The sequence below is a fragment of the Elaeis guineensis genome, chromosome 6 (assembly GCF_000442705.2).
Source record: "Elaeis guineensis isolate ETL-2024a chromosome 6, EG11, whole genome shotgun sequence".
Taxonomy (NCBI): Eukaryota; Viridiplantae; Streptophyta; class Magnoliopsida; order Arecales; family Arecaceae; genus Elaeis; species Elaeis guineensis.
Window position 1 is genome coordinate 132,184,416 of NC_025998.2, and position 72,089 is coordinate 132,256,504.

Here is a 72,089-nt window from a genome sequence, read left to right on the forward strand (position 1 = left end):
TAGAGGGTGAAAAAGGGATTTTCACGCAAAATGGGAGGGGGAGAAGAAGAAGAGTTTCGCACGAAGAGACGTGATATGACGTGAACTATTAGTGACGAAAACTTTTGTCGCTAATAAATGTATTAGCGACAGAAATTCAATTTTCATCGCTAATAATTCATAAAAAAATTTTTTGATAAATAAATTTTTCATCAAAAAATATTATTTACGATAAAAAAAATTTCATCATTAATAACAATATTAACGATGAAAAAAATTTTCATCGCTAACAATTCCCACCAAAAAAAATTTCTCTATTTTTTTGCTAAAAAAGTTTTTCTACCAAAAAAAATATTTACGATAAAAAATTTCATCGTTAATTATTTTATTAGCGACAAAAATTTTTGTCGCAAATAATTCCACCCAATTTTTTCAAAAATTTGTGATGAAAATAAAATATTTCATCATTAATTATCTTATTAACAACGAAAAATAATTTTCGTCGCTAATTTATTTTTCATGAAAAAAAATTGGATGGATATTATTTTACTATTTATATATATTTTTAAAAAATAATTCATTATATGACCTAGAATCCACACACAATGCTATAAGTTATTTTTTCTTTTGAAAAAAAAAACTGGATGAGAAGATCATAGCCATCCAAAGTACCCTTACATCTCATGTGCGATGTCATCTCAAAAAATTTTAGTTTATAATGTTGAGCTAAAGGAACATAGAGACAAATATTTTATGTCATGGATACATCTAAAAAATTTGAATTTAATACCAAAAAGAGTTAAAATATGAGTCAAACAAATAAGTTATTTCTATTTAATATACGGGCTATACAGTCATATGCTATTAGTTTCATTTTTTTGTTACTAAAACTTATTTCATTTAATACTATGAAAAGTATGCTTTAGTAGCTAGCATCAACTGTAGTTTGAGTTAAGAGTATTTGATTACTTGAGTACAACTCATTTCAGTTCTTATCAATCCAAGTCATTCTAAGTATTTTTGAAACTGGATCCTCAGGTTGGAAATAGACTTTGATTCTTTGAGATAACTAAAATGCTCAAAATTACTTTTCATACCTTCTAATTAAACTTAAAATAATTTATGGATAACTAAATATTTTAAAAAATACTAATTTATTATAAAAAATTATGATAAATATTATTATTTTGTATGATATTAATTATGCTCTATTTTTTCTTTCTTTATTAGAGTAACTTAGATACAGACACCATAATTAACATGATTTATCATAAAAGATATCTTGCTATTTGGACATGATTAATCAATATTATAAATTTTAAACTTAATAAACATTACACCTATTATGTATGACTTAATTATATCATCATACAAATGACTTATACAATTACTAAAAAGTTTAGAAGAGTTTTTATTTAAAAAAATTTAGGAGGACTAGTTGGTATACATTCGAGAATCTTTGGATAATCTTTTTATGGATCATGCTTTAACATATAAAGATCCAGTAACATCTCCTTTCTATGTTTTGGACAAATACAAGGCCTTTATATTTTATGACCTCTGGTCAGTCTATAGAACTAACAACCTATGCAAAATTGAGCAATGAGACGGATTCAAAGAAACTTAGAGATGAAAAGTATTATCATAAATAATTTTTATATTTTTTAAATTTTTTATTTTTAAAAAATATTGACGATGAAAATATTTTCGTCTCAAATAATTGACTATTTACGATGAAAAAAAAAATTTCGTCACTAATAATCTGAAATTTTTAAAATTTTAAAATTTTATATTTTTTTAATATATTAGCGACGAAAATTTTTGTCATAAATAAATGAGTATTTATGATAAAAAGTCAATTTTCATCACAAATAAGCAATAATTTATGACATAATATTTTCATCAGAAAAAATTTGTAATTTTTAAATTTTTAAAATTTTTTATTTTTATTCAAATTTAACGATAAAAATTTTTCATCGTAAATAATCATATATTGATGATGAAAAATAGATTTTCATCACAACTACTATGCTATTTATGATAAAAAAATTTTATTACTGTTAATTTACAGTTTTTGAATTTTAAATTTTTTTTATTTTTTTCATGTATTAGCAATAAATAATTTTTATCATAAATAATAATATATTTATGATGAAAAATAACTTTCCATCATAAATACTCAATTATTTATGATGTAACATTTTTATCGCAAGTAATCTATAATTTTTAAATTTTTAAAATTTTTAATTTTTTTTAAATATTACTGATGAAAAATTTTCATCATAAATAATAGCTATTTGCAATAGAAAATTTCTTTCCATCACAAATACTCAAGTATTTACAGTGTAATATTTTCATCACAAATAATTTTTAATTTTTAATTTTTTATTTTTTAAATTATTAGCGATAAAAATTTTTCATCATAAATACTATGGTATTTGAGATGTAAATTCAGTATTCATCAAAAATACTTAATTATTTATGATGAAAAAATTTTATTGTAAATAATTTATAATTTTTAAATTTTTAAAATTTTTTTATTTTTTTCAAATATTAGCGATGAAAATTTTTCATCATAAATAACTTATATTTATGATGAAAAATGATTTTTCATTTCAAAACTTGTATTATTTACAACAAAACTATTTTCATCGTTAATATTTAAAAATTTAAAATTAAAATAAATATTTTATTATTTATGATAAAAATAATCATCGTAAATAATTTATATTTATGCTAAAAATTTTTTTCATCACAAATATGGAGCTATTTGCGACGATACTAAATTTTTATCATAAATATTTTATTATTAGCGATGAATTTACTTTTTCATTGTAAATAGACTTATTGACGATAAAAATATTTTTCATCATAAATATTTTTATCGTAAAAATTTTTTTTTCTTGTAGTGGTCGATGTGTGTAGTCAACTCATCAGCGTGCTGCTTAGTCTGCCTCTACACCTCCATCGATCGACTATCACAGGCAGCAAAGATGTCAGCCTTGGACGAACGTGAGGATAAGGGAGCAGTGATTCCATACTCTAGACCCCTAATATAACAGGATCTCATACCAAGTATCTGATCACAGATCTCATCATCTGTGGGTGCGATCGAGCCCTCAGAGATAGGCTTGGATCTGATGTCCATTATACGGACTTGAAAATTAAAGTTATAACTATTTTAATTTCATACTGAAAATTAAACTGTGAATGAAAAAAATAATTGAAAAAACTTACAAAAAGCTTCTGGCTCTTTGTCGTCCACTTTCCTAACCATCGCTGATGGGTCCGCTAGTAGATATCAATCCTACTAGGAAGCTTGCCACTCTCTGCATCTCTGTAATTTGAGAATAATTAATTAAAAAAATTTTAAATAGTTAGAGAGTTAAAATATACTAATTAGAAATTACTTACCATCTGCTTTATGTGACTAGCGAATGATCTCGAATTCCCACAATGCGATACGGTTTGCTCGCCCGATTCACGACATTCTGGGCACATCTTCTCTATACAGTTAGCAGTTAAATTAGTAGGTAACAAACTAAATTTAAAAATAAATGATTCAATCATTAAACTCTAAAAAAAAAAAGAAGTTTGAATGTGTAATTTGATATGCCGGATCCTCGTAATGCTGGCATATAAGAGCCCAATCATTCATAGTGATGCTATCATAGGGCTACTGCTGCACTGCTTCCACCCGTTGATCCTGCATCACATGGGACCAATGCTGATGGATGCGGTGGCGATACTCCTTGAAACGTAAAAATAAATGAGTGTCCACAGCTCGCCGCACGTGATTCTCCCCAAAATCAATAATATCAAATATATACCCTGCCAATAATAAATATTAGAAGAATATCGTGCGAATTAAATATTCATAATATAATTTATTTTATCTATAACTTGGTATAAAAAATCTCTCTCTGAGTTGGTACAATATGACGTCAATTGAAAAGCATCACAGGGGCATAGCTAGGCATATGGTGCCCAGTTTGGTCTGCCACGGCTCACACCATCCCCTAATGGGCCTGGTGTAGTCGGATGATATCTCAATATAGAGATGCTGTCTCAGGTGCTCGCGTCTCCAACACTCTGGAGCAAAGTTCTTCGATGGATCTCGCCCTTGCCCTCACTACTGTTGGAGACGGCCTGAAACAACAATAAATAAATCATTAGTATGATAGCTATCCAAAAAAAAAATAAATTTTATTATATAAAAAGTATAATAATACCACTCGGATCCACCTCACTCGGACCCACCTCATTGGGACCTGCCCATGCAGGACCCTCTGGCAATGGAGCTGGTGCGACAGTGAAAATTGATGAAGGCATCTCAGCCTCTAGGATAGACTGAAAATGCGAACATTATCGTTTGTCTCCTAGTGCCATACTTACAATTCTTGACATATAAATGAATATAATATTGAATAATAATAATAATAAATAAATTATATTTTAATGAATAGAATTATATCGCGTACCACTATTGCAAGAGAAGATTAAACAAAAAATATAAATCTGCTTATCAATATTCGTATCTTCTTCGATATGTAGATTCTCCTCCGAATCACAATAATCGATATATGTGCCATCTTCTATCTTATCATCATTTATGAATGGATTGTCACCCTCTGACTCATTAAGATTAAATACAAAATTAGCTTCAACTTCGTTAGACAGCAGATCAGCCCTATTCAAAGGAGCTGTTACAAGTTCTTCATCAACAAGAAACTCCGCTAAAATTTGTTTTTCCCCTTGAAAAGCTTTTTCTTTATGTAAATCCGAATTTTCATCCATCTTTAATCAGATTGGTATGTCATATACACCTCTAGATATTATTTTTTATATGACATGCCAATTACCTCGATACTTTGGATCGTTCAAATATATTACTTATTTCACTTGAGTTGCTAATATATACGGCTCATTCTGGTACCATGTTCGTGCAAAATTTACACTACTAAAGTATGGATCGATATGAATATCGATCTTTTTATTACTAATATCCCACCATTCATACTAAAACAAGAATATAAAATTACTGGACACATACGTCAGTTCTATGATACCTATCGGTACACCATAATATTCAATATCTTCTTCTCCTTCTTATCCTTTTATAGCAATCTCACTATTTTGAGTCTGTCATTGCATCTCAAGCTTCTTTATGTGAAATCTTATTCCTCCAATGATACAGGATGCATAATGGTTAACCATTCGATTGGGACCATATGCTAAATCATACAACTCATCGATCACACTTTCTTCTTTATTTAAATACTTATATTTCATCTATACCATAACATAAAAAATTATGTTGGTTCAAATAATTATTTTTATAATTATTAAAAATAACGTATTACTAGTGTAACTTACAAGATCACTAAATTATTTTGTAAATTCTCTCCTATATCGATCATCAGCATCCGTATTATTCTCTTTGCGTAGTATACTCTTGTGCTCGCTGTAACAAGTTATGATTTTTAATTTTACATCGACATGAAAAAAGTACTTAGAACATTAAACAGTATACTAAGATGGTACTCACTCAATAAAATCTTCAATTTCTTTACAATTATTTAGAACGTAGAAGTGTGTCTTGAATAGCTCATGCACGTCCATAAATTCATATCTCCTTCCATCAATAGGTCGAATCATTTGTTTAAATATAAACAGTGTCAGTTCATTGTCACCCCATTCACGATCTATGTTACGATTTGTACGATTGAATGTTATTTCGATATCATTAAGATACATCGAGCAGAACGTGATACACTCCGTAGCTATGTATGCTCCACTATAGACCCTCCAGGCCGTACTTTATTGCGCACATACTTTTTTAAGATATACAAGAAACTATAAATAAAAATAAATTTAAATTTTAGAAATATATTTATATCTTATAACTGATATAACAAAGTGCATATAATTTTTTTACCTTTCAATAGGATACATCCACCAATAATATACCGATCCGATCAAAAGAGCTTTCTTTGGAAGATAAATAGCCAGATACACCATAACATCAAAAAATGATGCTGGAAAAAAATTTTCTAACTTACAAAGAATGAGTACGATATCCTTCTCAAACTTTTAATTAAGTTAATCTTCAATTTTTCGCAATATAGTTATCGAAAGAATACTTCCAACTTAATCAATGCTATTTGAACATCATCACCCAAATAGCCACGCATAATCACAGGAAGCAAGCATTGCATCATCACATGAGAGTCATGACTTTTTATGTCAGAGATATTGCTGTCGTTGTTCCCAACACACCATGATACGTTTAAAGCATATGCATCAAAAAATTTTATGATTTTGAACCATCCACAGAAACTCTTCTTTTCCTCATCAAATAGTGAATAATATGCAGGTGGCATAAAAAATCTATCATCTCGACAAACTAAATGCAACTCTGATTGGATTTCTATTTTCTGTAAATCAAGATGAGTTTTTGTACTATCTTTTATTTTTTATGGGATGTTCAATACAGTACTGATGATATTATCATAAATATTTTTCTCAATGTGTATTACATCCAGATTATGATGTAGTAGCTGCTTCCAATATAGTAGTTTGAAAAAAATACTTCACTTCATCCAATTCAGCCCAGCTTCAGTACGCTTCCGCTTGCGAATACCCGATATTTTTTCAAATTGGACGTTTTCAAAGATTTCAAGTTGTTCTAAAACTTCTACTCTACTTAACTCCTTAGGTGGTGGATGCCAGTCGGACTTACCATCAAAGTATTGGTTGTAACGGATCCTCCAAGAATGATTATCAGATAAAAACCATCGATGATCCATGAAGCATATTTTCCATCCATGCTTTAAATATGAGGATGCATCCTTGTTGCATATTGGACATGCCAAATATCCTTTGGTGCTCCATCTAGATAAGTTTTCATATGCAAAAAAATTATTTGTGGTCCATAAAATCGAAGCATGCAACTTAAAATATCTTCGACTCATAGAATCATATGACTGTACTTTATTTTTTCATAGCTCCTTCAGATCATCGATTAATGATCGTACATATATATCAATTTCATTACCTGATGCTTTCGGATCCGAAATCAATAGTGACATAAAAATAAACGATTCTTTAATATACTTTCAAAGTGACACATTATATACAACTAGCATCACAGATCATATGCTGTAGGAAGTACTCAAATTGCTAAAGAGATTAAATTCATCTGTCACTAGATCAAGTTAGATATTACACAGATCACTCGCAAAGTGCGGATACTTTGCATCGAAGTTTTTCCACACTACAGAATCGGTCGGGTGGCGAAGTATGTTCTCCTCTGAAATCTGTTGCTAATGATGCCATCTCATTTCTTCTGCTATCTTTGGAGACATATACAGCCTTTGAAGTCTTGGAATCAATGAAAAATACCTCACAATCTTTTGAGGTATCTTTTTTTCTTTCCTGTTATCAATTTTATACTTAGGCTCACTGTATATCGGACATTCAGTTACCTGTTCGTTATCCTTATAAAATAATATACAGTCATTTTTGCAGGCATGTATAAGAATATAGCCAAGTTTCAATTTTTGCATGTATATTTTTGCTTCAAAATATGATTTCGAAAGTCTCTCTATCGGGAAGAGCTGTTTTAATCAATGTCAAATTTTGGTCAAATGACTTCTGACTCCATCGATTCATGATTTTAATATGAAGTAATTTTATCAAAAACTCTAACTTGAAAAATTTTAAACAATTTGGATAGAGTGGCTCTCGTGCATCTCTTACAAGCTTTGTAAACTGTTCAGAAATTACTTCTACCTCAAGTCGGATATTGTATTCATGATCAGAATTATCTTCAGATGCACTAGTACTCGTACATACATTTGAACAAATATCCTAATATAAATTATCCAATAGTTTTCCTATACCACTATATTTGACAGATTCAGCAAACATCACTATCATCTTCAGTATCGTTATCGTTAAACACAACTTCATTCGGATCACCCTCTCCATGCCATATCTAGCAAGTATACTTCTTATCCATACTATAACGTAGCAGATGCTCCTCAACAAGTGTTATGTGATGATATACCATATTGATATATCTCTTGCATGGATACTTTATTCGACTAGCACTGTCAGCCTTATGCCGTGGAAAGTCAATAAAATTTCGAACACCTTTTCGATATTCAGGTAAAAAAAATATCTCTAGTATTCATCCAATTTTTGTTGATATCCATCTAATAACAAATACAAAAATCATTAACAACAAAAAAATTTTCACTGGTATTCATCTGAATCAGATCCCGATCCAAATTTTGGATCAAATTTTGACCCAAATTTTGAATCAAATCTGGATCCGAACATGGATCATTTTATACAAACAGCATACATTAAAGAATACAGACCGAACAGTAACACAAAAAATCTCCTTCCATCAATTTAATGAAGCAAAAATATATGATCCTATTTATTTCAAATCATTACTAACAGGTGTGCCTCTATCCCTTTCAGAAAAGTAATAATCTTATTATTGTTATTAATCGATATTTTATTTCATTATTGTAAAAATTTCAACAGCATCTTCTCATGGTTCTCCAATTATACGACGTGAATATGGTGCCTATGTACCCTATTCACCATATACCCGAAGAACAATAGACAGATAACTGCTGAGTATCATATAATAAAATAAAATATCAATTATTAACAATAATAAAATTATTATTTTTTTAAAAAATTCAAATACAGGACAGCCAAAAGTTGATCTCGATCAAAATCAATTCTTGAACGGGAATCTACGGCTCAATACAATTTAACTATCATCTTTGAACATACATTCAAAGATGAATTTATAAATCAACCAAAAAGAGTAAGTCTGCATTGAAATTTTTTATCAAAAATTTTAGTAGAGTTTTCTCTAAAATAAAAATATTTTTTATATTTAATTATAATAAGTAAAAATATATAAAATAGTATATAAAATAATTAAATTATAATAAGCAACAACAATGTGCATTATGCTAGTGGAACAAAAAAAAATTTATAAATTTCAATAGTAACACTAAAAAATTTATGTAATAAATATAAAATAAATTATAACTAGTTGAGCATTTAAAATAATATTAATGCAAAATAATAACGCAAAACCTAATCTTGAGAATTCGATGATTTTTTATTTTTTTAAAAATATTTTTTACCTAAAAATAATAAATAATTCTTTATTTTTTTAAATATTTTTTATCTAAAAATATTTTTTAAAATATTTTTTCTCTTAAATGAGCTTCGGGCTCGACCGCCCACAGCCCATGCTCCCACGGTGTCTGTGCCGTCACCAAACCCGCGCCGCCCGGACTCGGCCCTCGTGACCCCCACTCCTGTGGCACCGTTGCCGTCACCCACCCCTCGCGACCCACCCCCCGCGGTGTCGTTGCCCTCTCCAACCCTCCGTGACCTGGATCCCAACTCGGATCTTGATCAAATCCCGATCTGGATTCCAATCCGAATCAGAATCTCGATCCGATTTTCAACCTCGATTCAATTCAATCATTATCCAAATTTTATTTTATTAATCAAATAATAAATATTTGATTAATATTTTATTTTTTTTATTTTTTTATTTTTTATTTTTTTATTTTTTTATTTTTTTTTCCCCTGTTTCTCCCCTCCCTTCCTCCCTCCCAGCCGTCACCCACCCCTCGGTCGACCCCCTCTTTGTCGTCACCCACCCCTCCCAGACCAACCCCCTCCACTGGCCAACCCCCTCCTAAACCCCGTGGCACCGTCGGCTGCCCACGACCCCCTCTCCGCCCCCGTGTCGCCTCCGGCCGCCCCCCGACCCCATCCCCGCCCCAGTGTCGCCCCCAACCGACCCCCTCCCCGATCGAACCCCTCTGTTGGCCGACCACCTCCCCGGCCCTGTGGTGCCATCGGCTGCCCACGACCCCCTCTCTGCACCCGTATCACCTCCGACCGCCCCCCGACCCTATCCCCACCCCAGTGTCGTCCCCGGCCGCCCACCCCCACCCTGCAACCCCCTCCATCGACCGACCCCGACCTCTTCGGCCACGTCGTGCTGCCGACCACCCACGGCCCCCTCCCGATCGGCCTCCTCGGCCCTATGGTGCCGTCGGCCACCCACGGCCCCTTCCCCGCCCCTGTGTCGCCTCCGACCGCCCCCCGACCCCATCCCTGCCCCCATGTCACCCCCGACTGTCCACCCCCACCTTGCAACCCCCTCCACCGGCCAACCCCCTCTCCGACCCCGTGGCACCGTCGACCGCCGGCCACAGCCCAACTACCCCCTCCCCCGCAACCCCTCCGCCCTCTGATGGCCCAATCAACCCCCAAAAAAAAAGGTTGGAAGAATCCTTACCTCCGTCGGATGGCAGATGGCAATGGCGGCGTGGTAACGGCACGGACGGCGATGGTGGTAGCGACGGTGGAGATAGGCTCACCTACAGTAAGAGGGGGGAGAGCTCGGAGAGGAAGAGAGGAGAGGGAGAGGGGAGAGCTTAGGGAGAGGGGAGAGGGGGGGAGAAAATGAGTTTCGTGTGAAGGAACGTCGAGTTGACGTGCATTGAATATAAAACTATTAACGATAAAAATTTTATCGCTAATACAATTGTTAGAGATAGAAAACTATTTTCATTGTCAATAATTTCTGTCAAAAAAATTTTCTCATTAAAAATATTTTTTCATTAAAAAAATTTTATAAAAAAGTAAATTATTGATGATGAAAAAAATTCATCGTTAATAATATTATTAGCAACAAAATTTGATTTTCATCGCTAATAATTATCATCAAAAAAAAATTTTTCTCTAACAATTATTCCTTCAAAAAAAATTTTAAAATATTATTTTTAAAATATTTTTTCTGACAAAAATACTTTTCATCGCTAATAAATTTTTTTTTTCAATTAATAAACTTTTTATTCATAAAAATTGATTAAAATAATATTTTTAAAATATGATTACCAATAAAAAATAAATTTACATTATAAATATATTTTCATAAAAAAATTTATAAAAAAATTTAAAGACTATTTACGACAAAAATTGATTTTATGTCACTAATAATTAAATATCTTTTCAACAATAATTTTATAAAAAATTAATTTTGGATTTTTTTCATCAAAAAAATTTTTCATCCAAAAAATTTAACAAAAAAAATGACATTAAAAAAATATTCATGATGAAAAATAAAATAAATTTATTTTAATTTGAAAAAATTTTGGTTTAAAAAAATTTTTCAAAATAATTTTATCAAAAAAATCATTTTTTATTAATCAACAAAAATTTATATAAATAGTTAATTAATAATTTTTTTTTCAAAAAAAATTCTCTAAAAAAAATTACATATATAAAAATATAATTATGATGAAAAATTTAATTTACGTTGCTAGTAATTATTATAAAGCAGCTCTTCGACTTCCGCAATAGAATGGGCACTATAGGAGATCAATAGTTTTGAGGTCTTTGATCTCCAAAGAGCTCGTCTTCTTCTTGGAGTCCTCATTTCAGAAGTTGGAGTCTTCGTTCCAGAAGCTCATATATTGCATGCATGTAAGGATCGAGATTGAAAAATTTGTTAGAAATTATGTGAGCATCAAAGATCTAGCAATTAACTAGAATCAAAGTAGACCTATGGGTAGTACAAGTTGTGTTATAAAATACAAGCTCATATTTATACTTTGCATTGTTAGAAAGATGAGTACTCATATTAGTGGTCTTCTCGTAATTAGAACTCTTATAGAGATACATTTGAGTATCAATCGATGCAAGAAGCATGGTACCTTCTGAGATTGTAGAAGTCATGCTAGAATGCGCTACTTAACTATATAGTTTCTACGTAAAAGAAGGCTCCTTTCATGCAGCTTAAGATAGACACTCCATCAGAAAAATTCATTGATATCACTAGTAACAGTGATAACGATGAACAGATAAATTTTACGTGAAAATAAACATATAGCTTATTTCATTGAAAAAAAAATATTCATTCTAATCCATGAATACTATCCACTTTCATATAATTTTTTCATGCAAAAAGTTCAGCCTAGATCATAACTCACATTTGTTTCTTTATCATATAAAAGGATAAAATATATATATAGCTGCTACAAAAAATAGATGCAGTTGTCTTACACAAAATCAAAAATTTAAATTTTATAATTTTTTTAAATTTTTAACTTTTTTACATATTGGTGATGAAAATATTTTCATCATAAATAAATATATTTCTAATAAAAATAAAATTTTTTATCATAAATAATCATTATTTATGATGAAAATTTTTATCACAAATAATAAGCAACTTTTGATTTTTATAAAGTACTAATTTTTTTTAATTATTTATGATGAAAATATTTTCATCATTAATAATCTATATTTACGATAAAAAAATTTTATCTTAAAAAGATATTATTTATGATAAAAATTTTTATCACAAATAATGATCAACTTTTGATTTTTTTAAATTTTTAATTTTTTTAAATTATTAGTGATGAAAATATTTTTGTCGGTAATAATCTTGTATTTATGATAAAAAAAAATTATCATAAAAGATCTTATTTATGATGAAAATTTTTATCATAAATAATGATTCACTTTTATTTTCTTTAAATTTTTAATTTTTTAACTATTGGTAATAAAAATATTTTCATTGGTAATAATCTCATATTTATAATAAAAAAAAATTTTCATCATAAAAAGATCTTATTTATGATAAAAAAAATTATCATAAATAAAAATAAACTTTTGATTTTTTTTTAATTTTTAATTTTTTTAACTATTAAAGATGAAAGTATTTTCATCGGTAATAATCTTATATTTATGATAAAAAAAAATTTATCATAAAAAGAACTTATTTATGATGAAAAATTTTTATTGTAAATAATGATCAACTTTTGATTTTTTTTTATTTTAAATTTTTTTAACTATTGATGATCAAAATATTTTTTTTGATAATAATCTCATATTTATGATGAAAATTTTTTTATCATAAAAAGAGCTTATTTATGATAAAAAGATTTTATTATAAATAATGATCAACTTTTGATTTTTTTTTAATTTTTAATTTTTAACTATTGGTGATAAAAATATTTTTATCAAAAATAATCTCATATTTATGATAAAATTTTATTTTTTATCATAAAAATAGCTTATTTATGATGAAATATTTTTATCATAAATGATAATTAATTTTTAATCTTTTTTAATTTTTTATTTTTTTAACTATTAGCAATAAAAATATTTTCATCAAAAATAATCTCGTATTAATGATGAAAATTTTTTCCATTGTAAAAAGTGCTTATTTATGATGAAATATTTTCATCATAAATAATGAGTAATTTTTAATTTTTTAAATTTTTGATTATTTTTTAACTATTTATTATAAAAATATTTTCATCGTAAATAACTTTATTTATGATAAAAATTTATTTTCATCATAAATACTCAATTATTTACAATGCAATGATTTTATCACAAATAATCTATAATTTTTAATTTTTTATATATATTTTTTAAATATTGGTGATAAAAATATTTTTATTGGAAATAAATTTATTTTTGATAAAAAAAAGATTTGCATCGTAAATACTTAAATTATTTAGGATAAAAATATTTTCATCATGAATATTTAGAAATTTAAAATTAAAATAAATGATGAATTATTTATGATAAAAATTTTTATCATAAATAATTCATATTTATGATGAAATATTTTTTTCATCGCTAATATATAATTATTTATGATAAAAAATTATTTTTATCATAAATATTTTATTAGTTACAATGAATTTTATTTTTCATCATAAATATTGTTATTAGCGATAAAAATATTTGCATCGCAAATAATTTGATCGCAAAAATATTTTTTTCTTGTAGTGTCCTCTTCTAGCAATATTTTGCAAGTATTTAATATTTTGTAATTAACAATTAACAAGTATTCAAATGTTACACATGAGGAGGATTAATCCACCTATAGAGCCTTGAAGGTCCTTGTTGAGGTCCTGAGGAGCACGAGAGGAAGCTCACAAATCTCTATCTACCTATACTTAATTTTTTTATTTAGTATTTTGGTTAATTTTTATTATTTACATAACTCATATTTAGATATAACATCTTTTGATGAGAGTCATTTTGGCATTCTCTCAGTTTCTGAGAAAGAAGAAAATACTGTTTTTGCTCTTTTTGAAATCAATATCGAAGGTCAAGGCTCTGCTTCTTTTTTTCATAAGAGAACTAATGCTATATGAAATAATTTTGAAAGAGTCATAGTAGATGAAGTTTTAAAAATAAAATATAAAAAATATATCAAATTATATAGTTATGCTAGTAGTGGGAGAACTGATCATTTGAAGAGATATCAAGAGAGCCATATGATGAGTAATGCTTGTCTTCAAAACACCCTTAATACATGAGGAGATAATCTTGCAGGTAATTTTGTATATAATTATGACAATCAAAGAAAAGTACTGGTAAAATGGATATAGTTAGAATGAATTATCTTTTAGCTTATGTGGGTCTTTTAATTTTAAAGAATATGTTCAATTAGCCCTACAACCTGCTTATAAAAAAACTAGTAGACGTACATTTAGAAGAATAGGTATGACTAATTTTTTAATAATGAAATAAAATTTAGTTGAAACTCTCTCTATCCTAAATTTAAAAATATCATTAACTTCTGATATTTATACAGCATCTATTGGTCATTATTATTTTATTACTATTACATACTACTCATTATATTGATAATAACTGACTATTAAATAAATATATTCTTGCTTTTTGTACTTTTAATTTTTTAAATTTTGAACAATAAATTTCTAACGTTATTTATCAAACTGCATATTCATATGGTATTAATAATAAAATTAGGTCTATTATTTTTGATAATATATCTAATAATAATTCTACTATTAGATTATTGAAGGACTCATTACATCCCATTTTAAATCAAAATTTATTATATAATAGATACACATGTCATATTTTAAATCTTTCTATTCAATCTGACATATAGATATATGGTTCAATATATTATTGTAAAAATTAAAAATAAATTTTTTTTTTTTATGCTTCAAGAGCAAAATTTTAAAAATTTAAGCAAATGTATATAGATCATGGTAGATGCTTTAAAAAATTTAAAATGATGTAGTTATTCATTGAAACTCAATATACACTATGGTACATGATGCATATCCATATAAAAATTTATTAAGTGCATATATTAATGATCATGGACTAGATTTTACATTAACTAAAAATGATTAGAATAAAGATAAAATTTTGAAAAAAATTTTGGTTAGTTTTTAAAATACCACTAATATTATTTCTGATGTTTATTATCTAACCTCTTATTTATTTTTACAACAAGCATATTTTATTAGCCAAAAATTTATATAATATAGATATGATAATATTTTAGAGCCTATTATTTATGAAATAAAATCTAAATAGAATAAGTATTGGAACAAGATATGTTCTATGCATAACTTAGCTGTTGTATTTGATCCACATATTAAATTAAGTGATGTACTAATTTTACTTGATGCATATTATGAAAATATGAATCAAAATCCTGAATCTGCTAATACTGAGGTAAATCAACTTCTTTATGATATTTATGCTTTATATAATTAAAAGATTCATAGATTTACTATTTTTCATTCACAAACCTTCATCTCTTCTTCTAGTACTTCTCATTCATCATCTATTTTCTCATTCATTGCATATTAAAGATACACACATGCTTCTTCAAGTTCATCTACATCTTCATCTTTAAATAATGAACTTAAATTTTATTTATGAAATGATCTTCAATCTGCATATGATGAAAATCAAATAAAGAGTCTTAAAATATTAGCCTAGTGAAAAAGTATTAAAAATCAATATCCTATAATATCCATCATTGCATATGATATTTTAGCTGTGTCGGTATCTACAGTAGCATCGAAATCTACTTTTAGTGCAGGTCGACGTATTCTATATGAAAAAAAAAGTAGGATGACTGATAAAATAATTGAGATGCTGCTATACTTTAAAGATTAGTTGGATGTCGAGATGAGACTTTAAAATAAAGATGGACATGATACAACATCCGATGATGACGACGACACAAACACTATCGACGAATGATGATCAAAAAAATTATTAATTATTAATTTTTTATATTTATAACTTTTTAGTTTTTACCTTTTAATTATTTAGGTAAGTCACATCTATTTCTTCTCTCTCCCTCATTGTATCTGGAGGTCAGGCCTAGCTCCTTTTCCTCCCTTGTACTATTTTGATTGTTATTAATAAATCAGTAGAATTCCACGCTAAACCCTCCATCATTACTAGGTAGTTTTTTATTTTTACAAAAAAAATCCAACATCTACATTTAATTTTGCTCCTTAATCTTTTTTAATTTATAAAAGAAATTATATTTTTTAAATTCAAAAAAAAGATCGGGCCAACACATGGGACGTGCCGTGCTTGGATCGTATCGGGCCATGCCTGGCTCGCAGGCCGAGTAGGGCCTGCATGGGCCGTGTCATGCCTGGCCCACAGGCCATGTGTGCTTAGCCCATAAGCCATGCTGGGCCTGGGCCGCGGGGTGCAAACCCTCAGCCCGGCCTGGTCCCTTTCAATAGGCCATGTCTGATACGGTCCGTTATTGTAGCAGTCGGATCGTACCAGATCGGCTGTATAATAGACGGCCCAGCCCGTTGCCCATGTCCAAGTGTGACCATGGGTGCTAGAACAACTATTAAGGTACTAGGAAGAGGAGCAGATAATTTGAAGTTTACTTCAGGAAAGATATTAACTATTCAAAATATACAATATAGACCCAAACTTGTTAAGTAGTTCTCTACTTATTCAGCTAGTTTTTAAAGTTATCTTATGTCCAATAAAATTATAGTTTCTAAAGAAGATGCATTTATTGGAAAGGTCTTTGTGTCTGAGGGACTATTCAAATTGAATGTAATTTTTTCTTCCAAACTTAATAAAAATTCAGATAATTCTTCTATATCTTTTGTGTTAAATTCTGAGTCTTGTGAAACATAACGAGAAAAATTAGATCATATCAATCTTAAATTAATCAAAAAAATATCTAATCTTAATTTAATTTTAAAAATTAACATCAAATATAATTTTAAGTATGAAATTTGTATTCAATCTAAACAATCTAAAAAATCTTTCCAACCTATATCTTTTAGAGATACTCAAATTCTTGAATGTATTCATAGTGATGTCTATAATTCTAATAGAGGATCAATCGGTGAAGATAGTCATTATTTTATAATTTTTATTGATGACTTCTTTAAGTTTTGCTATACCTATTTTTTGAAGATTAAGGATGAAATCCTTAACAAATTTAAGGTTTATAAAGTAGAAGCTGAAAATCAACTTAAAAAAGGATTAAAATCTTAAGATCTGATCGAGGAGGTGAACATATTTCAGATGAATTGACCCTCTTCTGCAAAGAAAATAAAATAATTCATGAAGTCACTGCTCTTTATTTACCTCAATCAAATAGTACAGTTGAGCGAAAGAATTAAGTCCTATTATATATAGTCAATGACATGATTATAAGTTCTGATGTACCTTAGAATTTATGAGAGAAGGCTTTTTTATCAGTCTGCTATATCCTAAATAAAGTTCTACCTAAAGATAGAGAGAAGACATCCTATAAACTTTGAAAATGACATCCACCTAGGCTTAGTTATTTTCGAGTTTGGGGGGGTTTGGCTAAAGTCAAAATTCTTGAACCAAAGAGAATTAAGATAGGACATAAAATTGTTGATGCTAATTTTTGTTGCCTACTTGCTTGATAGTAACATCTATAGATTTTTTGTTGTCAATTCTGAGATCCCTATAATATCAAATAATATCATCATTGAATCATGTTGTAAATAATTTTAATCTTACTAATTACTCTACAAAAATCTTAAATAGGACTAAGGGTCTAGAGTCATCAAGGGGGATGGATCTTAGTCTATAATTAAAGAACCTTCGAGCAGTGAAAACACAACCTTTATGATAGAAGATCCCTTGAAGGAGATTCAATATAGTAAAAAAAACTGATTGGTTAGTCAAAGAGCACATGTGGTTTATCTAATATAGGAGTCATAGACTCCAACTCATCCTTATAGTGATTAGTACTCTTATGTAATGGTTAGAAAGAATTTATTTCTGAATGAGATCCAAAAAGTATTCCTCAAGATGTGACACTATATATGTCCCCGCAGGGGCTTACTTACGTGAGAGTATCCATATTTGGCCATGGCTAGAAATATAGGCAATCTCTAAAAATTTTTATGAAATAATCAAGATACTTACACAGTTATTAATGTACAAAATTGCGATGTGCGCTTTTATATTGTGTGTAATAATAGAAATCTAAGCCAGTTTTCAAAAAATTTGTTGGTGTTTTAGAGAGAATTGAAAAATTCAAAATTTTCTTCAACCAATTTCCAACCTTTTATTTAGTCCCATATTGGATATAAGAAAACTTGAGATGAGGTTTATAATAAAAATTCTTTTCTTAGGCTTTGTCAAAAGTTTAGTAGTTTTGGGCCAAACCACATCCATGCGCAGCCCGATCCGATTCATACATGCACGATTGCATCACACCTACAATGTAGCGGGGCCCATATTTTATTTTTTCTTTATTTATTTTTTTAATGAATATGACCGTTTTTTCTCATTATTACCATTTTTTCTTATTTATTTGGGGATAAATACCATGTTTAAATGTTGCTTAATGTTAATCAACCAATTATTGTTTTGCTCGGTGATTTTCTACTCCTTAGTTAATTAAATATATGTTTAACATTTGGTCCATTGGATTAGCCCAAATAGCTAGTTCTTGGGCCTATAAATTAGACCTTTGGTAAGAGTTGGAACATGCAAGGAAAACTTGCTCTCCCCTCTCCTAATTTAATCTTTTCTTTTATTCTTGTAAATCTTCTTTTTCTCTCCTTTTCTTTTGATCGATTTCTTATCTGTTGGGTCGAAGTTCTATCATCCTCTCTATGGTCGTATCTTTACAAGAGGTCTCCAGTTATATATTGGGATAGAGTTCTCGAGATTGATCTTGCATAAGGGTTGGAAATTATCCTAGGATAGTGCACTGCATGCCTCCGAAAAAACTGTATTCTTTGATTTCTTGTAAAGTTTTAATTGATTTTCATATTTATTCGATAATATAATCTAGTTGTTAGTTTGACTGAATTATAATTAGCTACCGTAGGAAAGAAAAAGCGACAAAAACACCAAAAAGGAAAGAGAGTTTGCAGAAGACAGAATTCTCAATGAAAAAAAAAAAGAGATATCATTTTTTTCAGATACCCTAAAGGTAGAACTTATAGTATTTTATAGACCACAAGAAGAAACTAGTAAATGATCATTTGACCAATTGACCACAAAAGGAACGATTGGCCAAATGAAATGCATTCGTCAATAAAACAACCATTTGACCATGAAGGAAAGCAACCATTTAAAATATGATTAAAAAGAAATAACATATGATAAAAGAAAGAATAAAAATCAATATACGACCAAGCATGTATGGCCTAAGCCAAGGCATGTATGTGTAGTGTAAAACCCACTTCTATCCAAAGCCCAAGCAAAGATGGACAAAAAAAAAGATTTATAAATATCAAAAAATAATTGTTCATTTTCAATGTGGGACTAAAATCTTTATAAATAATTGAGGAAATTTTGGAGGGAAGGAATATTTTAAACATTCCCTCCAAAACTCTAACAGCATCCTCACTGGACCTGAGAAATGGATGGCAAGGAACATTTTGATGGCAAGGAACATTTTGGCGGGCTCGAGTCGGGCCTTGCTAAGATATTAGCAATATTTTTTTCAACCCAAGCCCAATCCAGTGCGGCCATCAGATTTATCTTTACTGGCCAGATCTGGCCCTAGATGATAGACGAGCTGCCTATGCCCATCTATTTCTTCATGTAAAAAATATGAAAATCAGATATGGCTGGTGACAGAAGATCTCTTACATTTACAACTAAAGGTATTAAATATTGTTGGACAGTGGGCACTCTAAGTAAAGTGTGGGGTAGGGGATATAGAAAGCTTCTAAACCTTTACTTATTTGTTGGGCCGAGTTAATTGTTTGCATATATTTTCAAACCCAATCATAAAAATAAGTGGTCTCTCGGACCTCGGGCCCAACCAAGCCGAGCCGAGCCTAGTGTGAATTCTTCATGTCCAAACCCGTCCAAATCACGAGCCAGGACCATTGGATCGGGTGGGCTGTCCAACCCATGCTCAAGTCTAATCCTCACCCATCAAGCACCCTTTTTGATGCATCATTATAGGAGAAGCGGCCATAGGTATTGATGTCCATAGCCATGTGGCACATGCAGGATATAATTTATCTTCAATCATTTATATGTCTTTCATTGGATGAAAAGAAATAAAACCTAACCAGCTGTTTCCAGTTATTTTTGAGTTCTAATCTTATAATGTACCGTAATTTAGCTACATATATTAATATAATTTTTTTTTTCATCATTCACTTAATAGCATCTCATTGTATCTTCGACATACAACCTAGCTCGGAACGGACTCGTGCCTCTGCAGTCTCTTTGTGTATGTATAAAAAAAATAAATATTTATAAATAAAAAATTATAAAAATATCTTCTCAATTTTAACTTAATTTCATTTACACCCATGTACTTTAAAAAATATCAAACTGATCCTTCTAGTATTCGATATATTTTAATATGGTCTAACCGTTCATTTTATTAATAAATGATGTTAGATTTCTCTCTCAATGGATGAAAATGCCCTTTATTCATGGATAGACTTGGAGGAAGAAGAAGATGAGAAAAAAAATTGGATGAGAAGGAAAGAGAGGAGAGAAAGGTCACGGATAAGGAATGGATTAAAAAATAAAAAAGAGAAGAAGGTGGAGAGGAAGAAGAGGAGAAAAAATGGGTTATCGACAGAAAGGGATGGTGATGGAAGAGGCCATCGTGAAGGAGATGGCTTATGAACGGTTTGGAGGAAATGGATGATGAAGAGATGAAACAGATGAAGAAAAAAAGAGGTGAAGAGAGCCATCATGAAAGAGAAAAAATGAGTGAGAAGAAAGAGGAGGGAAAGAATTTTTTTGTCGATAAAAAGGGACGGATGTAGAAGAGACCACCTAAAAGAATAAGGCTCATAGGTTGGTTTGAAAGAGAAAAAAAATGAGAAGAAATTGAAAGAGGAGAGAGAGACCACCGGCAAGAAATAGGATGGAAGAGGAAGGGAAGGAGGAAGAAAATAGAGAACGTAAAAATAGATGAAGGTAGATGAGGCCGTCATAAAAAAGATGGCTTATAGGCTGCTTGAAAAAAAAAAAAATGAAGAGAAGTGCATGAAAAAAAAAGGAGAGGACGAAAGGAAGGAGGAGAATGGATGGAGAAAGTGGAAAAAAAAAAAGGGAAGGAGGAGAATAGGTGGAGAAAATGAAAAGAAAATAGAGGAAAAAAAAGAAGAAAAAAGAAGAGAAATAGATAAGAAAAAAGAGGAGAAGAAAGAAGAGGAGGAAGGAAGAGGAAAAAAGAGGAGACGCTGGTCATGAAAGAAAAAATCAATTGAAGAGAAGAAAAGAAAGAAAATAAATATTTTTATTATTTTAAAAAAAAATTATTAATAAAAAATATGATTGAACCATATTGAAATATATCGATAATTAAAAAAATTAATTTAATATTTTTTAAATATAAAAAATATAAATTCAATTAAATTAAAATTGAGAAAATATTTCTATAATTTTTTTTTAAATAAAATATAATTTCCATAATATTTAACAGTGGACAAGCTACCCATGCAGGGCTCGGAAGACAAATTGCTCCAAAAGGATACACGACCGTTCTACAATTACCCAACAATTGCTACAGTAAAATTTCATGGCACAGATCCCAAAAAATTCAGACACGACCCCGAATCACATTACAACAGGTACATAATTAGGCCAGGTTTGAGGTTTCATAGTCCAAATACACAGGAATTAGTTCAAAATGAACAGAGAGAGAGAGAGAGAGAGAGAGGAGACAAAACAAGAAGAAGAGACGGCTGTCATATGCCGGTAACTGACGAACAACAGATGTGTTGACTGCTGCTTCGTTATAACAGACATAGCAGCGAATCCTCCATCTCATCAGATCAACGCACAATCAATACTCAGGCATCAACAAAATGTCCATACGGAGAAAACAGGGCACAGAAAGAGAACTACTCCATGTAGCAAGAAAGAATAGCGCCTAGGCTATACACGCATAACATCCAAATTACAAAGTCAATCCCATCCCAGTTCCGAACAGGCAAGAAAACATTAGAATGAAAATACTCATTCACAAGGAGGAACGCTTAACCACAATTCTTCAACAAAGCACTAGTTTTTATGTAGTAGCAAGTGACATCACCATACTCAAAAGCACCAGTTTCAGTGGGAGGAGGAGGTGGAGTGATCTCATATCCGCTCATATTAGCATTTGAAGCCATGGCAAACGGACAAGATTATGATGAGAATTAATGCAATGATGATGCCCAAGACAATCAGCTTTATCTTCATGTTCTGTAACCACATCTTCCTCCTCATCTTTGTCCCTTGCTGCCTGAAATCTTGAGCCTGCAAATCCCGAATACAAGAAAAGGAATCAATGTTGAAAGCCCTTGAGGGCTAAAATAACCACCAAAAATAAAATTGAATGTAAACCATCCATCCACGGATGGTACTCCCAGTCCCAGATGCAAATCCAAAAAAACATCCAGAGGCCTGCTCAAGGGTTGGTAAACGTAAGTTACAGACCTGAGAGCGGAGATTCTCAGTTTTGTCAACAAGCAACTCAATTTTCTCCCCACGATCAAGAACCTGGAAAGATGTTCTCAAGGAATTAATTATGCTACTTATCAAGGAAAAAGGCATTGCTGGCAACATTCCATAATTGAGAACAGCAAAATCATTCAAATAATTACAAGTTAAATCATTAAAAGGGATACTATGATCTACCTTTTCAATATTTTCCATCATAACTCCTTTGACTTCTGAGACCTGCGCTTTCACTTTCGCCAGTTTGCTTATTTCCTCAGGGTGATCCACACAATACTGCATGTGCTCTTTCAGTTTTGGCCTGATATTTTAGTGAATAATTTTTTTTAACCTTATTTAATCATTTTGCCACCAAAAGAAACATAAAAGCACAGCAGTATCTTCAAATGATTAGGAAGGAAAAATATACCCAAAATCTCGGTTGAGGCTGTTAGCTGCAGCAGTTGCAGCTTTTCCTCCTCCATATCTTTTGCCAAAATCCTCCTTAATCCTCTCCAGGAAGGCAATGGGAATTTGTCTGCCAGCTGACTCAACTGCAACTACACAATATGCTGCAAAATCCAAGATGGATTTTAGCCACTCATAGTGAGTGTATAATGGTAAAGAACTTCTATATTCATGTACAGCTTAAATATGCAAAATTCTCCTGATAGATTATCCAGCATAATTAAACAGCTTGCTTTTCAGTTTTAAACAAAAAAAGATTAAAGCATGAACCAGAACCACAATGCATCCTTCATGGAAGGTATGGAAGGACAATAAACAGCCCATAATACCAAAAGACTATTGCCCAACCCACCAAACTTGGATCCATCAATTTGATCAGCCCAAGAATCACACCTATTTTGGAAGGCAAACGTTACAAAGCACCCAAGAGGCTGAGCAGACATAAAGCTAATGCTAAACATGACGCTCAGCAAAAACAAGGTTGAGAGCTCTCAAAAGATGGGTCTGAGAGCAGCATCATGGATCCTGGAAATACACAATCAGATAGCCACAAAATACATATCAGAAGGGATTTAATCACTTGTATCACCAGATGGCTAGGCTTACCATTGCTTCTCAGAGATTACAACCAAAATTCTGCTGAGAGTTTCAACTCACCAAAAGAAACAGTATCATATGCCTCTGCTTCCAAATACCACAGTACCTATAATAAGAAATCATTTACTAATATCCTTCTTTCAATAGCAGCCTAACCATGTGACTTTGCACATCCTAACCTCAGACCACACATTGTTGCCAATTCTGATAGAGCAACAAAATTCACATACCCTCAACTATGTATCTGATTGTTCTCACTGTCGTTACACATCTTGCACTGCAACAAATAAAGTACCACTCAAGACCTACTCTAAGAGTACAACTATGATTCTTTATACAGTTTTCATTTCCAAAGATTCGCTCTTGTTTTGCCAATTTATTTTGGATCAGCAGCAGCAGACTGACATGAGCCACAATCATTTTCCAGCAGCACCTCCTAAAGAAATCATTCTTATCATGCCATGCATTACAAAAAACTAATTGAGATGATTACAAAAGGAGACCTCTATAAACCCAAACTTTTATTGACAACCTTCAAGATCTCAATCACCTACCATGACACCCAATCATAAAACTTGATACTACCCACAGCTGGCACTACCAGGCAAACATTACCCATATAAAATAAGATCATGATGCTACATTTGCTCAATTGCCAACTAGCAAACCATTACAAAAGTGTCCTAATCATAAAACCTGAAACTGCCTTCAGCAGGCACTACTAGGCAAAAGTTACCTATACCAAATATGATCATGATGCTAAATTTGCTCAATTGTCAACCACCAAACTAAAGGTGTCCTCCTAGTTCTGTCTCCAGTTTAGCTCCACATACCCAAGAAAAGTTGCTCTTGACAATGAAGAACTATTCCTAAATGGCATCAGTTTCAACCTTGGTACACAGACATAAATACGTATCAATTTATGGAGGGACCAAATGATAGCTCTTTTTTGGCACAGAAAATACCATGATAGTGGGCATACCAATGTAATATGAGCTCATACATACGGAGAAGAAAATATAAGGGCCAGAATATTCTTCTGGGTGATGGCTTTGCCATATTTGTTCTCTTTGATCAATATAATGATTTTTTTTTCTTTTATCATGTTAGTGTTTTAGAGTGAAAATGAAATGCAGCTATGATCTTTTAAATTATACAACATATACTCCCCTAAGAAAATAAAATAAATGCCAAACATCAACTACAGAATTTATGATCTGCTAGGAAGAAAGCAACATAAGAAAATATACAAGAAAGACCATAACCATTTTATACAGAAAAATGCACATGCGTGAATGATGGCAAACAAAAAAAAATATAAGGTCAACAGGAAACACAACTATGTACTTTACAACTGAACTCATCTTACAGCAAAAAAAACCAGCCATACTTCGTCCAACTAAACTACAATGCTTATTATCGAGAGAAATCTACAGGGTTTAAATGATCTAGCAGAGAATTAAACAATTCTACATTCTAAGATGACATCATGATCCAGGAAAATAACCCAATGCAGGTGCTGAATATAGTGAACATATGCAATATTATGGAGATATTAACTACCTCCACGTGTCAAAAGAAATGTCTATAGATGACATGATACTACTAACAGCGCAGGAATTAACCATCAAGTCATCAAAGACATTCTAAAAACCCCAAGCAAATGCCTATGACCTCTTGGTATGTCATAACAGGAAGATCATCCAAATCTTGCATTTCACATTTTTGCAGCATGGATTCAACATATGTATATGTCTAACATATATGTATACGTCTATACATATATATATATATATATACATATATATGTATATATGTATGCATATGCATATGCGTATACATATCTCTGTGTGTGCGTGTGTGCGTGTACACGTATGTGTATACGTATACGTATATGTGTATATGTATATGTATATATGTATATGTATATATATCACAGAAAATATATAAACTGGTGTCAACATTTTTCAGAAAATCCAGAACCTTCAGCTTAGTATGTGTAAGCACATCCATGGACCCGTAATTTTTCCCGCATTGTGCCAACTAGTTTATAAATGAAATCGATGAACTCTTCATCCATAACAGTCGAGTTGCTTGATTGGCAGGAAGATTTTAAAAAAAAAGAAAAGAAAAGAAAAGAAGATGCAAATGCAAGAACTGCAGTCTTTCAGCCATCAGATATAGAAAGCTTTTAACCATAATCTTATTACTTCAAGTGAGTTGCTTCAGAAATCACAAGGAAACTCCCCAACAGGAATTGTGTCATGCTTTTCGTCTAAAAGACATGCTTACACCTTAGCTTGCAAACATTCTAACAATGTATATAACCTCAAACATGTGATTGGCAATATGGATACATCAAAATCTTATAGTACTTTAATTTTTAGGCAAACCTCGAACTGATGTCAGCACTACAAATTGGTGGTGAATCTCTATCCAAGAAAACATCCATCATTAGAAAACATTAAACGTCCAGGACCCAGCAAAAGGACAGAAGCTTCAAAAATTAGAAAAGACAAAAGGGGAGAAAAACTCCAGCAGGAATCTCCATCACAGGCCAAAACAGATCTCTGCACAGCAGGAATCTGGACTTCGAATTTGAAGTGGAGAAACTGGTGGGTGGAAACTAAGCCACCCGAAACCTTGTATGGTTCAGTCCTCACAACCACATAGTGAACATCCACTCCCTGAATTAGCAAACTTATCACCGAAGTGAGCCGATAAGTTTTGAGTTATTCACTGATTCACAGTAACACAAAGTGACAGAACCCAGTATTAACTAATTCTTCGAAAAATAAAAGTACTCTCAGAAAATTATAAAAATTATGGCCAAAGACCACCAGAATGAAAATTCTTCGCATATAAAATGGCTTGACCAAATCAAGTAGGATGCAGAAAAATTCCATCCGAGCTTCTTTCTATCAATTATCTGGATCTTCCAACTCCTTGCAATTAAATCTGCACTACTGTTACTTTATCAATACTCAGAAGAAAGAGATAAGGTGGTAAGCATAAATTATACTTACCACTTCTATCCCAATCAAGTAAATTTTCAGATCCAGAGTAAACCATAGGATCGACCTAAAACACGCTAACATAATAAATCTTTTAAAAAAGCCACACGCTACTTCTTCTTCTCTTTATTCTCAGCCAAAATAACAGGAATCGATCAAAACAAATCATCTCGACATTGATCATGAACCAAGCATGCTAGAGAATAGAGCAACCAAATCCAACCATAATTACCAACGAACACCAAACAGAAAACCAAGCATCGCCAAACCCTAGAAGGCTAGAATCAAACATGAATCAATTAAACAACCAAATATCACTGAAACCCCACGAATCGGAAGCAAATCAGGAAGAATTCCACAAAGAAAGTAATCAATAAAGGCGACATCGAAGGAAGGCGATCGAGGGCTCACTGTATCCTTCCTCGACGAGATAGTTGAAGGTGTGACCGTCGCAGTTGTAGGTGAACTTGTTGTTGCTCGCCGGGAGCTTCTGTAGGCATTGGGAGGCGATGCTGGTGAAGTTCCCCGTGAATTCCGTGTACTCCGCCAGGATCACCGTCCCCCTGGCCACGAAGCTATAGATCAGCGACTGCTGCCCCATCTCCCCCCTCCTAAAACACTAACCCTAGATCTATCGGCGCCGGGGGGGAGAAGAAGAACGAAGGCGATGGGAGGCTCCCTCACGAAGAAAAAGAGAGGAGGTTTTATTCCTCTTTTTCTCGTCTCTCTCTCTCTCTCACGGGAAATGAACCGGGGGGGTGGGGGGGACGAGCGCTCGTAGCTTTATTTATATATTTTATTATCTTATTTCGAACTTTTGAGGGGTTTAATGTCAAACGGAAGTACTCCCTTGAAACGGAAGGGGGCGCTGTTTTGATTTTCAAATGAACGCCCCCGTCTTATACCGAAGTTGCCATTCCCTATTCTCTCGATGGTTACCCGCGTGCCCTCTTATATCTGTTAATTTACGAAATTGCCTCTGTGCTCTGGGGTTCACGGAGGCAGATTCAATTCGAATGGGAAATCGCGATTACATACCTGGAGCGGTGGATGGCAAATTTGTAGTTATAGCAAATCGAGTGGCTTTTGTTTAGGAAATGGATGGGTCATCCTTTTGTTCGGTGGCATCGGCGACTAATTGTCGCGTTTATATGTCGCCGTCGCCGTTCTTTTCCAAGTAAATACTTTTTTTTTTTATGAAAACCAAGTAATGCTATGGAAAGCCTTCCCGGGCACCCGACTGGGCTTTGCCACGTGGCATGAAGAATTGGTGAAACTTCGAATAATAGATGGATAAATGGTGCCTTATGAGCTGCCGTTGCAATGGACCCAGGGAACGTTCACGTGCACCAATTCTTCTTGCTTTTCCTTTATTTTCTTTTTCTTTTTTCCTAAAAAGAATAGAAACTTAATTTCCGTTCGCCTCCTTCGTCGCTAAGAATGCCATTTTCGTTTTCGAATTTTCCTTAGTGCTCTCATTCGTCGGGCCAACAGTATATCCGGACCGTTCACCTAATCGTACGGCATGATCACAAACAGCAAACACTCTTTTTGGGCCAATAATCATTTGCCACATAGCCGGATGGCCGCGTCAGAAGCAGGTGAGGTGGGTAGTCTGTGCCGCCTGGGAGTGGGTCACACCCAGGATTTGGACGTTGGACCGTCGGCGTTACGTTTCAACGACACGCTATCTTTCGCTCTTTGCTCTTCTTGAACGAGCCAAAACCGAGTGATTCCAGGACGGTTTGATGGACCGGCCTGGTCAAATGGAAGAGAAGCGCATGTAAGGGACGAGCCATGCCTTAATTTATTTGGTCTGGTAAACCCTTCCGCCATCCATTGGAATGGGTCTTGGCCAATAGATGATATGGTCAAAGTGAGGGTTAATGGTTGAATTGCCTGGTGATTTCCATGGTTGGTCCCATCTTGGCTGGCGTTTTGAGAATGATAAGATGCCTGCATCCAAGAGTTTGTTGGCTTGCTTGCTTTGGTGGCTAATTCCACATGATGATGGGAACTGATGATTTCATTCCTTCTTGTTAGTTGTTAAAAAAATAAAGATTGAATGGTTCTTGTCAAGGTCTATTTTCTCTTGGTACCAAACTAAACAACAATTTCGTCCACCAATATGCAATTTGTGTCATCAAATTGTTAATATTGTAATAGCAAGCACTAAAATAAGCAATTCCATCATGAATTCACAACCATTGATCAAAGTTAACTCCATTCATGATGCCTTTGTACCTTCCTATATATTCATCAACAACACTGGAAAACAAACTCTGCAAAAGTGCAACTACCGCCCCAAACCAACCTCCCTCTTTTTTTTTTTTTTTTATTGCATAATATAGTCCAACTGATGTTATTATTTTAACTCAAAATCTCTATGAAGCTCTATTGTTTCTTCCTTGTTGGTTGATTTCCAATAGAATAATACCTGATATGTTTTCAACATCAGTAGAACTCAAACTCGTTCCTTTTCGTCAACACTTTGATTTCATGTACATGAACATAAAAATGGTTCATATTTAGATATTGTTGAGAAAACAAAATATTGAATGCTGCTTGACAGATGAGACGATTCTGTAACAAACTCCATTTCGATGGTATTACAGTACAAAATTCTTTTATAGTTTTTTCAATAACCATCAACAGAAATATCAATAATGTCAAAAAGATGTTTCCTGATGAAGTAGCGTGCTTCAGCTACATGAAAGTTTTTTTTTTTTTTCCTACAAGGTACAATTTTTTCTACTCTTCCTCTTTCTTTTCAGTTGCGGCCTATCTTTGACAAGATGGTCGGCTAAGAATCAAACTGTGCACCTGAACGATGAATAATAAAAAAATTATAAAAAAATTATTTATTAAAAATTATTTGATAAAAAATATTTCGATATCTAAATCAAATAGAGAAAGAGAACAGCCAAGAGTCAAAATGAGAACTCAAAATAGTATAGTCTAGCTTCATTTCACACGTATCTGTTCCTCTATTGTTTATCGATATTTATAGAGATAGAAAAGTCATTACCATGCAACCCCTGTTCTGAAATATTCAGAACGTAGGAGTTATGGCATTTAATGGACGGTTAGCTTATTAACTATCGTTAAGATTAAGTAATAGGCCGCTCGTGGATGATTATTGCACTTCATGTTCGTATGTTGTTAATGCTCATGTCAAATAACCATCATCGATTCAGGCCAACCATTTATCGAAGTAAGCTGAAGGAGATCGAAAGCAAATCGATGTGAGCATTCTGCTTAGTAGCAGTTCTAGATAGTCAATTAGTAGATAATACTAAAGAGGCAGGTCGGTTATGGCCAATGTAACCGAAAAACAAATCGGTCATGGACCGATGTAACATTTAATCCAAATAATAATAATCTGCTGCCATGTCTAAGTGATAATGAGGTCGGACTTATGATGAGATCGGTCTTCTGATGAACTCAGCTATCAGCGTTCTGATAAGGTCGGCTTTCTGATGACCTTGGCCTTATGATGAGATCGGCCTCTTGATGAGGTTGGCTTTCTGATGACCTCGACCTTTTGATGAGATCGGCCTCCTGGTGAGGTCGGCTTAGCGATGAGGATCTACCCCAACATTTGCCCCCGAACTTCTGAGTCCGATTCTATAATTTTGATTGGGCGAAGAGAGTTAGTCGCTATGTAGATCCGAATTGCTTCTTCGACGATCAACTATTTTGTCGTTTCGTAGAACAAGTCATCATTTTGTAGAACATCACGTCGAATTTGAAGTATGGTCATAGATCATTCCGTCGAATCAGAACATAGTCGTAGATCATTATGTCAAATCGGAATATAGTCGTAGATCATTTGTCGTAGATTATTCCGTCAAACTAGGACATAGTCATTCCTAGAGAAAATTTTCTCTGATTTATTCCAGACCGATTGATCCTTGGTCAGTCGGTAGCAAGCCGACTAATCACACCTTTGTTCGTCTGGGCTTGCATGCAAATCATAGCTTATGTGCTTGCGACCCTCAAGCCGTAGCTCGTATGTTTGCGGTTGCCAGACCTTATGGTTCTGTTAATCAGGTATCAGTTGAATAATGTTTCGTTGGATACTAGCCGCAATGCAATTGTTTGGCCGGGTGTCAAGTGATTAAGTTGCTCGATAATTTTTTGAGTATTTGAATTGTTCGGCTCAGAGTTGTAGAATATGAGAAGTTTGGACTCCTCGTAGATTTTCGTCGGAGAAAACAATGTCATCATTTGGAGGAGCTTTCCTAGTTGTCTACCCTCCGGAGTCTCAATCCTACAGAGATCATGGTTGATTCGTCATTTGGAAAAGCTTTCTGAATCATAGATTATAGTCGATTCATCGTTTAGAGGAGCTTTTCAAATCATAAATCATGATAGATTCGTCGTTTGGAGGAGCTTTTTAAATCACAGATCATGATCTATTCGTCGTTTGGAGAAGCTTTTCGAATCATCGATCATAGTCGATTCATCATTTAGAAGAACTTTCTAAATCGTAGATCATGGTCGATTCATTATTTGAAGGAGTTTTTCGAATCGTAGATCATGATCGATTCATCATTGGAAGAGCTTTCTGAATTGTAGATCATTGTCGATTCATTGTTTAGAAGAGCTTTTTGAATTATCTGCCCCTTGAAGTCTCGTTGCTTAGTCATTTTGTAAGGGCCTTCTAGTAAGGTGGACTTCATCGGATTTTCTCCTTAGATTTTCTCCTCGACATCGTCAGCCTTATCAGATTTTCTCCTCGAATTTTCTCTTTGGCTTTGTTAGCTTTGTCGGATTTCTTCCTCGGATTTTATCCTCAATTTTGTTAGCCTTATCGGATTTCTTCCTCAGATCATATCCTCGGCTTTGTCAACCTTGTTAGATTTTTTTCTTTGAATTTTCTCCTCATAGTCATCGAAGGTAGCTCTCCCCCTCTATCTCTATGAGAATCTGCGCATGAGGAGCAGTTAAAGGGATGTAAGAGTCATACCTGGTGTCGAAGTTTTTAAGCTTCAAACTTGATTGGAAAGATGGAGCCTCTCTCTCAACACGGGATCGACTAGGTCCCGCGAAGGTTTCCTCCTTTTTCACCTTTTCTTCTGACCTTTACCCTCGGATTGGTGCCAATTAGTTGTACCTTCTTCGATGCGAATGTACTTCTGCATGCGCTTGAAGAGTTCGATATAGGATCGGATCCTTTCAGGAACTGGCAAAGTTTCTACTAGTAGAGTCTCACTCTAGTTTTGGGTTATATCGGTTATGGATTGATGTCCCATACGGCAGGTTGGTAGATAGCTGAACTGATCATAATGCTTTATCAGGAGTCACTTTAGTTTAGATCAAATCGGTGTTTAGTTGAGATGAGTTGAATCAGATTGGCATTCAACCAATCTGATCTGGAAGTAGATTTTGGTTTTCAGATGATTCTCTCTAATATTGCCACGTGCCAGAGATGACTTTATAGGAGATCAGCCTTTTACCTTCTAGTGAGATTCGTTGAAGGGAAGGAGACTGTCGGTTTCCACAAGCGACGCGTGGAGCGTGCCGGGAGTTAGGATGTGGCGACCGTCGGACGGGTCGATGACTCATTCGGTGGAAATATCGAGTCGAATGGTGGGACAGAGAATGGGGCTGGTGACTGTGTCGGGAGGGCACATCTCATTGCACCGTCTCTTTCGGCTATCATTGTTGCTAATGTTTTGTAGCCTGTTGAAGGCTGTGGATAGTCTCCATTAATATTTTAATTTGCTGCACCAAGGCAGCAAATTGTTGCTGGTCCACTATGACCACCGGTCTCCCCATGGGTCATCGAAGGTGCATTGTACTATGATGAGCGTTGAGCAGAGCTTGTGGAAGTATTTTGGGCTCTCATCTTGGTCAAAGTAATTCTTGGAAGAATATTGTTTTCTTCTCCTACCTGGTGTGCTAAACTGTTGCGGCCTATCTCTGACAAAGTGGTTGACTAGGAGCTGAATTGTGCGCCTGAGCGATGAATGATAGAAAACCTGCCAAAAAAGAAGCCTACTTGTCGGAAGTTGTCCGATGGGAGACCCTCCGATATCTAAGTTAGCCGAAGAAAGAAAACTGCCCAAGAGCCAAAAGAGAGCTCAAAATAGTAGAGTGTAGTCTAGCTTGATTTCACACATACCTAATCCCCCATTATTTATCGATATTTATAGGGCTAGAAAAGTCATTACCATGCAACTCCAGAATACTCGAAACGTGGGAGTTATGGCATTTAGTGGGTAGTTACCTCATTAACTTTCGTTAAGATCGAGTAATGGGCCACTCATAGGTGACTATTGCGCCCTATATTCACATGTAGTTAATGCTCATGTTGAATAATCGTCATCGATTTAGATCAACTGTTAACCGGAGTAAGATGAAGGAGATCAAAAGCAAATCGATGTGAGCATTCACCTTACTAGCAGTTCTGAATAGTCGATTAATAGATAATACTAGAAAGGTAGGTCGATCATGGACTGATGTAACTGGAGAAGTAGGTCGATCATGGGCTGATGTAACATTTAACCTATATAATAATAATCTGCTGCCACGTTCAGATGATGATGAGATCGGACTTATAATGAGGTCGGTCTTCTGGTAAGCTCAGCTGTCAGTCTTTTGATAAGGTCGGTCTTCCGATGAAATCGGCTTCCTGATGATCTCGATCTTATGATGAGATCGATCTTCCGATGAGGTCAGCTTTCTGATGATCTCGATCTTTTGATGAGGTCGGCCTTCTGGTGAGATCGGTTTAGCGACGAGAATCTACCCCAACGTCTCCCATTCACCCGTATTTGTGGATAAAATTCAATGCAACACAAAGGCAACCTTCTGGGAACATCTCTAACCCTCCAAAATCCCAATAAATTGGCATTTTATCAACAAATTAATTGATATTTTTTTTGGTAAACCGAGGAGCTAATAGCTATATTAATAGAAAATCAGAAGCAGTCCACGAAGAAGTATATATAGACCCCATACATAAGTTAGATGCAAAAACAATACAACCACCAGGATAGAAGTATCGGTAAGTCTGGCAAATACAATACAAGGGAATCCAAGAACTCAAACACTATAGCAAACCAAAAGCCCAAAGCTTTGCATTGCACATTAAGATCCTAGCACAAGTAGAACCTCTGTGAAGATAATATAGAATATTGTTACAGAAGACCAAACATAAAGTTGAGATCATGGTGTCCCAGCTCGTATAGCGTGATGAGAAAGAGTATTACAGGGTACTACAACCACAACCCCTTCTTGAGATGAAGATGCCAAATTAGAGAACAACATAACAGAAGCCCGACTGAAACTGCCGCTATACAGAACTCCTGAATACAGTAAGGAAGCCTCAAGTAAGATAAAGAAATAGTGTACAGGAACTGAAACAGAGATAGTAGCTTGTCATCAATAAATAACAGACCTAGTTGCATGATACGTCACACTGACTAACCAAACAGTGGAGCCCAAAATCAGCCTAGCAATTGATAGAAACAACTTCTACTAATCTGCATACACTTGATACCCAATTTATAAGCCAAATACTGTTAGAAGAAAGAGCCCAAAAGCAGTTACAGTATGTATGCATCACAGCAACCATTGCACATAGTAATGACAACACTACCTGGGTGTGGTACCTGACCACACCAAGAAATTGCCACCTATGTGCATACCAAATTGACCCTCCTAGTTGAACTTCAGTAGAATATATAGTAAAACATGATATAAGCTGCATATCAGAATTAACATGAGACCTTAATGGTGACACCACTACCAATGAAAGCATGAAGATAAGCATTAGTAGGTAAGAGGAGGTCAAGATAGAAATATTTGTTAGCACAGTCCCTCCAGCTACCAGTACTAGAATAATTAAAAGATAATCATCAAATATTTTAATAGTTAAAATAACTTTGGTTATATATCTACTAATTAATAATATATTAAATTAATTTACATAATATTTAAAAATTTTATTTTAATTTATTATAAAATATAAAATAATATTAAAATAATTTTTAATCTTGAAACACATTACCGACGAAAAATTTTTTGTTGTTAATATTAAAAATAGATATTAATTATCTGTTGATAAATTAAAAATAAAATCTCATTCTATTTCTAAAATTAGAAATAGAAATGTTTCCATTACTAACATTAGCAATGAAATTTTATCCCGTTTCTAAATTTAGAAACTGATAGTTTTTTTTGTTACTAAAATAGAAACAAAAGCACTATAGGTTGCTAAAATCAGTAATAGAAAAAATTTTCATTCCTAATTTAGTAATCATCGATGATTCTGTTTCTAAATTTAATAATAATTGGTACTTCAGTTTCTAATTTTAAAATAAAAAAATTATCTATTTCAAAATTAAAAATAGAATTATTATTCGTTTCTAAATTTAGCAATAGAAACTTCCGGTTTCTAATTTTTGTTGCAATTCTGTTTTTAAACTATTTCAAAATTTTTCACCAAATATTGATGCTTAATTTAGAAACAAAAAATTTTTTATTTTTAAATTCTGTTACAAATTTATTTCTAAATTATTTTTAATATCTTTTATCGGGTTTTATTTTTTATTCATTTCAGATCCATTGCAGATTAGAAATGAAAAAATTCTGTCTCGATTGCAATTTCAACTATTTCTTGCAGTGACTCTTGTACTAGAAATTGGAAACTGGGGTGGGACTTGGCTCAGTTATTGAATCTGATGGTAGGGATGAGGCCAGCTTGGGGGACCGTGAAAGTGTATTGACTTCTCATCCTGCAGCAAATGGTAGTAGAGTCTTTCCTTCTGATGACGATTGTGATCCAAGGAAGTTGAGGCAATGCACTCCCAGGCTTGTAAGTCATCAAGAATTAAGGCAATCGGTGCAGTGAAGGGGACAACGGTGAAGTTAATTCCTACATCGAGGAAGAAGAAGAACATTGCTTCTGATCCTAGCAGATCCTGGAGCGATGTTCCCCATCACATACTGTTGGATTTGAGCAGAGGCTGTGGTTTTCACTTCTTTGAGGATATTGCTTTGAAAGTTGCCCCTTATCTTGCTGACCTTGAGAAAGAGAAGGTTGGTTGCTGTGATAGCCACCTAAGCATGCTTCTAGTAGAGGTTGTTTGCCCCAGTTTATGTTAGCAGTTGATGTTCTTTCTAGGCTACTCCAACAGGCAGGATCTCTTGGATTAGTGGAAAGTGTGGGTGGTCATTAGGAGTTGCAAGTGCTAAAAGGACTATAATTTGCAGATGACATTCTATTTTTTTGTATAGGAATGAAAGAGAGTTTGGTGGTGGCGAAAGCTATTCTTTTGGCATTTGAAGGGGCCTTGATCTTAGAATCAACTTTTACAAAAGTTTTATAACAGGCATCAATATGAAGGAAGTAGAGGCTCAGATGTTTGCATGCTTGTTGAACTATAAGGTTGGGTCTTTTCCCTTCAACAACCTAGTGTGACAAAAAAATCCCAAAGCAATATTGGTTTCCTTTGATTGAAAAAATTTAACTCAAGATTGGCATCTTAGAAAAGAAAGTTCCTGTCTTGGGGAGGTAGATTTATCTTGCTGAATTTTGTGTTATCCACACTACCAACTTACCTTATATCCATTTACAAACTTCCGAAATGGGTTATCAAAAGGATTGATGAAGTGCGGATCCGAGAACATTCCCACGGAATAGTAGAGACAGCGTGAGTGGTTTCCACTACCTAGTCAAGTGGAATACATCCAAAAAGTAGGGAGGATTGGGAGTCAAGAATCTTGAGCTAATAATCTGGCATTGCTTGCTAAATGGGCATAGAAATTCTCTTTGGATACTAAAGGTCCGTGGCTCAAACAAATCAAGAGTGCCTACCATCAAACGAGAAAGTTTGGAATAAGAGTCATGAAAAGATGCAAGAGGCTCTCTCTTATGTAGAAAGATGCTGCTAAATATTTGGATGCCTTCTGGAACTATATTTCCTTCAAGCCGGGATCAGATTCTTCAGTTAGATTTTGGGAGGATTCATGATATGGTTTTGTCCCCTTTCCGACAGTTTTTGAAGAGCTATACTCTTGTGCCATGAAGCTGAATTGCTTTGTTATCTCACGGTAATCAGAGTTGATCAAACTTAGGGATCCCCTATATAATCTTCAATTGGCTCAACTCGAAGCTCTTAAAGGTTTCCTTGCCTCTGTTAGGCTTTTTCGATGACATCCCTACCTGGAAGCTCGCCGAAAATGGTTCTTTCACTATTAGCTCCTTTTACAATTTCATTAATGACGAGGGTCTGGTTTGTCATTATCACAAGATGACTTGAAGAGCAGCTATTTCAAAAAAGAAGAAGATCTTTTTGTGGTTGGCACGTCCTTGCAAAAAAAGGGTGGCATATCAGCATGGATTGCCCCTCTATGGAGCCACAATGGAATCAAATACTCATCTCTTAACTAGATGCAGCTTTTTCCACTGCATTTGGAATGCTATTAAAGTTCAACTAAAATGGAGTGGATGACCTAATCTTCATGACCTTTAGATGAGCTAGAGGGAAAAACATGCAAAAATATTCAAGGGGAGCAAGTGATCAGCTACTGGGAGCGATCTGTTAGGAAGTATGGAGAGAACATAATGCTAGGTTTGTCTCACAAAAATTTAGGTCTATTTATTCTACTCTTCAGAAGCTCTCATACCTTCAGGTGCTAGCAGCATCTTTGCTTATCGAATGTCATGATGAGCCATGAGAGCTTCTAGACAATCCTGCAAACTTTGATCACTGCATCGTGTTTGAGCTAACAAATAGTCGGCTGAATTGACCTAGAATCCATCAGTGGGTTTCTCAGCTTATTTCCAATCCTCTGGAAGTGTAGAATATTCTGGTAGTTAGCCTATTTTTAATGTTTTTACTTATTTGCTGAATGTTCTTTTGCTGGTTTGTATCAAGACAGAGCATTCTACTTCTCTTTTAATCATTTCTATTTTTCTTTGACAAACTTTGGATATAACCTTCCTTCTTAATTTCCGATCCTTTGAGGGTATAGCATATCCTAGTTGCTAGCCCGCTTATAATGTTTTTACTTATTTGTTGAATGTTCTTTTGTTGATTTGCTTCAAGGTAAAGCATACTGTTTCCCTCCTAACCATTTCTATTTTTCTTTGACAAACTTTGTATATAACCTTCCTTCTTAAATATTATACCAAAAAAATCTTCCTTTTTAAATAAATTGGATGGCCTCGCTTCCCTGCAAATCCAAAAAAAAAATCATGCCATTCTTGAAAACTGAATTCCATATCCATCCGTCTGTAGAATATAATAAGCAAACGGTAAGTCAATTATGGACTAGGGTTCTACCTAATATCAAGCTTGATTTGCCATCTAATCAGCTGCTTGATTTGCTACTTGATAATATGAATAGCTTTAAAATAAAAACTAGTTGTTTTCTCAGATCATAAGTCTTTGAGTAAAAGAATGTGCATATACCTTTGAAAGAGGGACTAGAAAGTCTCCTTTCAACCAAATTTTCTGGGTGTTAATTTTTTGTGCAGCATTCTAGATCCCTAAGCACGTCGCTGCCAACTCTGGAAAAGGCGCGGACAAGAAATAGGAGAAACAAGAGAAGCAAATTGGCTAAGAAAAAGCCAAATGCATTCTCATCACAATGCTAATAATATAAATTTTAAAAAAAATTTAAAATTACTTAGGACCTTTTTAGATGGTTAGATTCAAAATCTCATGAAACTCATGGATAGAATCAAAATAACCATCAAAAATATTAAATTATAAAATTTATTTAGATGATTAAACTAAAAATTTTATGAGATTCATGAATTGAGATTTTTTTTTTTCTTTTTTCTTATGGGATGCAGGCCAATCCATTTCAAAATTATTTTTGGGTGGTAATGCATATCGGGCTGTGATCTTACTTGCCATATGAAATTCTACAGTATTTTCGACCCAAAAATGAAAACAAAAAAAAAAAAAAATCCGACCGCATGCGTGCACATCGTGCCACACGGATCTTCACCTCCAATTCCGCGCTCGGTGAAAACCTCCGCACCCTTCCTACCGTAGATCAACCCTTCTTCTTTTTTTTTTTTTTAAGTTTTTTCTCCTTTTTCCATTTTTCCCTTCCTCCCTCCTCGCCATGGAAAGAGGGAAAAAAAGAGCAAGCCGTATAAACTAAAACGGCGAGCCTGAAGTCCCTCCCCAGGTCCCAGACACCGTCCCGACACTGCCGACTTCCATCCGCTCGCTCTCCCAAGCCGGCGCTCCCGCTGAATCCTTTATTTATTTATTCACCCACTTTGACGCACTCCACGGAAGTCATCCAAAGATAACAACAATAATTAACAATAATAAAAAGAAACCAAGAGAAAACCCCAATCACCCCACCCTCTCTCTCTCTCGTTGGCGAGCAGTGTCACTCCTCTGAGCTCTCTGGGGGCACAGATCTGAGCTCATTTTTTCCTCTGGAATGTTCCTGTAGTGGTGAATTTCGGGCGATGTGAAGCGGGATCGACAGGTTTTCGGGGGGATTGTAGCGATGGATCCGTCTTCGCTGGTATCGCAGGCGCCGCTGCCCGAGGTCTGGCAGTTCCCTATGGTTGGAGTGCCACCAGGGGGGCCGAGGGTTGGGCGGATGAAGCCGGGACCGGAGGCCTCTGCGGTGGGGAACCGTGATGGGTCGCTCGATGAGTCGACGGTCACCGAGCAGAGCGGCGGGAACTGGGGGAGGAGGAAGAGGAGGGATTCCGCTTCCGAGGATGAGTCGTCCAAGCTCGTCTCCACCAGCAGCGGCAATGACTTGGTAATTATATGTTTCTGTTTGGTTCTTGGAGCAATTGACGTGCTGTGGAGGTTATTACGAATTGCGGGGGAGTTAAATAGCTCGAATGGATTCTGTGATCTGTGATCTGCAAGTCATTTTTAAAAAATTGAGATTCGGAAGGGTTGTTTAGGGGATTTTTTTGGGAGTAATGTCGGGGTAGGGTACCGCAATGTTGGATTTTTAGAGGGTTATGAGTGCTATTTTGTTTTTTTCCTTTTTTTTCTTTTCTAAATCGAACATTTTATGGTATCCTTCGGTTGTGATTGATTGATCCGTGTTGCATAGTGATAAATTGTTTACTTATTTAACGATTTCATAGATTAATTTTCTTGGCTGTTCTTGTTGGATAATGACATTTAGCGACGCGGTACCAGGACTTTATTTTGAATCAGGCTGCTTTAGTCTTTCTCATTGTACAAATTATGCAGATGTTTCCTAGGCTTTGGAGGTGCCTTTATTTAAACTTCTCATTGTTATTGCTAGGATTTATAGATTCATCATTCTTTTTGAAGAATCTGTCAGATATAATCCTATGACTAATTCAACCAATGAATTGGGTTTGCTGTAAAAGGAAAAATGAGCATATAATCATATCATTCTAGTTACAATCTCTGACGTATGATCATTTTGACATCTGTGTGTTGTTTTCCTCCGTATTGAATATGGAGTTTGTGTAGCTGCCTTTTTTTATGTTCTGTGAGTAGGAGATACCAAAATGCATTCGGTATAATTGTTCAGTTTAAATGACTACAAAATGGTGCTAAATAATACCAAAAGATGAACGTATGCACCATTGAGTGATTTTGTATGTCTTAGCACGAGTGAGATTATCTAATGTATGTTATTTGTGAACACATATATCTAAGAAGAGTTGTTTTATCTATTAAGGTCCTATATGGCATTTATAAGCCTAATTATAGACTCATACTTAATCCCCTAGTGGCAGACAGTGGCCACTCATGGAAGTTCTGCATCTAGTCCAAGTGTGATGCAGTTAGTGAAGTAACTCCTCTCGGTAAGCCATCCCAGGGTGGAAGCTTAAACACAACACTTGGAAGAGATGATCCTCTAAATTAGAGAAGACCTTATTGATATTACTGTCAATGGTTGTATCTTTTGGGCGGTTTTTAAACCACAATGGGATTGGTTTTTGTTAAGGGGAACCAAACGTGGTTGTAGGTTATCCTCATCAGACCTTGAGACCACTGTTTCATTTGTTCAATCATGTCAACTAACGGAATGAAATGTAATCATAGTATGCATCGAGAAGGGGCCAAAACCGCTTACACAATTAGTGAATGATGCCTCGGTAAATGGTTCCATGATTCTGCTACATATATGTAATGATCGTGCTATATATATGTATGTATGTATGTAACTTGTTTTTATGTGAAATTGAGCCAATAACTATTCCTTTTGCTGGAGAGGGAATTGTTGGTGCCACTAGATCTAAATTACAGAAGTTGAAACATAGAGAAGCCACATAACTCCAATGATGCTCGTCTTAGTAAACAAGTTTTAATATAGCACCAACATTTCCAGCAAAGAGGTTGCTATGTTTCCAACATTTCCACACAACTCCATCTAAAATGTAGACCTCTCTCATCCCAATGCCTCCTAAATTTGTGCCAAGTTGTCCCATGCTGGTTTGGACACTTAAAGTATTTGTTTTTAGGGATTTCAGGACTATATTATATGTTTGCAACACTTAGAGACTCCAACTATTTGAAAGATGAACATTAGAAGTAGTGTTTTCTAGGGCTGAATATATTTCTGGTATATTAAGTGATTTGGGTTGGGTTGTCAGTTTTTTCAGCTGTGTGTTTTTTTATGCTAATTTAATTCCTAGTATGGAACAGACTGATTCTGAAGTTAAACGTCCCAAGATCATGAAATCTACTAATGAAATGGGCAATTTAAAAATGGAGGCTGAGGCAAGTTCAGGCATATGCAACAAGACTGTGGATCAAAATCCTCCACCTCCTGAGCCACCCAAACAAGATTATATACACGTGAGAGCAAGAAGAGGTCAAGCAACTGACAGCCACAGCCTCGCAGAGAGAGTAAGCATGTCTCTACTTGCTCTAAGCTTACAAACTTCTTTCTTTTCTTCCTGCTAATTTTTTACATTTTGACTAGCATGCCTATTCCAAGACGGTTTAATCTCCTCCTTAACTGGATTATAGGAATAGTAGAGAGGTGATGCAATTCACACACCATGCTATTTTATATGTTCATGCATACTTTTTCATACGTTGCTTACATGATGATAAACATTAGGACTCTTAGGCATTAGTTGCCATGACTATGAGATCAGGATGTGAGCCATCTTACTGATTCAAAATCTGTTCTGCCACAGGCAAGGAGAGAAAAAATAAGCGAAAGAATGAAGATCCTCCAAGATCTGGTCCCTGGATGTAATAAGGTGGTTACTTACGTCTTAATTCCATATTATGGTGCTCAAGTATATGTTACTGGGTTGTATGTGGTTACTTTGCAGAAATTCTTCCTGATTATGACTTTAGTTTTTTCTCTCTCTGTTAGAGTTAGCTTTTGATAATGTAAACTTGTACTGATAGAATTGTTCCTGCAAGCAGGTAATTGGCAAAGCATCAGTCCTTGATGAGATTATTAATTACATCCAGGCATTACAGCGTCAGGTTGAGGTATGCAACTTGCCATCATTTGACATTCTTGGGTCCTGTACACTTTCCATTATTTTTCAAGTAAGGAGCTACATATATACTGGATTTTGCAGTTCCTATCAATGAAGCTTGAAGCTGTTAATTCCCGCATGAACACTGGCATTGAAGGGTTCCCTGCTAAAGATGTAAGTGCAGTGCAAATATATATCAAGCAGTTTCATCTTACCATCCTTATATGTATCAAGAATATATCTTTCTGACAGTTTGAGAATCATATTGGGATAATCTTGATCGTAGAAATTGGACCAACAATTACTTATGCTTTCATCAGGCAAACATCTAACAGTTTATGCTATCAACAGTTCTGTTTGCTTTTCTTCGTTATATTATTAAGGCCTTGATGATTGGTATTTCATTTGGCGCTAACAATATCATGTATTGTCTTAAAGAAATGGATCTGAATGCATATGCTTTTTTTGATTTCTTTCCTTCCTATTCATAAATAATGCAGCCCTTTACTCTTTGAATAATCTGGGTACAGTCTAGGAGGACTGTCACTCTTTGGCAAGGGGTGTACATGAGGTTTGTGCCAGATGGATCTCTGCTACAGGCTTGCTTATTGGCTGGCTATCCACTTACTGTAATTTCATATGGGACATGGATGGGGCATGGTTCTGTGTACGCAGGTTTCTACAGTGCCAAGATTGTGTTTCAACGCCCATGGGTACTATCCCAATGCCCAGAATCTTTTTCCCCTGGTGTGCAGTGATGCTACAGCCTTTAATACACCATATGTACAGTGCATAAATGGAATTGTTCTATAGTAAATTCATTACATTTTTTATATTTGAAATTTAGGGGTGAAGTTACTGATATGTCACTGACGCCTTGCATATAACAAAATTGTTGATTCAGTGTCATGTTGTCCTTTTAGCTTAAATACAAATGAAATTCCTTTTTCATTTACAAGATTGCACTGGGTTGAAATCATGAGATAAGGCTGACAGGATGCTTTTATTTAACAGTTTGGTGCTCAGACATATGACACAACTTCTAGTTTGGCATTCAACACACAGCCAGCAAGGGAATACGGGCAGGGTTCAGCAACAGAATGGCTTCATATGCAGGTTGGTGGTGCATTTGAAAGAGTGACATAATTGCAACAAATCCTCTTTCACAGGCAATAAAAGCACATGACCACGATGAATTCAGGCTGTTAGCGTAGGCATTTTATCTTCAGCTCAACTAAGTTATCAAGTATGTTCCAAATTTTATTTTATTCCCAGTTTGGAGCTGTTCTGTTTGATAGGGTCATGAACCGGAAAAACAAGTTGGATAATTTCCATTTTCTAGCATTGGGCAAGATCGAGTTATTTCCGTCCACGTGTTATATGGGACTTTTGTGTGTTCCAGTATATCATTGAATATATCAGACTAAAATTGTGTTTCTATACTTCATGACATAACTAAGGAATTAATGTTGTTCCAGAATTTCTTAGTTAGATTCCTGTAGCATTAGTCCGTCATGCTTGCAAGATGCAATACCAAGAGATTAGGGCAAATTATACTGCCTCAATCTTAATGGTTTTTTGCCCCCACAACTTTGCAGGAAATAATTCCGTGCTTTGAGATGATTACTTACTGTTTACAGTATACACTTTAAGCAGAATGGATTACTCTAAGGCATATTTTATGGCTACAAAATTTTTATTGGTTGCGTTAGTCTCACTGATTTCTTTTATACTTCCATAGGTTTGGCAGTAGAATTTTTCAAAAATTCTACTTGTTGATCAGCTTATTTAGGTTGTCGGAAGCCATGTATTTTATTTTGTTTCATATCCGCAGCAAATGTTATTTACCGTGCTTGAATACCTTTACCGCAACCATAACTATCAAGAACTTTTCCATTTAGATATGTTGGATCTCACATTTTTCCAGACTATTCCTATCAAGGGCTATTGGAATTAACATCCTCTCCTTGCCTCTGCACACATTGCTGAGCTCCTTTACATTCCCAAGGCCTCGGCACCTCAGCATATGATAAAACGCCATTTGAAGCAACTCACCATTTAAATATTGTGCTGGCTCATTTGTTACTGTTGCTGCTTTTTCTTTGTTTTTTTAAGTTTGTTATTGTAGGACTTCTGCTTGTTTGTTCTTGGAAAACTACTGTTTTAGTTTCTGCATGGTGGTAGAATTTCTATTTTTATGAGGTAAGCTGAATAAATCCTTGTCTGCCGCTGATTCCCACTCAAAGGCGAGAGCGAAGTGCAATTCGGATCTATAGTTTATCTTAAAGAAGTTGCCAATGATATATTTTCTTGATTTGAGGCCCACTTATTTAGAAGAGGTAGACCCTGTTCATTCGCAGGAGGTAGCCCCTGTCAGCTTTTGAAACCATGATCTGGATACGGATCCACTTCAGGTATTGGATTCCAATGTGGTTACCAAAACATGCTGAGATCTAAAAGATTGTCCGGGCTGGTGCCAAGACTTAAGTGGAAGGAGTGCAGGGCTGGCATTCGGATGACCAACCGCGGAAGTGGAGAATCTATGAATGAATCATTTTTTATCAGTGAAGAGGACCGCCTGATGCCGACCTAAAATAGCTCAAGTGATATGTCTTGAATTGTTCATAGTTAGAAAAGTCGATCCGAATCGCAGATTGCAGATGTATAGAAGTATGTTACGCACAATTTGCTTTCAACCGATTCGGCCTTCAAACTTAATTGATCCTCTGGGTTTAAGCATTTGACTCGTTTGTTTGCTAATCTTTGTTTCCCAAATTTGTTATTCTATTCAATAACAAAACATAATATATCTACTCCATGTAAAATACTATCATGCAACGGCATCTGATATATAGAGTTGTCCAACATCCTTAGACTAATTAATCAAATATTCAAATTATTGCAGAATGCTAGGGTGCCATGTTTTATTAGCCGCAGCATTTTGCTATCTTTCCCATCTTGTGTTCCTTGGATTCCTATTAGCGAGTAATAGTCTCCCAATTCCGTATGAGTTTCACGGGTCCATTTGTTATCAACCGGTACCGAAAGTTCACCAGACGTTGAAATGAAACGCAGCTGTACTGTTAGTGGACTCCCTGAAGTATTAGAGGTTAGGAGAAAAATGTGAGCTAAGGAGAAGATCGTCCATTTATTCCTACATGCTTGTTCTTTTTTTTTTTTTAAATATATCACCACATTCATGTACGAATTATACCGTGATCATACCTCACATGTATAGATTGATGATTATAAGAATTTGTGTTCTGAAAGGGTCAAGAATATCTTGTGCCTATTCTCGATATTTTTTGATATAAAAAAAAACTAATTTGCTGTAGCATAATCATCACCAAAATTTATTAAGAAAAAAAATATATATAAAAAAAAAATCCCACCAAATTTATAATATAGAATTTTAAATTTTAAATTTTTCTTCATCAATCCATCAACTAATATTTAAAATTTAAAATTTTTCCTTAACAATTAGATTTTGAATTTTGAAATACAAAAGAAGAAACTACAATCATACCACAGTCGGATGATGCAGTACTGACCATCAAAAAAGAATGTCGATCGGAGACAGAGAAGAGAAGAACGCTGTCGACCATTATGTCAAGAGGAAAGGAGCGTAGAGAAGAGAGCAACATCGACTGTCACACTCATCGGAGAGATAAAACTGTCGCCTACTGGTAAAGACCTGGTAGCAGCACCAGGAGGGGCACAGAGGGGTGACGGCCGACCGACTGTGGAGGAGCACAGCACCCGATCGGGGAGAGACAGCTAGCAAAGGGAGAGGCTGGCTACCGATGGAGGGAGAGGCCGGCAAGCGACAAAGGAGGGGCTTATCACAAGGGAGAACGTCCAGAACAGAGAAATGGGGAAGGAAGGAGAGAGAGAATAGAAAAAGAGAGGTGGATGAAAGAGAGGAAGAGTATTATAGGATCACGTGGGATTTTTGTTTGTTATTTTGTATAACAACCATGAGAAAGTATGATATAAAGCCCCTTACTCTTCCCATCACAACCACAAGCTCGACATCTAAAACTATTTTGTTAGGAAAAGGATTTAAATGTGAAAAGTGTAGAACACCCATCTATGTCCAAAAAAAAATTGTTATAATTAAATACTGGAATAAAAATATAGCTAAAATATAAGATTATCAATATATAATTGAAAAATCAAGTACAAGAGATCTAAAAATATAATAGAAGTAGTAAAAATGTACCACCACTACCAATAATAATAGACAGCATCACCAATCTGCCAACTATGATCTTTTTTTAATGAATATATTGTAAAAGGATTATAGACTGATTTAAAAAATTGTTAACTTATTATGATCTTGACAGTTTTATGCATTGATTTATCTTCAACATTTTCAAGAATGTCGATAGATGATACAATGTTTCTATCATCGCAGCACATCCCCAATTTTTTAGAATAAAAATTATTTGAGATGGGCTTCCTATTTTGTTAGGTTTCTCTTAATACCAATCTTTAAAAAAATATATAAAAGTCAAAGACTTCTACTAATAGAGTCGTTAGTCTAGTAATTAAGAATAAAAAAAATATGATATCTCTTTTCCCATTTTCACAGTATGCTTTTTATCGATACAATCAAGTGATACACATCCAGCAAACTAATCATCAAGCAAGTTAATATACACCATTAAATAAATCGATATACAATTTTGAGAATATAGAGTTTATCATTATACAATATATGATCAGATGATATATACTTAGCAAATTAGTCATCTGGCAGCCAAACATATATCTCCATACAAATTGATCTATAGTTTCTAGAACATTACATTCACCGGTATACACTACATGATAGGTGATACATATTCATTGACTTCTTGATACATACCACAAACTTCTTTAGTACACAGCTAGCAATGATCCAATACATACATCTAGATAAATTGATATATAATTTTTAAAATATAAATTTAATAGTATATAGTATAAAATCAGATGATACATATTTAGCAAATTGACCATCTAGCAATCTAATACACATCTCCTAACAGATTGATACATAATTTTCAAAATATTATATTCACTAGTATACACTATATTGTTTGATGATATACACTCATCAATTTTTTTTTATGCACACTGCGATCTTCTTTGAGACACACTTGACAATGATTTAATACACACCTTTAAATAAATCGATACATAATTTTCAGAACTTATTTTTTATTTGAAGATATGCATTAGACCACTACTACATATGTATCAAAGAAGCTTACAGCACATATCGAAAAGTCGATGAGTACATATCACTAGATCATGCAGCGTGTTAGTGAATATAATACTCTGCAAACTATATATCAATTTACTTGGAGGTATGTATTGGGTTGCTAAATGACTAATTTGCTAAGTATGTATTACCTGACCATATATTGTATACTGATGAATTTTATAATCTGAAAACTATATATCAATTTATTTCGATGTATGCATTGACTTGATGATTGATTTTTTTTATTTATATAAGTGAATGCAAAACATAAAGGTCTAATGTACAAAACATAGTATAGCGAAGTAGCCTAGCACTCGAGGAACAAAAAAGATATAAGCTGCAAGTAGAAAGATACCAAAATTGATGTTGTAACAAAGAAGCACCATTATGTTATATTAGATAACAGGCTAGGAATTATAGAAGATAAACTATAGATGAGAATTATGCCAAACAAGTGCCCCTCTAAACTTCTAAATAAGATACTTGATAAAAAAAGTAGTACTACATATGAACCTAGCCTTTTTTGTATCAAAATAAGAGCAAGAAGTTTGTTGTACATCCAATCTGAGATAAATGTAATAGATAGAGGGCAGTAGCAGAGATGACAAGTTGGCATTGAGTTATACATGGCCAATAAGACAATCCATAATATAAGTAGAAGAATCCTATACCATGTGAACTAGAGTAACCTAGATAAGATAAAATAGCTAGGATATAAACATAATAGCATTAGAATACCCATTTGAAGTTAGTGTAGAAATTGTCTGAACAGCCATGGTATAAAGAACTTCAGTGATGAGAGAAGCATAATAGCACAATAAATCATGGATAAAAATAATATGTTGAATTGAAGGAGGAATGCAGCTGCCCACTATATGGAAATAAGGTTGACAATAAAGCAGTGCAACAAATAAATAGAGGACAAGCTGACAACTCATATTCTTGAATCCTAAACATAGAATAAATAAAGACCAAAAAACTCTTCAGTCCTAGCACCCAATACATCAGCAAACATCATAAAGAACTAATAGAAGTAGAAAAATCATACCAAAGACAAATAACCATCAAAATACGATGTATAATTAGCAAGTGATCTACAATAAGGATAGATGCAAAATTATTCTTGTCTTGAAAAAGCAACTCCATAATTATCTACCTGAAGAAGCTATCGGCCATACATGTCAACATCCTGTAGGGAATGCCAAATGAAATCACCAGCAAAAGTTTTCGAGCTAAATGATCATCCTCCTGATTTGCTTTATGATAGATGTGAGAGATCTTGAAATATTGAGAATTAAGTTGCCAATGTCTCAAATCTTGTAACAAGGGAATATAAGAATACTTAGGATTAGTAGTATTATGCAACCATAAAATGACAGTGGTAGTGTCACCCTTAACCCAAATGTTGATAGCATGAAACTCATAGACTAATGCACAGACACCTAACCAGGTCACAATGAGCTCAACAAAAGGAATTGAAAGTGAATGCAGAAGTTTACCACCAACTTGTAATATGTTAGCACTATGATCCCTGATTACATACGCTACAATTGCTTTATGGGATAAAAACGATGTATCAAAGTTTGACTTTAAGTGTGCCAGAGGGAAGAGAAAGCCATATTACCAAATTATTAATTAGAGAAGGAGTAGAAAAAAATAGAGCTACCACAGTACCTCGATGGCACAATTGAAGTAGAGCTTGCAAAATTAATAGTTGAAACAGTGAAAACATAAACTCTGCAAATAATCTATGTAGGTAGTGAGGCAACAATATTAAAGATTCTTTCACAATGCACCTGCCATACCAACCATGCCACATGTGCCACAAATACCTTCTATCTTTTCTCTATCAACGAGTTAGTGATAAATTCAAACAACTCCGATAAAGAAGAATGACAGAAATATATTTGGTACACATGGCACAATTAGTACCAGCAAGCTGGAGCAAAAGAATAAGAACAAATTATATGATTATAATCTTTGTTCTCAATAAAACAAAGATCATAGTTCCGAGCATGTAAAGAAAGGATGCCACAATGGCCAAATGTGTCTTTACAAGGCAACCTCTCCTAAGCAAGCCTCCACCAAAAAGTTTTGACCTGATTAGGAATAAATAACCTCCAAATGCTATCCCAATGAAACTGGTATTGAGAAGATTGTCTAAACAAAACAATGTGCAAATATCTCCAAGTGTAACATATTTAAGTTTAGATTGTCCCCAAATCAACTGATCAGATGAAGTTTTTTGTGGAATATGGATAGAAAAAATATCAATCATATCAGTAGAGACCAATTGCTGCAACCAATTTACTTGACATCAGAAGAAAGAATATCCATATTAAAAAAAGTAGGCCATGCCTTAAAAGAAAGAGTAGATAATTGAGGGTCTGAATATACAGTAATGGAGTCATTAGATCCAATAAGCCATTAAAATTGGAACTGAATTTGCAAATCTTTCTCCAAATAGGAGAGCAATTATGTGATCTATGATTTTGAAATCAAGAATCAGGAAAATGGTATTTAACTTGCACAACTTGAGCCCATAAAGTAAAAAAAATCCAAAATAACCTAAGTAGCCAACTTGCACAAACTAAATTGCCAATGCTACACAAGTGACTGCAAGCCCAACTCACCATCCAATTTTGGCAAACATATTTTCCCAAGCAACAGGGTGAAAGGCCCTTCTATCTGGTGAATGATCCCATAAAAATGCCTTGAATTCCTTCTCTAGTCTCTGAATAATAGACAAAGGAGCATCAGAAGGCAACACACACAAAGAAATATAAGAAAGAAATGACTGTAGTAAAGTTGCTGCCCTACCAATGAAAAAAACTTCCATATTCCAAGCATCAATTTTATGATTAACCCTACTAAATATAGGTTGAAAATGAGTGTACTTAAAAGGCATAGTAGATAAAGGAACACCCAAGTATTGCTAGGATAATCGATTTTTAGATATATCAAATATATAGCGAATTTGGGACTTAACAATAGTAGATATAGAAGGACTAAAAGAAATATGGAACTTTATGAAATTTACTACTTGAGCAGAATAATAGCAATATGCATCAATAAGAGCAGCAAGGCATACAGCATCTTTCACTATAGTATGAACAATAAGGATGCAATCATCAGCATAAAATAGATGAGAAATAGATGGGCCCCCCGATGGTCTATATACTTTCAATAATTGATTTTATAATGCACAGTGCAATAAGTCGGAAAGAACCTGAGAGCACAAATGAACGAGTATGGTGACAATGAACAATCCTGCCTAAGTCTCCGAGAAACTAGCAATCAATTCATAGATGAGCCATTAATAAGTAATACAAATTGAGCTGCAGAGAGACAAATATGGATCCAAGAAATAAACCTATTAGAAAAACCAAAGTGATGAAGTATTTGAATGAGAAACTGTCAACTCTATCATAAATCTTTTTTATATCAAGTTTTAGCATCATTAAGCATTTAGATCAAAGGACCTGAAATATTGAATGTATGAGTCTTGGGCTAATAAATAGAAGAAGTGATGTGATGACTCGGCAAAAAAGCACCTTGCTCAGAAAAAATTAAAAAGAGGATGATCATCTTAAGTCTATTAACAAGTATCTTTGCCATAATTTTATACACCCTGTTTCAAAGACTAGTAGGACAATAATCCAAAGGATTCTGGGATTTAAATTTTTGGATATCAAAGTTATGTAAGTATTAGCCCAAGATTAAGGAAGAAAAATAAAGTTAAAAAAAGTCCTAAATAGAAGAATAACCTATAGCTAATTAGGTTCCAATAATGAAAAAAGAAGGGTGGAAACCTGTCTAGACCTGGCATCTTGTCAGGATGCATAGATATCAAAGCCAAATAAATCTCTTTTTTGGTAACTTTTTTGAGTAAGTTATCAACTTGTGCAAAATCAATAAGGGTAGAAACCAAAGAGTAATCAATGTGTCCAATGTCATCCTCCACTATCTATCTTTGTAGGCTAACTGTAAGAGTTCTAGTTTGATCCGACTTAAAAATACATTCTCCTTAAGGAGAATATAGTTGATGAATTCGATTTATGCAGCGGCGCAAGATAGTGGATTGATAAAAAAAATATAGTATTAGCATCACCTGCCAAGAGCTGCCCTATCCTAGCTGTTGGGTATAAAATACCCTCAGCCGAAGTTCTCAACGGGATTGACCCTTGCAGGTCCCCTCCGACTTTCGACTACTGGTGGACTCCGTCCGGATTCTTACGGGAGCTGGGCTCCGTCCTCGACTCCAACAGCTGCAGACAGACTTCGTCCGGACTCCTACGGGAGCCGGACTCCGCCCACGACTTCAACTGCAAGTAGACTCCGCCCGGACTCCTACGGGAGCCGGGCTCCATCCCCAACTTCAACCGCAAGGAAGACTCCACCCGGACTCCTACGGGAGCCGGGCTCCGTCCTCAACTTCAACCGCAAGGAAGACTCCACCCGGACTCCTGCAGGAGCCGGGCTCCGTCCCCAACTTCAACCGCAAGGAAGACTCCGCCCGAACTCCTGCGGGAGCCGGGCTCCGTCCCCAACTTCAACCGCAAGGAAGACTCCGCCCGGACTCCTATGGGAGCCGGGCTCCATCCCCCAACTTCAACTGCAAGGAAGACTCCGCCCGGACTCCTACGGGAGCCGGGCTCCGTCCCCAACTTCAACCGCAAGGAAGACTCCACCCGGACTCCTACGGGAGCCGGGCTCCGTCACCAACTTCAACCGCTGGTAAGCTCCGTCCGGACTCCTACGGGAGCTGGACTTCGCACCTGACTTTAATTGCAGAAAGACTCCGCCCGGACTCCTACGGGAGCCGGGCTCCGTCCACAACTCCAACTGCTGGTAAGCTCCGCCCGGACTCCTACGGGAGCCGGGCTCCGTCCCCAACTTCAACCGCAAAGAAGACTCCGCCCGGACTCCTACGGGAGCCGGGCTCCGTCCCCAACTTCAACCGCAAGGAAGACTCCGTCCGGACTCCTACGGGAGCCGGGCTCCGTCCCCCAACTTCAACTGCAAGAAAGACTCCGCCCGGACTCCTACGGGAGCCGGGCTCCGTCCCCAACTTCAACCGCAAGGAAGACTCCGCCCGGACTCCTACGGGAGCCGGGCTCCGTCACCAACTTCAACTGCTGGTAAGCTCCGTCTGGACTCCTACAGGAGCTGGACTTCGCACCTGACTTTAATTGCATGAAGACTCCGCCCGGACTCCTACGGGAGCCGGACTCCGTCCCCAACTTCAACCGCAAGGAAGACTCCGCCCGGACTCCTATGGGAGCCGGACTCCGTCACCAACTTCAACTGCTGGTAAACTCCGTCTGGACTCCTACGGGAGCCAGACTTCGCACCTAACTTTAATTGCAGGAAGACTCCGTCCGGACTCCTACGGGAGCCGGGCTCCATCCACAACTCCAACTGCTGGTAAGCTCCGCCCGGACTCCTACGGGAGCCGGCTCCGTCCCCAACTTCAACCGCAAGAAAGACTCCGTCCGGACTCCTACGGGAGCCGGGCTCCGTCACCAACTTCAACTGCTGGTAAGCTCCGTCCGGACTCCTACGGGAGCTAGACTTCGCACCTGACTTTAATTGCAGGAAGACTCCGCCCGGACTCCTACGGGAGCCGGGCTCCGTCCACAACTCCAACTGTTGGTAAGCTCTGCCCGGACTCCTACGAGAGTCGGGCTCCGTCCCCAACTTCAACCGCAAGGAAGACTCCGCCCGGACTCCTACGAGAGCCGGGCTCCGTCACCAACTTCAACTGCTGGTAAGCTCCGTCCGGACTCGTACGGGAGCTGGACTTCGTACCTGACTTTAATTGCAGGAAGACTCCATCCGGACTCCTACGGGAGCCGGGCTCCATCCACAACTCCAACTGCTGGTAAGCTCCGTCCGGACTCCTACAGGAGCCGGGCTCCATCCCCAACTTCCACCGCAAGGAAGACTCCGTCCGGACTCCTACAGGAGCCGGGCTCCGTCACCAACTTCAACTGTTGGTAAGCTCCGTCCGCACTCCTACGGGAGTCGGACTTCGCCCCTGACTTTAATTGTAGGAAGACTCCGCCCGGATTCCTACGGGAGCCGGGCTCCGTCCTCAACTCCAACGGCTGCAGGCAGACTTCGCCCAGACTCCTACGGGAGCCGGACTCCGCCCGCGACTCCGACTGCAAGTAGGCTCCGCCCGGACTCCTACGGGAGCCGGGCCTCATCCTCGATTTCAACTGCCGGTGAGCTGCGTCTGGACTCCGAAGGGAGTCGGACTCCGCCCACGACTCCAACAGCAAGGAAACTCCGCCCAGACCCCTACGGGAGCCGGACTCCACCCCCGGCTGTGACTGAAGGAAGACTCCATCCGAACTCTTGCGAAAGCCGGATTCCGAGCTCCTCTCGGATAGATGGCTAACTACCTCTCTCCGCCAGACACTCCAGCCGGACTTCAGCCGGCAGACCTTCACCCCCTGGCGCGCCGCAGTAACAGCCGCGATTCTGCTCCATTTCCTGCGACAGATTCCACGCGGCTCCATCACTCCACGACCCTGCTCCACCTCCTACGACAGATTCCACACAGCTCCATCACTCCCTGGCAGGCCGTAATAATGGCCATGGTCCTGCTCCACTTCCTGCGACGGATACCGTGCGATTCTTCTATCCTCTGGCAAGTCGCGACAACGGACGCCGCTCCACTCCTCGTGGCACGCCTCGGTATAGCCACGGGTCCACCCCACTACTCTCTGTAACAAACTTTTTCTGACTATAGACGGCCCACTGCCAGACGGTTACAGGCATCACCATCAGTTTGTTGCCCCCTCCGCCTATAAAAAGGAGAACCCTAGATACGTTATTCTATAAGCTCTCGTTTTTACCTAGAAACTCTGTTAAAATTTTCGTTCGAGCACTCCATTCTTGTTGAGGTAGAGAACTGACTTGAGCGTCGGAGGGTCTTGCCGGAGCAACCCCACCTCCGGTTTAGACTTCTTTTGCAGGTCCCGGCGGCGACCGCGACTCCAACTTCTCCGGCGTAAGCGAATTTTTGCACCAACAGGATTGGCGCTAAAGGAAGGGCCTGTGTCTTCGCAGTACCCTTGTTCTTAAAGGGGCGCTCAACGGGACCGCCCCCGGGCATCTTTTCCGATGTCCTCTCCTCCCTTCTTTACTTGGTCTTTGCCCGATGCCTCCCCGCAAGGCATCCACACGACGATCCACGGCCTCCGCGGTCAGATCTCAGGCTCCGACCTCACCTCCAGTTTCCCAGCCTCCTCCTCCTCCTCCGGCGACGGCTGTCGGCGCAGAGCAATTTGATCTGCTGGTGCAGCAGGTCAGAGGCCTCACTGAGGCCGTACAGGCCATGCAGCAGCAGCAGCAGCCGCAAGCATCAGTGCGCCTAGAAAGGGTGTCACCGGAATGCCAGAATCCGGCAGTGGGGCGGGCCACTTGGGCCAGCTGCCCCGTCTTTCCTGGGAAGACGAACCCGAGGGTGGAGAGCCCTCAATCGGATCATGACTCTACCCCTGGAAGATCCCTACCCCCATTCTGCCAGAGGACCCTCGAGATCCGAAGTCGAGAGGATTTTCTAGACCGGAGGCTCCAGGAAATGAATCGATGAATCGAAGAACTCTGCCACGCTCCCCCCGCTTATGGTGAGGATATTTGCACTGACCCCTCCTTTTCTCAAATGATCATGCAGGAACCGATCCCGCCAAACTTCAAACTCCACCAGTTCGAAAGCTACGACGGGACTTCGGACCCGGTCGATCATCTGAAAGCCTTCCAGACGATGATGCTGCTTCATGGCGCACCCGATGCCATCTTGTGCCGGGCCTTCCCATCCACCTTGAAGGGAGCGACGAGAAACTGGTACTCAGAGCTGAAGCCGGGTACCATCTTTTCCTTCGATCAAATGAGCCACCAATTCGTGGCCCATTTTGTCAGCAGCCGGCGCCCCCGGAAGGGCTCGGAGTCCCTCATGAATATCAGACAGAGGGAGGGGAGTTCATTCGGGCCTACATCAACCGCTTCAATGTCGCAGCGCTGGAGGTCCGGAATTTGGACCAATCGGTAGCAATGGCCGCTCTGAAGGGCGGCCTTCAGAAGAATGACCTTTTGTTCTCCCTGGAGAAGTACCCCAGGAATTTTGCTGATTTGTTGGCTCGGGCTGAAGGGTACGCCCGACGGAAGAAGCCTTCAAAATGAAGGATGAGGAGACCGCGAGAGAGCGACAGGCGGGAGACTCGAGTAAGCCCGCAGTCGAAAAAAGGTTGAGAGAAGCTCGGCCGCATTCTCGATCCCCTCTTGGGCACAAGCGTGCCCATACTTTGCCCCGGGTACATAGGCAGAGAAGTCTGGATCGCGGGGTTCGGTGGGGTTCTCTACTGGGAAGATTCCACAACTACGCCCCCCTCAATGCCTCGAAGACCCAGGTACTGATGGAGGTCAGGGAGCAGCTCCCTAGGCCAGAGAGGATGCACACACACCTCGGGAAGCGCAACCCCAACAAGTTCTGTCTCTACCACCACGACTACGGCCACGACACGGAGGAATGCATCCAGCTCCGAGATGAGATCGAGGAGCTCATCCGGCGAGGTCGACTCGACAGGTTCATCCGACGCCGGCCTAAGGGTAGAGAAGATCGGCCAAGGCCCTGCCGCAACCTGAACCGCCAAGGAGGGAGGAGCAGCCCGAAGATCGACCTCCAATTGGGACCATCGACTCCATCACCGGAGGGCCTCAAGGAGGAGCAGACCTTCTACGACTATGAAACTCGGAAAACCTGTAAATGTATCGCTTACGACCTTGCCCTGAATCTAAATTCCTTTCGACTTTGCATGTTCCTCCCATTTGGCATGGATTTGTTACGACTGGGGATAACCCCTTCAAATAATTAAAACAAGGTTATGTTAGGAACGGGAGGAGAACCTCATCCTAACATAAATAAAATAAAAGTCCGATTATCTTGAGATCGGATTGGGGGAGAGGCCTTACAACGCCCGAATGCACCCCACAACCATGTCAGGAACAGGAGGAGAACCTCGTCCTGGCATGAGTAAGGTCGAAGGCCAGTTCTTTTAGACCGGATGGGGGGAGAGGCCTTACAACGTCCGAATGTGCCCCCACAGCCATGTTAGGAACAGGAGGAGAACCTCGTCCTGGCATGAGCAAAGTCAAAGGCCCGGTTCTTTTAGACCGGATGGGGGGAGAGGCCTTACAACGCCCGAATGCGCCCCCACAGCCATGTCAGGAACAGGAGGAGAACCTCGTCCTGACATAAGCAAAGTCAAAGGCCCGGTTCTTTTAGACCGGATGGGGGGAGAGGCCTTACAACGCCCTAATGCGTCCCCACAGCCATGTCAGGAACAAGAGGAGAACCTCATCCTGACATGAGCAAAGTCAAAGGTCCGATTCTTTTAGACCGGATGGGGGGAGAGACCCTTGCGATGGCCCTTATGTGCCCCCGCGGCCCCGTTGGGAATAGGAGGAGAACCTCATCCTAATCTGAGCTGAAATCGACTACGTCAGGAACGGAAGGAGAACCTCATCCTGACGGTGACGAAACCCGGCCGTCCAACAAGATCGGATGAAGGGGAAAGGCCCCTCAGCGGCACCTTCACACTTCTACGCAACCCCACAAAAAGCAAGGGGAGGGCCCTCACTTCGAAAAGATGAGAAAAATTAAAAAGAAAAAGCAATGAACTACGTCGGAAATAGATGAAGGACAAACCATACCAAAGACCTAAGGAACCTCGTCTCAACAAAGACGGGAAGTTCCTACCAAACACCCCCGGCCTCTAAGAAGGCTCTCGACACAGGTCAAGAAAACAGCAACGCCTCCGAGGTAACGCGGAGTTCGGACCACCAAGCTCAAGCCTACGGCCATGAACGACGAGGAAAGCAAACCAGCGTATCGACGACTGGGCACCTCCAAATGACGTCAACGTCGGACAAGTCGAACGACAAGAGAAGTTCGGTGGACGATAATTTAATACAATATACGGACGAGGTAACACAAAATCTCCTTTTCATTCTATTTGCGAAATATACGTCACGAAACCCAGAAGGCCAAAGGAAGAAAAGCAAAATGACAAAAGCGAGACAAAACAACAAAAGGAAAAATGTATACATGAAAAGACAGAAGGCCAAGAAGAGCCCTAGGGAAGCTCTACTCCTTCCGACCTAGAATTATCTACTCCACCCCTTATCCAGGACTGCCTCAGATTCTCAACTTCTTCTTCTAGCTCTCTCTTTTTCAGCAGCGCATCCTGGAGCGCCCGACGAAGTCGCTGGCTTTCGGTCTCCGCCTCTCGATGCCTCTTTCTCAGGACCTCAGATTCCGCCTCTGCGTCCGTGACGGCCTGCTGCTCGTACGCCAGTTGGATCTTCAATTACCGCAGCTCAGCCATCCTTTTCCCGAGGGCGACAGAAAGCCCTTCGACGGTTCCTCTTAGGGACTGGAGTTCATTAGAATCCTGAGCAGAAGTAAGCTGAGCCCTGTCAGCCAGCTGCCTCTGAAGACGGGCGACTTCGTTGGCCGCCACCCTGAGTCTCCCTTTATATTCATCCACCTGCCTGTGCCAACCAGCCCGATGCACGTCGTAGCTCACCTCGGCATCCTGAAGCTACTGCTGAAGGTCGGAGACCTTCTTCGACCACTCCCGGTCACCGTCGGTCCGAGCCAAGAGCCGGGATGAACTCCCTTCCAGCTGGCCAATCCTCTCTTGCGCAGCTGACAGTTCCACCCTGAGAGAGCTGATCTTGGCAGCTTGAGCCCAAATTCGATCGCTGGCACTCTTCTTGTGTTCCTCAAGCACCTTCGCGAAGTCTGCCTTCCTCTGGCTATACTCCATGATCCCCTTCACGTGGAGATTCCGAAAGCGGGTGGCCTCCGAGGTGGCTTCAGAGTAACCCTCCCTTAACCTGCGAAGCTCGCCTTCCATCTTCTTCGACCTTTTCGTCGCATGAAGAACCTCCTTCTTCAGCCGCTGAATCGTGGACTTCAGTGGGATCCCCTGGGGCAGGGGAAGTGCCTTGGCAGGACACTGCCATCAAGAGACAGAAGCGTCAAGGCGCGTCTCATTGCAGAAAGAAAAATAAAAAGGAGGGAAGGGGGAGAAGAGAAGCCATCCATGGTGAGAAATTCAACTTTATTGATTGAATGATTCTTGAAAACAAAAAGAAAGGGAAAAATTACAGTAAAAGAAAGCTACAAGGTCGGAGGTCTCAGACCTCAGAAGCAGGAGTTGGAGAGCTCGGTGTCCTTGGAAGGGGGCTGCGGCAGCAGTAGCGGCAGGAGAAGGCCCAGCCTCATCTTCAGACTCCTCACCCAAGAAGCTGAGGTCGAGCTCGGAAAATTTTCTGGCCACCTTCTCCTGGCAGAGCTCGAACCCCTTGATGAAGGCTTCCTGGCCAAACCGGACGTTCAGGTCTCTCATCTCTGCGGAGGCCTTGAACTCCTCTACCGCAAGACCCCTGGCCTCCGAGACCAAGACTGGAATCTGCTCCGTCAAATTGGTGACCCCGGCCTCCGCCGTTCTCACCGTCTCCTCCAAGGTCTGTTTCTCCTCCTCTCGGGCCTGCTTCTCTTTCTCCAGGACCTCTTGGAGGGCAACTACTTCAGCGGCCTTTTCCTTGAGGCGGGCGACTTCAGCCCGACGACGCTCCTCCGCTTGGATGGCGTCCCTCCTCGCCCGGTTCGTCGCCTCGATGTTGCTGAGGAGTTGGTGCCCAATCTGTAAGGGCGGCTAGGGGATCAGAATAGGGGTCGAAAAACCAATTAAATGAAGATTTGTTTACCTCGAGAAAGGACCCCAGGGAGTCCCAAACCCGCTGCTCGAGATCGACGCGATCGATCCTCTCGACGACCTCAGGCAGAATGCAGCCGTCGATCAATCGCTTGATCAGGTCCCTGTCATTGAAGGAATTCTCCGGCTCTTCTTCGGAGCCGAGGGACTCGTCAGCGGCGGCCCGACGGCCACTCACCCTACGGGCCACCAACTTCCTTCTCCTTCTCCTCTCGACTACGGGCGCCTCCGTGGAGCGGACTCCCGAAACGGGGGCCCCAGTCGGCGGACTCCTTGAAGAGGCTCGGGGGGCCGTTGGTTCGGCGTCCGAAGGAACGTCGATCGCTGGAGCCGTCTGGATAGGCACGGCCAAGCTCGTCTCCTTCGCCCTAGCCCTCTTTGCTGATCCGGAGGCCGCGGCACCCTTTCTTTTGTGGGCCTTGAGGCCTCTGGCAAGCATCCGTGCTGCTTCGGTGTCCATTCCTTAAAAAAAAAATAATCAATCAAAAATCAGAAGTCAATAATGGGGTAAAAAAGGAAGGAGTAGCACGCAAAAAAAAAAGAGAGAAAAAAAAAGAAAGAGAAGAAAAAAGAGAAAAGAGAAGAAAAAGAAAGAAAAAGAAGAAGGACGGAAGAAGAGAAGAGAAAGGAAAAGATGGAGTACTAGCAGGATCCTGGGGGCTCAGGCCGATGTTGAACAAAAATTGCTCCCTCAGAAGGTTGGGAAGGGAAGGAGCGGAGTAGTCAAGAAGCTTCCGGGCAGCTTGGAGGTCGTCCTCCCCCAGGCTAGGGGCCCGGCGGACAGAATCCCTCAGAGAGCCCCAAGGGGGCAGGCCCAGCCTCAGGGTCGGACAGTGGACGAAGAGATATTTTTCCTTCCAGTTATGGATTGAAGAGGGGGCACCTTTCAGCAACCCCTTCTTGCCGAACTGAGGGGAGAAATACCACCAGTCCTTCACCGAAGGATGATGCTTGAAGGTATAGAAATACCTAAACAGAGAGAGGGACGGCTGGACCTCGACTACGTGGCAAAGGAAGAGAAATCCTATCAAAAACCTAAAAAAATTCAGAGCAACTGAAGCCAAAGAGATATCTAAGAAGCGGAAGAGAGCGACAACAAAGGGTGGAAGCGGAAGCCGGAGCCCGGCATGGAACGCCTCCTGATACAGGCAAAAATGATCGGGTGGGGGAGTGATAGCCCAGTCGGAGGGGCCAGGCAGCTCCAGGTCGTACTCCGAAGGAACTCCATACTGAACCCTTATCAGAAGGAGTTCATCCGGAGTCAGGGAGCATGGAATGACGTCCGGCGCAAAAATCGGGCGAAGCCCAGCCCCAGATGCGGGTTCATCTACAGAACGAGGAACCTGGGGGGTTGAGGCGGAAAAACTCCCAGAACTGCTAGAAGCGGAAGAGCCGGAAGACATTTCAAATAACTTCGAATGAAGACTTTGAAGATCCCGAAGAAAACAGACAGGACAAAGGATGAGAGGTCACAGGAGACCAACTCAGAGGAAGGCGACAGAAGAAAATGACGAAGAAAAGGCCCCTAAGCGACAGAGAGAAGAGCGAAGATTCTGGGACTAACCTAGATCTCTCTGAAGGACGCAGAGGGGCGAGGACAGGGATGACTCGAAGGACGCTCATGGCCCAAGAAGATGCCAAGAGAATTGGGACTCTCGAAGCAAGGGCGGATACCGATAGAACTCTCGAGCGGAATGGGGCCCCTAAAGGCGGAGGGACGGGTTTAAATAGACCCCGGGATCCGGCGCCATAATGATCGTGAATCCCCCCAGACCGGCCCGCGCTCGACACGTGTCCCACTCGCCATGGCAGGCGGCTAAAAGCGGTTGACGACTGACAGAGTCATTACTGCGCCGTACCTGGGCCAACGTACCAACGAAAATTTCGAAGGGTCCCTTCGTATCGCCCCGATTCGAAAAGACTCCAGCACGTACGTATTTAATGCCAAAATATCTGGAGGCGGTCGTGAACAGGATTCGAGGGGACAACTTCGGCTATGCCAATCTCTCTGTACTTTTTTCATTCGAAATTCAAACTCGGAAGTAGGGGGACTGGTGTTGGGTATAAAATACCCTCAGCCGAAGTTCTCAGCGGGATTGACCCTTGCAGGTCCCCTCCGACTTTCGACTACTGGTGGACTCCGTCCGGATTCCTATGGGAGCCGGGCTCCGTCCTCGACTCCAACAGCTGCAGACAGACTTCGCCCGGACTCCTACAGGAGCCGGACTCCGCCCACGACTTCAACCGCAAGGAAGACTCCGCCCGGACTCCTACGGGAGCCGGGCTCCGTCCCCAACTTCAACCGCAAGGAAGACTCCGCCCGGACTCCTACGGGAGCCGGGCTCCGTCCCCCAACTTCAACCGCAAGGAAGACTCCGCCCGGACTCCTACGGGAGCCGGGCTCCGTCCCCAACTTCAACTGTTGGTAAGCTCCGTTCGGACTCCTACGGGAGCTGGACTTCGCACCTGACTTTAATTGCAAAAAGACTCCGTCCGGACTCCTACGGGAGCCGGGCTCCATCCACAACTCCAACTGCTGGTAAGCTCCGCCCGGACTCCTACGGGAGCCGGGCTCCGTCCCCAACTTCAACCGCAAGGAAGACTCCGCCCGGACTCCTACGGGAGCCGGGCTCCGTCCCCCAACTTCAACTGCAAGGAAGACTCCGCCCGGACTCCTACGGGAGCCGGGCTCCGTCTCCAACTTCAACCGCAAGGAAGACTCTGCCCGGACTCCAACGGGAGCCGGGCCCCGTCACCAACTTCAACTGCTGGTAAGCTCTGTCCGGACTCCTACGGGAGTTGGACTTCGCACCTGACTTTAATTGCAGGAAGACTCCGCTCGGACTCTTACGGGAGCCGGGCTCCGTCCACAACTCCAACTGTTGGTAAGCTCCGCCCGGACTCCTACGGGAGCCGGGCTCCGTCTCCAACTTCAACCGCAAGAAAGACTCTGCTCGGACTCCTACGGGAGCCGGGCTCCGTCACCAACTTCAACTGCTGGTAAGCTCCGTCCGGACTCCTACGGGAGCTGGACTTCGCACCTGACTTTAATTGCAGGAAGACTCCGCCCGGACTCCTACGGGAGCCGGGCTCCGTCCACAACTCCAACTGCTGGTAAGCTCCGCCCGGACTCCTACGGGAGCCGGGCTCCGTCCCCAACTTCAACTGCAAGGAAGACTCCGCCCGGACTCCTACGGAAGCCGGGCTCCGTCACCAACTTCAACTGCTGGTAAGCTCCGTCCGGACTCCTACGGGAGCCGGACTTCGCACCTGACTTTAATTGCAGGAAGACTCCGTCCGGACTCCTACGGGAGCCGGGCTCCGTCCACAACTCCAACTGCTGGTAAGCTCCGCCCGGACTCCTACGGGAGTCGGGCTCCGTCCCCAACTTCAACCGCAAGGAAGACTCCGCCCGGACTCCTACGGGAGCCGGGCTCCGTCACCAACTTCAACTGCTGGTAAGCTCCGTCCGGACTCCTACGGGAGCTGGACTTCGCACCTGACTTTAATTACAGGAAGACTCCGCCCGGACTCCTACGGGAGCTGGGCTCTGTCCATAACTTCAACTGCTAGTAAGCTCCGTGTGGACTCCTACGGGAGCCGGGCTCCGTCCCCAACTTCAACCGCAAGGAAGACTCCACCCGGACTCCTACGGGAGCCGGGCTCCGTCACCAACTTCAACTGCTGGTAAGCTCCGTCCGGACTCCTACGGGAGTCGGACTTCGCCCCTGACTTTAATTGCAGGAAGACTCCGGCCGGATTCCTACGGGAGTCGGGCTCCGTCCTCAACTCCAACGGCTGCAGGCAGACTTCGCCCGGACTCCTACGGGAGTCAGACTCTGCCCGCGACTCCGACTGCAAGTAGGCTCCGCCCGGACTCCCACGGGAGCGGGCCTCATCCTCGATTTCAACTGTCGGTGAGCTGCGTCTGGACTCCTAAGGGAGCCGGACTCCACCCACGACTCCAATAGCAAGGAAACTCTGCCCAGACCCCTACGGGAGCCGGACTCCACCCCCGGCTGTGACTGAAGGAAGACTCCATCCGAACTCCTGCGAAAGCCGGATTTCGAGCTCCTCTCGGACATATGGCTAACTATCTCTCTCCGCCAGACACTCCAACCGGACTTCAGCCGGCAGACCTTCACCTCCTGGCGCGCCACAGTAACAGCCGCGATTCTGCTCCATTCCCTACGGCAGATTCCACGCGGCTCCATCACTCCACGACCCTGCTCCACCTCCTACGATGGATTTCATGCGGCTCCATCACTCCCTGGCAGGCCGTAATAATGGCCATGGTCCTGCTCCACTTCCTGCGACGAATACCGCGCGATTCTTCTATCCTCTGGCAAGTCACGACAACGGACGCCGTTCCACTCTTCGTGGAAGACTCCACGTGCCACGTCCCGGTAATAGCCACGGGTCCACCCCACTACTCTCCGTAACAAACTTTTTTTGACTATGGGCGGTCCATTGCCAGACGGTTACAGGCATCACCATCAGCTCTCGTTTTTACCTAGAAACTCTGCTAAAATTTTCTTTCGAGCACTCCATTCTTGTTGAGGCAGAGAACTGACTTGAGCGTCGGAGGGTCTTGCCAAAGCAACCCTACCTCCGGTTTAGATTTCTTTTACAGGTCCCGACGGCGACCGCGACTCCAGCTTCTCCGGCGTAAGCGGATTTTTGCACCAACACTAGCTTTCTACCTCAAAAGAATCTTTTAATGATGTAAATTAGTTTGATATTCAGCAAGGAGGGCCAACAATTATGAATGTAGGTATTGAGCCAAACCTCCATATTGAAATTCTTGCATTTGCAACTGATAAATATAATCATATAGTCGTTGCCTATTGAGAAATAGATTACCTATTCTCCTTTTCCATCTCCTCGGTACTCTACGTACATTGTCAAGTAGTAAGGATAGCTTGAGCCCTAGTGAATAATATTCTTTGCAAATCCACACATGCCGAATAACATCGTAACAATCTTGAAAGATTAACCAAATTTTCTCAAACCTAAAGGTGCTAGGACCCTATTGAATTTATCATTGATTGAGATAAGCAATGGACAATGATCGGATGCAAATCTAGCTAAATGATGAATCACATGATAAAGGCTTAACCAATGGTCAGATGTAAAAACATGATCAATCCTCTTCTAAACCCTAGGTAAGCCAGATTGATTGTTACACCAAATATATAAAGGACCTTAAAAATCTAAATCCATAAGTTCTATTTGTCTAGTAAACACTCTTGTTGTGGATCTCCAACTCGCCCTCGATGAATTTTATCCTAGGCAATAACGGAAGACACGGAAGGTCGAACTTCGACGAGCACGAGATACTTCTGATCGGCCTAGAGGTGTCGACAGATATTTTGACACTGATATAGAGAATATGAATGGCAGTTCAGACTTCGGCTATGGTCGAGGCATTTATCTTGACCTAGACCGAAGTACTCTCAGATCGGCCCAAGCCGATCTTCGCTTGTGATGCACAGTAGGCTCCATTGATAGAATCTACCTTATTTTCGATTTTGAAAAGTTCAGATAAGAAAAAATATTTCTACGATCGGATCATGATCTAAAAGGAAAAAACTTTTGCTTGCATAATCTACACATAATAATTGAGGATTGGCCAAGACTCCATAACGTATATGACTTCATGGTATATACGACTCCAATTTTTTCTCTATAAATAAAGAGGCATGGGAATCCACCAGAATAAGCACTCAACTCATATTCTCTCCTGCTCATTATTCTTTATCTCCTGATTTGAGCGTCGGAGAATCTTCATCAGAAAATATTCTAGCAGAGTTTTTTTGCAAGATCTCGAGTCGAAGCTCTGGCAACATCCCAACGTACACCGTCATCTCATCCGTCCAATCTCAAGCGCAGGAGCTAGGTGCAATAGTTCTAAACTCACAAATTTTTCAATTTACAGTAAACAATTTATCCCCTTTCTTATCCTAAGCATTAAGAAGATGGTTGAAATCATCGAGGAGAAGAAAGGGACAATCAAAAGATAAGACATAAGCAATGAGATCAAATTTATTGGCATGTATATATGGCTATATAGTGTGTATAGGTAAAAAAATAAATGCTGAAAATAAGAAAGGAAGAGGATGAATCATGAGGTTGCGATTCCGTCGGTAGACAAGATTTTTGATTTTTGCATTTACTGTTTGGGATTGGCGTTAAATCAAATGCGGCAAACTGCGAAGCTCGCGTCCCCGTATGATTTTTGTTCAATTCCTCGATCTAAACTCTTCATAAGGAAAGGCCGTTGGACTCCGCAGTCCGGACTCTTGTAATAATAATTAATCTGCCATTAAAACGCGTTCTTGCCCTGACTGCTTACCGACGGCCTTGTTCCTTAAAACGAGTTATTACGACCCCCTCCGCAGCTCCGCTAAATTGCATAGAGTTCCCTCACCGAAATTCCCAAATTACCCTCCCCCCAACCCTTCCCCAACCCTCTACCCCTTTCCCCTCTAAATGGGCTCCGCTTCTCCACCATGCCGTCGCCCTCCGCCACTCTCGCCCTCACCCTCCTCCCGTCTCTCCCATCTATTCTTTCCCCTTTCCCCACCCAACACCCTTGCCTCCGCCCGATCTCCCCCATAATCCTCCTTCCTACCCGCCCGTCCCGCTGGATTCCCTTATGTCCGACGAATCCCCCGCCGCGCCTCCCCCTAGTGGCGGATCGGCGTCCTTGGAGCAGCGGCAACCGGAGCAGGCAGCCCGCAAGCCCCGCTTCCCCAGGGCCTGCACCGCCCGTCCCGCCTCCGCCCCCAAACCGGCGGCCGCCCCCGCCGCCGAGCGCCGGCCGGTCACCCGGCGGGAGAAGGAAGACCAGAAGCAATGCAACCGGATCATCACCCCCCTCGTCATCCCCACTCCCCCTTCGCAGGCCCCGCGCGGGGAGCTCCGGTCCATGTGGGAGCTCGCCTCCGTCCTCAATTTCCTCCATGTGAGAGCGCCCTCCTCCCTCCCTGATCATTCCTTTTTTTCGTGGAGGTTTTCTTAGTGCCGCTGTGGTTCCTGTTCTTTTGGCTGTTAGGTTTTCAGACCGCTTCTGAACATCGCCGTTGAGTTCTCGGCGGAAGAGCTAGAGACAGCGTTGATCACGCCCAACAGCACCCTCGATGACATACACATGCCTCTGTTAAAGGTTAGTTCTTGATGGTTTTCCTGGAAAATTTGTAGCTTTCTGCTTGTTTTCTTGCATCATGTTGTTTCAAGAACTGTATTTTTCCCAAGTGAAAAAGGTGGAAAGTTCTGATTTTGCTTCTTTGTAAAGTCTGCATCCTTCTAGACTGGAGCTGGACTCTGGATTTTTCAAGAAAGCATTGCATTTGTTTTTAATTGATATCTGAGTGACTTTGAAGAAAAAGATGTTTTAGTTGTGATCTATCTTGCTCGATTATTTAATGGTTTTTTCAGCAACCAATGGTCAGTGGATTGAACCTAGGCATAGCTGCGGCTGTATGAGTCCTTAATGTAGATGATAGTTATAAAAGTTGTAGTGCAAATTTCAAAAGCTTGTTTCTGCATATTCATAAATTAATGTAATGGTGCTTTTTATTGTGCTCTTACTTGCTGAGACATGAATCTCCAGATGAGAGAGAGAGAGAGAGAGAGAGAGAGACAGAGAGAGAGAGAGTTTTCAAAGAAGCTAAAGGTCAACTTTGCCTTGGCATGTGCCAACTGCATCATGAAACTTCTGTTTTATCATTTACATGCGTCATAATATCCATATGTCCTATATATCCCATTCTATGCATGCCTTCACAGTGGCAATTGATAACTTTTTTCCTAATTGCTGCTTTGCGCAATTGTTATTGAGGTCTTTAGAAGCCTTGTGAGTTCTGCTAATTGTGAATTGTCCCTTCTCTCGGACTGTTATTTTATTAAGCATAGAAATTTTCATCTGGTAGAGGGCTATTATCAAAGACTTTCTAGGTGTTCTTACGAAATGCACCCATCCTTTTCTTGTAGTATTGGTGAGCACTAGATTTTGGCTTTTAAGTTGCATAATAATAACCTGTAGAGTAAATAAGTGGATAGAATAATAATCATAGAATATGATTATTAGCATTATCTTTTATCCTATTCTGCGGCAAGATTTATGTGCATGGAGTGGTCACAAATATCTTGTGCACTTACTTGGACAGTGCATTTGGACTGTGCCATTAATAACTCATATGCCCAGAGTTTATCATTGTCGATCTTTTTTTGTCCCGAACATCTTGATTTTAAAAGGTGACACTGCATTCAAGTTAAAATTAATTTAATCAATACGATCAATTGGGTTAACTTCATTGATTACGGTGTAATGATATCAATCATTTGCAAGATGTGTTCATAAAATGAAAATCATGGCTATATTTGGTGAAAATAGAAATTAAAATGAGGCTGCAATCAGAATTTATGGTCTTCCTCATCTTCTTTTTCTATCTTGGATCAATTGAATAGAAGAATGGCATAGATAAAGACAGGTTTTATATAGGCAAAGCTTTATGGAGAAGATATCATAGGACAAGGCTATAATCCTATATGCATCAAAATGTTAGAGACTCAAAAAGAATCCAATAAAACTATGAGGCCACTAGAATGAGAATTTTTAGGTGGTTGGAGGAATTACCAATTGTTATCTATTGATAGAAAAGTCGGTTGAAGCTGGCCATCAAAATGTTAGAGACTCAAAAAGAATCCAATAAAACTATGAGGCCACTAGAATGAGAATTTTTAGGTGGTTGGAGGAATTACCAATTGTTATCCATTGATAGAAAAGTCGGTTGAAGCTGGCTGTGTTGTTGAAAAAAGGAAGCTTTAGTTTCACCTATTTGGAGTCATCATGCATTCTTCTATCTCCATCAAATAAAAACCCTTAATACCTCTTGCAAAATTCCCATCTTTATGTTGTCCACTTTCGGCAAGCAACAACTGCACAATTATGGATCTTCTGTTTATCGAGAATTCCAAATTATGTGATTTTTCTTTCTTTTTTTTTTTTTTAAAGTACATGATTTGCTATTTTTTAGTTGTGAACGTACACTTATGATGTCATTTGACCTCTTGTTTATGGGATAAAAAAGAGCAATATCTTGTTGAAAATATGGGCTCATATCTCATGCAAGTTCTGTTGGCATCTTCAGTTGGTTGTATTCTATATTTTTGCATATTTCATCGACTCTTTTGCTTGAGTTGATGCAAGTTTTTTTTTTTTTTGACTCACTTTATAATTTTAGTATGTAGTGATTATCATCAATGATCTGTGATTGAGTGCAATTGCTAGACTCAGTTCTGGTTGACTTTTTGATGCTTTAAAAATTTTGCTCTGCCACTTCTGTACCTTACTGTGAATTATACAAGTACAGCCTGTTAAGTCTGGGGTTAGATCATATTGTTATATCTTATAAACAAGCTTTGACATGGAATATTGTTGTTATTGTTCCTTTTTTTGCATGTTTATAGGCTATCCCTCCTGTTACCCGTATGGCTTTGGGGCGTGCAACCTGGGTTACAGTACTGTGTCGGAAGTTAAGAGATTGGTGGCACTGGGTATGTAGCATACATGATTTGGCCTGATGAAATGATTATAAAATGTGGGTATTCATTAATATATATGGGCTAACAAAAATGTTGCTTTTGCAGGTTGCTGATGGTGAGATACCAATTGTTGCGTCACATGGGTGAGAAATTCAAATTTCTGGAGCCAAGTATATTGAAATGTATATATCGAATTGAGTTTCTGAAATCTCCACTTGTTTAGGGAGGAGGTTGAAACATACAAGACTCTTGATCCTGGGATCCGTGTGGTGATTTTGAAGGCGCTATGCGACATCCGTGTTGAGGTGTCTCTTACTTAACTGATATTTCTTCATTAGGCTTCTTTTAGTTCAACAACAATATCAATCAGCTTATGTACATCATAGTTTTCTAATTCTTTTATTTTTGTCTTGGTTCTTGCATTCAAACTTGTGGTCTATGAGTCATGCCCCCTTCCCTGCATTGACTAGCTTGATTTTACATTCAGATTACTTTGATATGCAATTGAAGTTTGTTATGCGAAGCTAATTACATTGATATAGTAAATTGTAAATATGAATCTAAAACTCTCCATCTGTTTGGAAACAACATAATCTAATCTCACTATCTTAGCATTCCATGTAGCTGTAGATGTAGTTGTAAAATCATCTGTAAGTTTCTAGATTTTCTTAACGTTCCATGTAAATATAGCTCCTTATTTTATTATGACATGTTAAGAGTAATACTACCCTTCGCACAAATTGTGGAAACTTTTTTGGTTAATTCACATAAGTCATGTGCTGTTTTATTAATTTGTTTCTAAATTTTTTGATTTTTTTCTTGCTTCATACATTCATTTTGTAATTTTCTTTCTAATGGCTTTCAATATCAACCTGATGATGTTTAGACTTTAGATCTTACTAAATTTTAAACTATAACTAATTCAACCCAATTGCGAAAATTTTGCTTCTAGGTTTTTTTTTTCGAGTTTAATATATAAAGAAGAAGATACAAACCCAGTGCACTAAGCCATGGATTTACAAATACAAATAAAAGAGGATCAACTGCTTAGATTTTGGACAACCACATATTTCCAGTTTACGAAAGAATTTTGCAGAGGCTCTGGATCTAACCCAGTTGATTTTGGTTATAGATAACATCCATATGAGATATTAGCTGTAACTGAAGGATTGATGGAGATGGCAGTGCCTTGATCCTTAGGGTCAAGAGGACCATGGAAAACTAATCACTAACATGAAATAAGAATTATGGAATTCAGGAAAAATACATAAAAAAAGGATAAGCTGAAGAAACAAGAAAGAACAATAAGTTAAGATGATATTATGTTTTCTATCCTTGGAACATAACAATACACTTTTCTGAAAGAATTCTATTTAAAGTTGACAGAACTCAGAGATGCTGAAAATTTGATGGCAAGTGTTAATTTCTGCATACCAGATTTAATGATCTTCTGTGAACAAGGATTGCTACCATTGTTATGTGCAATATACGTAATTTGTGGATGACTACGATACCATCTCATATGGTGTATCTAGCTGCAAGTTGTTTCCCATGGTCAGTTTTGATTATGGATTACTGTCATCTTTTTCTATTTATGTGAATAATGTGGAAAATGATTGCATGTATGGACATGATCCCTTAAGATGTGATGTATGTGATATGATACTCGAGGGAAAATGGTCAAGATTTGTTTTGACAAATGGTGGCCCTGTATATAGTTTAGCTAGATATTCCTGACAGAGATAGGCTGTAGATAAAGAGAATGAGTGTGTTTATTAGGCTCCACTATTTAAAAAGAATGAATTTGGAAAAGAAAGAAGAACTGTGGGTAAAGGTGGATTATAAAAAAAGAGTTGACCCTCTGATAGAAGTGGAATTTGAGTCATGGAGTCATGTGAGAGTTCCCTTTGTGTAGTGAGATAGAAGATATGAATAAACAGGAGGCACAATGAATTTGATTGAAGAACCATCAGAACAGATGATTGCATCATTTTAATGATCGGTTCTTAGTCAAAGAGACACCTTCTGTTGAGAGATTGATGGAAACATGATCCTCTTGCCATACAGTTATGGAGAGTTAATGGCTTGCTATCGATTCAAAGACATCAGTCATGGTCTAGGAGGTTAGCACAGGAATGAAGATCATTGGTCAAAGTATGGTGTATCAGATAAAGATATGGCACGACTTCTGTAGGAGTGAAAAGGGTCCGAAGCACCCTTTTCTTTTAGAAAAGGTACCGATGGGCTACTGATGACTTGGGGGATGGGTTCTGCTCTTTGTTATAGGGCGTCAACTATTCATTCTGTTTTTTCTAGTTAAAAGAAACTTCATTTTGTGGTGATATCCTACAGACTAGCATTCTATAAACTGCAATAAAGTATGTTTTGGAGGGATTTCCAATATCAAGAGAGTTAGTCTACTGTTTAGACTTCCTTAAGTAATCAAAATTTGGAGTTCATTGACATGCTTAATCATTTGTTCCTGCATGTACATAACAATCCAACTCTTATTAAAATATCTTGTGTTTATGCTGATTTGTTTCTTTTAATACCTTATGTTGCATGGATTGACCAGTTGTGATCTCCTATTAGCATCTGAGTTCATATGGACTTATATCCATGTTACTCGGACAATAATGTATTTTGTCCTGGCCATTTCTATGTGGTAGCTATCCTAAGAGATGTAAGGAAATAATTCAATTCTTAATGTGTGGGATCTCGGTTTAATAGGATTCGAAATACCAGTAATGTTAATTGTTAAAGAACATATACAAATGATGATGTTTAGTGTTCCAAAATATATATATATATAACTACGAAAAGGCTAGCTTTCATTGTTATGAAGCAGAATATAACAATGAAAATTTCTATTTATTCTTATGATTTGTAATGTGAACCATTTTGTCTGGGTAGTATGATATTTGTTGCTTCGTTATCCACATCATCATTATTCAAACCTTATCTGGTAAGAATGAAGCTCAACTCTAAATTTAAAATGCTTTGTAGATAAGTGGAGCAAATTCTTACATCGGGGATGTCGACCTTGTCAGAATTACTGCATGATATATTTTCAGTAAAGACTTTGTCCATGCATATAGTTTTATGGATTAATGATAGAAATAATTCCATTCAGTAACTAGGAAATTTATTTTGTAATGTCCATTTTGAGATACATCAAAAAAATGAATATTCACACAACAGAGAGT

The 72,089-nt window shown here is 38.4% G+C and overlaps 3 protein-coding genes across 3 annotated transcripts in view; 2 read left to right on the plus strand and 1 right to left on the minus strand.

Annotated features, from left to right (window-relative positions):
* Window positions 1-22,190: 22,190 nt before the first annotated feature.
* On the minus strand, window positions 22,191-27,604 carry LOC140858627 (putative vesicle-associated membrane protein 726). The gene is given in 6 exon segments (XM_073259904.1): window positions 22,191-22,572; window positions 22,575-22,596; window positions 22,777-22,839; window positions 22,978-23,098; window positions 23,207-23,348; window positions 27,267-27,604. Coding segments are annotated over 6 exon segments (663 nt in total). The 5' UTR covers window positions 27,457-27,604; the 3' UTR covers window positions 22,191-22,447.
* Window positions 27,605-39,137: 11,533 nt separating this feature from the next.
* Window positions 39,138-43,779, plus strand: LOC140858628 (transcription factor BHLH089-like). The gene is made up of 6 exons (XM_073259905.1): window positions 39,138-39,611; window positions 41,492-41,695; window positions 41,992-42,057; window positions 42,230-42,298; window positions 42,391-42,462; window positions 43,303-43,779. The coding sequence occupies exons 1-6, from the start codon at window positions 39,348-39,350 to the stop codon at window positions 43,432-43,434; spliced, it is 807 nt and encodes a 268-aa protein (XP_073116006.1). The 5' UTR covers window positions 39,138-39,347; the 3' UTR covers window positions 43,435-43,779.
* Window positions 43,780-65,846: 22,067 nt separating this feature from the next.
* Window positions 65,847-72,089, plus strand: part of LOC105046431 (DDT domain-containing protein DDR4) — a 16,251-nt gene continuing 10,008 nt past the window's right edge. Inside the window, exons 1-5 of the mRNA XM_010925013.4 lie at window positions 65,847-66,301; window positions 66,392-66,502; window positions 68,809-68,895; window positions 68,989-69,026; window positions 69,107-69,188. Coding sequence (XP_010923315.2) covers window positions 65,993-66,301; window positions 66,392-66,502; window positions 68,809-68,895; window positions 68,989-69,026; window positions 69,107-69,188 — 627 coding nt within the window. The 5' untranslated portion in view covers window positions 65,847-65,992. The remainder of the gene's footprint in view (window positions 66,302-66,391; window positions 66,503-68,808; window positions 68,896-68,988; window positions 69,027-69,106; window positions 69,189-72,089) is intronic.

Bases quoted from the DNA above. Each gene is read 5' to 3' on its own strand.
- LOC140858628 (XM_073259905.1), top strand. From the start codon at position 39,348: ATGGATCCGTCTTCGCTGGTATCGCAGGCGCCGCTGCCCGAGGTCTGG. The intron at 39,612-41,491 runs GTAATTATATGT...AGTATGGAACAG, and splicing joins CCAGCAGCGGCAATGACTTG to ACTGATTCTGAAGTTAAACG. The intron at 42,463-43,302 runs GTAAGTGCAGTG...TTTATTTAACAG, and splicing joins AAGGGTTCCCTGCTAAAGAT to TTTGGTGCTCAGACATATGA.